This window comes from Lytechinus variegatus, chromosome 11 (genome assembly GCF_018143015.1).
Source record: "Lytechinus variegatus isolate NC3 chromosome 11, Lvar_3.0, whole genome shotgun sequence".
Taxonomy (NCBI): domain Eukaryota; kingdom Metazoa; phylum Echinodermata; class Echinoidea; order Temnopleuroida; family Toxopneustidae; genus Lytechinus; species Lytechinus variegatus.
Window position 1 is genome coordinate 2,360,162 of NC_054750.1, and position 57,103 is coordinate 2,417,264.

The 57,103-nt window shown below is 35.6% G+C and overlaps 2 protein-coding genes across 2 annotated transcripts; both read left to right on the forward strand.

The window, feature by feature from the left end:
- The first annotated feature begins 1,651 nt into the window (after positions 1 to 1,651).
- LOC121423679 (glucosidase 2 subunit beta-like) lies at positions 1,652 to 28,694 on the forward strand. Its single transcript, XM_041619107.1, has 14 exons — positions 1,652 to 1,796; positions 6,112 to 6,237; positions 6,951 to 7,046; positions 7,652 to 7,833; positions 8,435 to 8,498; positions 9,467 to 9,617; positions 10,404 to 10,482; positions 15,582 to 15,674; positions 16,545 to 16,593; positions 23,560 to 23,847; positions 24,554 to 24,713; positions 25,580 to 25,654; positions 26,652 to 26,751; positions 28,471 to 28,694. The coding sequence occupies exons 1-14, from the start codon at positions 1,676 to 1,678 to the stop codon at positions 28,618 to 28,620; spliced, it is 1,734 nt and encodes a 577-aa protein (XP_041475041.1). The 5' UTR covers positions 1,652 to 1,675; the 3' UTR covers positions 28,621 to 28,694.
- Positions 28,695 to 35,135: 6,441 nt separating this feature from the next.
- Positions 35,136 to 54,010, forward strand: LOC121423858 (DEP domain-containing protein 1B-like). The gene is made up of 10 exons (XM_041619368.1): positions 35,136 to 35,314; positions 36,682 to 36,959; positions 39,387 to 39,773; positions 40,793 to 40,971; positions 41,645 to 41,785; positions 43,952 to 45,094; positions 48,517 to 48,686; positions 49,387 to 49,563; positions 52,293 to 52,472; positions 53,513 to 54,010. The coding sequence occupies exons 1-10, from the start codon at positions 35,267 to 35,269 to the stop codon at positions 53,654 to 53,656; spliced, it is 2,847 nt and encodes a 948-aa protein (XP_041475302.1). The 5' UTR covers positions 35,136 to 35,266; the 3' UTR covers positions 53,657 to 54,010.
- The last annotated feature ends 3,093 nt before the right edge of the window (positions 54,011 to 57,103 follow it).

Here is a 57,103-nt window from a genome sequence, read left to right on the forward strand (position 1 = left end):
AAAACCACATTTCTGAAAAGTTCAATATCTGCTCTTTAATTTGGTACCTCAATTACAGAAAATGGTCAAGAAATAAAAAAAGTTCTGGTCATTTGAAATAAGGCTTGTATTTCCATAATTTCATGAGATAAACGTGTTTTCACCGGTTTCCCACAGAAGCTTTCGCATGGTGAACAAAAGATTTAATGCATGGCTGATCGTCAACAAAACGGAGTGTTGAGTGAGTTTGAAAGCCAGCCTGGAGAACCTCTTCATTTTATGAAATTATTGAAATTCAAGCCTTATTTCAAATGACCAGAACTTTAATTTCTTGACCATTTTCTGTAATTTAGGTATCAATTTAAAGAGGAGATATTGAACTTTTCAAAAATGTGGTTTTCTTTTTGATACCCAGATACCCCCCGCCAAATGAGTTTTTGATATCCTTTCTTCAAATTGTATATGCTCACTCATGCGTGAATGAGAAGTAATCTAAATATATCAGATGAAAGAGGAGATTCTAAGCTTTAAATTGGTAGGTCATGATTAAGTAATGATAAATGATCGCTAAATTTCGGTTTCGTTTTTTTCTAGGAAGCACTGTATATTTGTTTTCAGTTCTTCAGCATGATTGCCTACCGCCTCTCTAAAAAATGGAACATTATTTAAGAAGCATATTCAGCAATGGCCTACAAAATAATTATATAGGATCTGGCCTTTGATTGAGCACTAGCTCGAATGCTTGCAAAGGAAAATCACTATATCTTGTTCAGATTGATTTCATTGATTCCACCTCACTCCAGATGATCCCCCTCTCTCTCTTTCCTTCGCTTCTCCCCACTCTCCGTCTCTTTATTTATCCCCCTTGATCTCTCCGTCTCTGTACCGCTCTACTAATGTACTTTTTAAATATATATCAGCCAAGTGTCCTGACTCGTATTGTTGTATTTTGTTCTCGTTTTGTTATCTCTGATAGGTCTGTTATTTTCTTTTGCTTATCTTTTTTATTTGTTTTTGTATTGTTTTGTCATCTTGTGCTGAATTATGATTATTTTCATCCCAACAGACTATTCATACTTGTGTTCTAGCTTTCTTGCATAATTTCGTATTTTCTTTGTTTGTTTATGATAACAAAAAATATGTCAGACAATGCAGGCTGGGATTGTGGAAACACTCCCTTTCCCACCCTCGAAACTCTCCCATATGGGACGACCTCTGTTATACTGATTCATGCAATGTAGTTATTTTAACACAGTTTACTGTTCAAATACATTTTTTAGCAGCTTCAAATGGTAATTGGATGTTTTGAGTTTGGTGAAAGTACCTTATTTTGTTTTTTTCTTGAAAATTTTAAAGATTGATTTGAATTCTTTTTACACCCATCCAACAATGAATGAATGAATGAATGAATCAATCAATCAATCAATCAATCAATCAGTCAGTCAGTCAGTCAATCAGTCAGTCAGTCAGTCAGTCGATCGATCGATCGATCGATCAATCAATCAATCAATCAATCAATCAATCAATCAGTCAGTCAGTCAATCAATCAATCAATCAATCAAATCAATAAAAAACCTATAGAAATTTTAGAGTCTGAGTCTGTCTTGCTTTATAACGCAGATGGCGCTATGTAACAATTGCGTGTCATTCATGTGTGTGACTGAGCGAGTTCTGTGTAGTCTTTTTCGGGTTCAAAATGGACGTAAGAACTGTAATATCCACCACGCTATTTGTGGCTTTAACCTTTTCCTTAGGCGTCTTGTGGATGTGTGATGCAACAATTCGAGTCGAGAGACCAAGAGGAGTATCCCTTAGCAGTGAGTATGCCCAGGAAATCTCTGAATAAATTTAGTTGTTCAGTCCCATACATGAATTTACGTGTCACGTCATTTTTTATTTTTATAGGTTGAGTGAGTGACGTGAGATAAGACGAGATTGATCGATTGATTGATCATTCAATTAGGTCGAGTGACGTGTCTGAGTCACTGACCAAGGTGAGAGTATTAGCCCTTGAGGTCTTAGTAAGGCTGAGCTGCAGCTAAAATAACAGATGCGTGCGTCAGGTAACGTTGGTGAAGAAATAGGAAGCAAGATGGCGGCGTAAACATCGCTCGGGCAAGTCTCTTCCGTCTTTTCACAATATTTTTCTCATTTTTTTAATGAATTCTTGTTCAAAAAATAACAACGAGAGTGCAGAAATGTTGGACATGAAGTTTTATCCCATGTACATGATTTAGGGACCAGATCTTTTAGAAGGAAAGTAGAAATCTCGGGGGTGAAAGTTTCAGGTTTTGGCTTCCGTCGTGTGGGCAGTAGAGGCGCATGGCCAATATGGGAGACTCTCTCCAATAGGGGAGACAATCTCCCACATTGGAGACTTGCTTTGCAAAAGGACAAAAGAAACAACACCCACAAAAGCATGATTTTTTACGCCTAAAATTTTGATTCACTGAGGTCAGAAGCCCATGTGATTGACAACAAAAATCCTTATCAAAACAAAAGTAGACGGTGAAAAGTGGTAATTTTTCATGAGGAATCTGCTTATCACTTTTTTATTTGCCGCCAAGGTAATCCTTTTGCAGCAAATGTAAACAAAGGAAATTGGACTCCAAAACTGGAGACTGTCTCTGAAATTGGATACCCAAATTCTTTACAAAAGTCTCTGATATTGGAGATAATCTCCCACATTGGAGACAGTCTCCAATATTGGCCGTGCGCCTCTACTGGTGGGTCAATGACCAGGAAGACCTGGCTTCGTATGAGAGTAAGCTTACGTCAGTATGATTTTTACTCTCTAGAAGCCTCCTGGCTATTTTGAGGTGTTACTGCTTTAAATAAACCGAGTGATTTTTATTAGAAAGATAGAAACGAAAGACGCATGTTACGAGCAAAGTCGCAAAGGAAAATAAAATGAAAATAATTTTGACAGATCACAGGTTAATGAACGATCGGCGGGACATCTTATATTATAAGTATCTTTATGCGCTAACGATTTAGAATTATTGGAATGATCTCTTGATCTCGTACGACACACCATCTTAAAGTTGCAAGTGCAATTAAAATGTAGTAGAAGTCGCAAGTACGCGTGATGATTCGGAACATGTTATTAAAATATTTTGGGGAGCTAGCGTTTTCAAATCAATTTATTAAAGGTCAAGTCCACCTCAGAAAAATGTTGATTGGAATCAATAGAGAAAAATCAGACAAGCACAATGCTGAACATTTCATCAAAATCGAATGTAAAATAAGAAAGTAATGACGTTTCAAAGTTTCGCTTATTTTTAACAAAGTAGTTATATGAACGAGCCAGTTACATCCAAATAAGAGAGTCGATGATAACACTCACTATTTCTTTTGTTTTTATTGTTTGAATTATACAATATTTCAATTTTTACGAATTTGACGATTAGGACTTCCTTGCCTGAAGCACAAAATGTTAAAATAATGGAATTCCACGTGTTCAGGAGAAATGAAACTTCATTTCACATGACAATGATGAGAAAATAAAAATATTTCATATTTCATATTAGGCCCGTTTCGGGTACACGAGTACACGTGTACACGCACGGTCAAGTCAGTGCACGTGTACTAAATTCCATCACCGTGTACACGGTAGCATCTGCATAAACAAGCTCACAGCCTCACATTAATCTTAGTTCTCAGACACTGCACATGTTTTAATTACTAATATGTCAACATATTTCAATTAATCCAGAGTGAGTTCACTTCCAAAATCGCCAATTTAATCCACATTCTTTCTGGAGACTCACGTTTTTGTACCACAAAATGGGTCTGCTCCGGTCTCAAAAGCTCGAAAGCATTGCTCAATCACACTCAGAGTCAATTTGAGAATCACCAATTGCGATAGCGATCATCGCTACAACTTCCGTGTTATACGCTCGCACACAAGCCTACAAACAAACGCTCTTCAAATTGGCAACATAATAATGAAAATTAATCGATAACTTCAGTTACACTTATTCTGCAGCGATCTGTGCATGCATGTACGGTACAGTATACAAAATGCGCATCCAACGAGCGTCGGCGCTAGCTAGGGCCCTGCACTGATTTTCTTTTGCATTCTTTATTAATTTAATGCGCTGCTAAGCCGAGTAAACTTTTAATTTGCACCAATTTTTGTGGATTGATACTTCAAACTTCTCAGGTGAGCTTTAAAACCGTGACTTAGGCTATATAGACCCCTTTTTATGACATATTGATGCGGGTCCGTGTCGACATGAAAACAGAACTCGCTCTCACAGTGTTTACAACGTGTACACGACCGAAAAACACGCCGTGTACACGTGCATCAAAAATGGACTTTCAAAACGGGCCTATTTCATATTATAAAATACAAAAGAAAAATTGAGTGAGTGATGTCATCAGTTCCTCATTTGCATACCAACCGAGATGTGCATATAACTGTTTTGTGAAATGAAGCGAAACTTTAAAATGCCATAACTTTCTTATTTTACATCCGATTTTGATGAAATTTTCAGTGTTATGCTTGTCGAATATTTCTCTTTTTATTCAAATCAATTTTTTGTTGGGGTGGACTTGTCCTTTAAGTACTATCTTGAAATGAACTTTTGATATCCAAGAAATTTAAAAGAAGCATCTCCCGACGAAGTGGCAAAGACATATAAATTGAGGTTGAAGAGAAGATGTCTATCACAAAGGAGGTAAGAGAGTAATGCAACGATTTCCGTCAGTAATTCGAACTTTAAAAGCTAACGGCGCTGTCCGCTATCACCACGAGGTTGAAGAGAAAATGTCTATCATCTCATAAAGGAGGTAAGAGTAGCGCAGTGATGTACGTCAGTAATAGAACCTTTAAAAGTTCAACATGGCGTCCACTATCACCACGAGGTTGAAGAGAAGATGTCTATCATCATAAACAATGTAAGAGAGTAGCACAGTGATCTCCGTCAGTAATGTGACCATTAAAAGTTCATGGCTGCGTCCACTATCACCTTGTTGAAGAGAAGATATCTATCCTCGTAAACGTCATCAGAGATAATACCGCGTCTTTCTCCCTGATTAATGCGACCTCTAAATAGCGAGCACCTCAAATAAATATCTTGGAATATGTTCTGAACGATCACGCACTGTAACTAGCTCTACGCCGATTTTTTCCTTCAAGGGGCATGATCGAAGATCGGTTAAAAATCGGTTACAGCCTTACCCAAGAGTCGACCGTGCAAAAAGAGGGAGACACTGGACACTCAATAGTAATCTTAATTAAATCTGGAAACAGAAATTAAATGCACTAACTACGATTATTTGGATGAAGGTCTATCGTGACACACAAATTCTGACATCGAGGCACAGACTGGAACCTCAAAAAACGACAAGTTCTGTCGCGATACCTCTCCTTCTTTCAAAATTCAAACAAAATGGCCGATCGAGACCGAGGCTATATTTTTTTTTTTTTTTTGAGGTTCCAACTTCCAGTCCCTTAATGTCAGGATCTGTGTGTCACGATAGACCTTCATCCATATGATCGTGGTAAGTGCATAATTTTTGTTTCCACATTTTATTAAGATTACTATTGAGACCCCAATCTACCCCAGTCCCGTGTCTCCCTCGTTTTGCACGGTCAACTCCTTCGCCGGCCGGAGCTCCCTGGGTTACAGCTAAAGGAGCTCACTGCCGAGTGGGAGCGTGCATTCCAATCATCATAAACTCGAGCCTCCTCTGCCCTCGCTCCTCCCCCATTCACAATCTCGAGACCATATTGGCATCGATTGGGCACAAACAAAGCCATGATCAGCAAAATAAATCAAAATTCAAAATGGTTTGAGTCTCTCCCATAGCCTTTGCATGCGTGTTCATCCAATCAGTCGTAGTGTTGTGAATTCACATGCTAGTGCACTCAGTTTTACATGACATGACAGAGAAATATTCAGTTTTAAAATGACACCAAGTTCATGACAGTATCTCCCTCTTCAACAGAGATATTTTATGTTAAACAAATTTTAGGAAAGTGTAACAAATCCACTCTTTTGTGGGGTAATTTATGAAAAAAGATAGAATGACCACCATGCTTTTCATTTGTAGTGCTTAAGTATGCATGACATTAAGATAAGGGAAGCTGGGACTCACAATGTATTTTTGTGTTTTTATTCATAGATGAACCTCTTTACAATAAGGATAGTCAAGGTGAATATTTCACATGTATAGATGGTTCAAAGAAGATTCTCAGATCTCAGATCAATGATGATTATTGTGACTGTCCAGACTCATCAGATGAACCAGGTACAGTATTAGTTTTCTTCATTTCTTTTTTTTATTTTTCCATTATATAAAATAAATTCCATTTTTGATGTATATATTGGGTTCTTTCTTCCATTTTCTTTTTGTTATTATTTATTTGTTTTAGTAAATCTTGATATCAATTCAAGATGAAATTGCCATATTTTCATATTGGATCCAGTTTCTGTATTCCATTTTTTTGGGGGGGTACATGAAAAAAATGTTTTGTTTTGTTTCTACTACATGAGTGATTTTTATTGTATATTTAGTATAAGTTTTCTGTTTACCAAACATTTTTACTTTAAATTGAGATCCTATGACTAAATTCTTATTCAAGATAGAAATTACTCATTCTGATGCAAATACTATTTTAATAAGGTGTCATATACTGTTTGAAGACCTTTTTGAAGTGATGTCATCACATGATGTCTCAACACTTTATGAGGATATCAAGTTATTAGGATGCCAGAATTTTCAAATGAAAATTATAATATTGATAGACTTGGAATATAGAGTATAAATAAACAGATTTATAGAATCATTCTTTCTTTGAAATTTATTGTATTTCACCATACATTCTTATGCAATATTTTGACATCCATTCATTTTATGATGGATGTTACATTGAATATTCATCCAAGAATCTCTTTTGAGTCCTCTCAGAATTCTTTTAATATGTCATTCTTGTTTTTCATTTATTTCTTTGTGTTATCCAGGTACATCGGCATGCCCAGATGGAAGATTCCATTGCAACAACAGGGGGTACAGACCATTCTACATTCCATCATCAAGAGTAAATGATGGTATTTGTGGTAAGAATAAAGAATACTTTGAAATACTGAGAATACTTTTATGGTTTGTTTGCCAGAATTCTTGTGAATTTTTTGTATGATTTAATTTGTATGCTTATATTATTAAGGGCAGCAGGAGAAAAGCATTAAGTTTTCTTCAACTTGATAGTGCCGGAGTGAATCTACATTGACTTTGAAGGGGGGGGGCATTAATCTGCAAATTTTGTTTGCCAAAGAAAAAAAAACATGCCAAATATTACTACCATAGAATTGGCCCTTTTGATAATTTTCTATTTAGGACTGTGATTTAGATGGAAAGTGATATGAAGCACTTCTATAGGGTAATTGCCTTTTCTACTCAGTTATTCTTTGCTTTTGGATCCCTTTAGTTTGTTGACTTCATGTTCCCTGTTATTGTCTCTTTCTCCCTCTACACACACAAACACTACTCCCGCCCTCTATCTCTCTGTCTGTCTGTCTCTTTCTCTCTGAGACGTTTATCTTCCTCTATTTCTGTCCATTTCCATGCTGTTCTTTCTTTCTTTCTTTCTTCCTTCCTTCCTTCCTTCCTTCCTCTCTTTCTTTCTTTCTTTCTTTCTCTCCTTGTCTTTTTCTCTCTTATTCAGATTGCTGTGATGCCTCTGATGAGTATGAGGGGCCTGGAGCAGGTAAGTGCATCAATAACTGCAAGGAGCTCGGAAAGAGAGACCTGGAGGAACGCAGACAACAGATGGTGCTCTTCAACCAAGGCTTTGATATCAGACAACAATACATCAAGGATGGCCTCGCCAAGAAAACAGAACGAGAGGTGTGTGTCATTCCATTTGAATAATAATGACCTGGGGCCCGTCTTACAAAGACTTGCGATTGATCCAATCAATCGCAACTATGGAAAGCCAGCAAAGTCAACATATGAAATGCATGTTTGCTCAATTTTTTTCTAGATATGAATGTACATGTATATCCATAAATTCATTGATTTCTTGACAGTTTGGTGTGTTCTCCTTTGTTCACAAAGGACATTTTGCACATTTCCTGTAGTAAATAATTATGACACTGATGGATTTCCATATAGTTACGTTGATTGGATCGGAAGACGGGGCCCAGATCACCAAATACTGGAAATTTGACTGCAATTAAATAATATTCATGAAATCTGTTTTGTTGTTGATGGTCAGTCGTACCAAAAATGCACCCAATTCAACAACTTGAACACAGAAAAAGATCTTTTCCTTATATTCTGAAATATCAAATAAAGCCCATGCATTACCATTGGATGAATGCAATATATAATTTTGAATAAACAGAAGTAATTAATATAGCCTGGATTATCCCCAGCAGAAGAATTAACTTTTTTCCACTAAGGAGGTGGTTCATGATATTTTTTCATCTTTCTTGTATTATTTCAGGAAGAATTAAAGAAACTGCAGACGGAGAAAGAAGAAGCACAGAAAATAGTTGATGAAAAGAGAAGTATGAATCTTGTTTGATATACCAGAAAACACATTTATTATTTCTGCCAATATTTACCTTTTATCATTAAAAAGGCCATTTTATGATGCAGGGCAAGTCAAGATTGGAAAATCATGAATTAAAGTCATATTTAGAGTATTTCTACAGAAATGAATTCTACCCCCCCCTTGATGCATTTTGCTGTCAAAATCTTTTTGACACATACCCCTCCACCGATCTTGAATTGAAAATAGATCACTAGAACACTCACCCTTTGTTTCAAAACTCCCTTTGACATTGTGATATTGAATCATATGATAAAAGTAAATTAAAGTAGTTGCAGTAAACACTCATTTCATGAGAAAGTCTCTAATACCAATATACATGTATCATCGTAGACCTAGATCTGGTACATTCACATAAACTGAATTTTGTGAAATCATTAAATCTAAGTTGAAAAAAGTTATCACTCTGGAGGTCGCCAACACAGAAAAGCACATGGGGGGCAGTGTATTATTGCTCGGAAAAGACCTGACAAATCGCAAGAATGACATACCTATTTTGCTAATTTCTCAGCAGTTACATGATTTCTTCTAGAAGCCTTTGGCACATATTTTTTTTCCTACATACAGACAATTGGATGGTCATTCTATTAGGTTGTTTAGGAACTCATTTAGAAATCGTTACCAGAACTGTCATTTATCTATAAAAATCATTCATCTTAAGACATTCATTTTGTCTCCAGCAATAACACAAGGGCAGCACACGGTACTGCTGTGTGAAGTAAGAGCTCGGCTGCTTTAAAAAAAAAACCACAGGAGTCCGCCTGGTCTGCGTGTGATTTTTTTCACAGCAGCTGAGCTCTACTTCACACAGCAGTAGCGTGTGTTACTCTTGTGGTATCGCTGGAGACAAAAATGAATGTCTTATTTCTTGTGTTGATCACCCAACAAATTAATCATTCCATTTGATCATTCATCTTTATACAGAGGTACGTGATGAAGCGGAAGGACCTGAGACGGAGGCCAAGGATAAGCACAAAGCAGCCTGGGAAGCCGAAGTAGCTGCCAAGAAAGCGGCAGAGGAAAAGCAGAGAGCTCTCCAGGCTTTCAAGGAATTAGATATTGACTCTGATGGAAGGTAATGAAAAAGATCTATTCATATTCAATTTAAGGTTTTTTCCGTAAAAGTAGTAGTAATCCAAGGTTGAACAAGGGTGGCCATATTCACATCACACACACAGAAATCATGCCACTTCTCTCCACTGCATGATTCAGTGCATCCTCTATCTCCTACACAACCTTCTTACTGTCCTTCACTTGCTTCTTCCTTTTACCAACAGTATTCTCTCCTCCTCGAACCACCCACCTTGAACTAAAAAAATGTTAAAGAGAAAGGGTCCTTTCTTTTTATTTTAGTTTTTGTTGGTGCTGTTAGTTTTCTTCTGTCTTTGATATTTCTATGCTCTGTGGGCTTTTAGGGGATGAGTCATTGATTCCGACAGATGAGAATATCTGTAAGTACATGTAACATGGGCATGTGTGTGGATTCCCCCCTTCCTATATTGACAAGGATTAGGCTCTGCAGGATCATAGGTCTCTGGGATGATGTATACAGGTATTGATGCTGATGAATGCATGTTTGAAGATCAAATTCAGGTACAAGGAGCATCTTTCGTAAGAGTCTCCATGAGGTAATTGAGGTCAGGAAAAGATAGTTACATGTACACTTATGGGCCTAAGTACTGGTGTTGGTTTGAACACTTATGGGCCTAAGTACTGGTGTTGGTTTGAACACTTATGGGCCTAAGTACTGGTGTTGGTTTGAACCATTTGAAATCTTCGTTTGAAGACTATTCCACTGTCCATATTGTTTGTTTTGTCATGGATAAGTAATTCTTTGTTTATTATTATTTTGATCTCTTAGGATTGTCTTCCATGAGTTGACCAACAGATTAGAGTTCGATACAGATGCAAGTGGACATATCAATGAAGAAGAAGCAAAGGTAAAAACAAATGACCCTTTATCTTGTTTTCAGTGTTGAAAAAAAATTAATTAGTAAATAAAAACTTGAAACAATGATAATGTTATTTTATATAGCGCAGCTACTGTGCATAAACTATACTGGACTGAATACTTGGTCTATATTAAATAAGCGTCCAAGGAACAAATCCTACCAGGTACCTACCGGTATTCACCTCACCTTGTTCGAGTGTAGCCAATTTGCATAAATTAAAGGAAACCAAAACCCAAGAAGAGAAGCAATCTTATTGGAAGAGTAAAATGAGAGGAACAATTAAAAAAAAAGTTTCATCAAAATCGGTTATGAAATAAGCAAGTTATGGACGATTAAAAAGTCTTGTACTTACTATGTGGATCCTCAAATTGGCAAACGTGCTCCAAAATGGCTGATTTTGTGGACAACTCTCCATTTGTTTTGTACACATACATGTATTTTCATATTTTCCCCTTTATTTTACATATTTCACATTATCTCCTCCTGACCTTGACATATATGGTGTGGATTATATTTTCCCATGACATATGTTGTGCTCAGAAGGAGGCAAGATGCAATTTGAAAGATAATGAGGAAAATCTGTGTATAAAACAAATGGAGAGTTGTCCACAAAATCAGCCACCTTGAAGCACGTTTGCCAATTTGAGGATGCCCATAGAAAGTAAAACAAGAGTTTTCAAACTCCCATAACTTGCTTATTTCATAACCGATTTTGATGAAACCTTTTATAGATTGTTCCTCTCATTTTCCTCTTTCCAATAAGATTGCTTCTCTTCTTGGGTTTTGGTTTCCTTTAAGGAAAGTAATGCCTGGACTAGGAATCAAACCCACGACCCTCTGATTAAAAGAGTCAGAACCACTATACCCTAGCACTTCCTCATTTCCTACATATAGCTCTGGGTTAATAAAACCATAGGTGTTAATATGGGTTAGGGTTGGAAGTCAGTGTTTCATCGGTAGGTGTTATAAAAGCTAACAGATCCATCCATTATACTGACTGAGGGCAAAAAAAATTGTGACAAAGCTATTTCGGAAAATTTGAAGCTGTTTTAAAAGTTGTAAATTACCTTACTCATCTTTATGGATGTCACAGAACTTATTTTAGGGTTAATAGTAAAAATATGACATATTTTGGTACACATGGCAAACAGTTTTGATTTACATGTATAATTTATGTTGATGAAATGTTTCTCTCATGTTTGCTGTATTTTAATTGTCCTCTTTGCCCCCAAAATCATGTTTTCTGTTAAATTCTGTGAGATTTTTGTCTCATCTTCATTGTAGAAGTGAGCAATAGGCACCGTTTTTCTGTCAGTTAGTGATCCCAAGTTTTTCAGTACTTTGCGTATGGTAAAATCTAACACTGAAAGTACATATACATGTACATACCAAGTGCAAAATGAACTTCATGTAGCAAAATCCTGTAAAAAAAGTTTTCATAGTACATATTCTTGAAGCATAAAAGGGAAGGGACCCATTGCTCATGGACACTGAATGAACAACCTTTGTAGCAGTGCAAATATTTGTGAATAAAAGGTCGGTTGAGAACAATCCATTTTTCGTTTCATTGTGTAAACTGGCTGGCCCAGTGGAGAACCAGGTCAAGGGTCATCCTCTGTACATGTCTTTAATATTGATCCGCTCCATATGAATCAGTCTTATTTTATGGCACAATGTATTGAATAATTGGTTTGATTGTGTATCAAGTCAACTGACAATGGTATTTGTTTTCTTCCTTTTTCATCTTGAAGTCAATAATGGGGACAGCAGTGTAGTGATATTGTTTGAACCCCTGCCCCTTTGAGATTGGTTCCTTACTAGGATTTTATACATGTATACTGCAATGCAGCAATATACTATGTGTATGTACTCGTAGTAAGAGTTTTGGAGTGTTTATCTTTGATTTTCTTAAGGGGATGGTCTGGGCTGAAAATATTTATATCTTAATACATAGTAGTAGAGTAGATTTCACTGAGCAAAATGCCGAAAATTTATCAAAATCGGATAACAAATAATAAAGTTATTGAAGTTTAAAGTTTAGCAATATTTTGTGAAAACAGTCGTCATGAATATTTCATACTTGTGTGAATAATACATGTATGTCTCCCTTATGATGAAATAAGTTACAGCAATAAATATGTAATGCACTAAATCAGTTGTCAATCCAATTTTTCTAGTTCTTGGAGGAAACAAATTTGAACTAGAATTTTAATTCGTCTTTAGGACGAATTAGGTGATCTGTCTCTGAATCTCATGATCACGATCTAATTCTTTTAATTATGATCACCATGTTAATGCAGATCAATACAACCATGATGATAATAAGCGTAGTTTTATTAATGAAAGGACATGTTGAATACTGTTGAAAGACATTGAAAGAGAAGGTAAAGATCTTGTTTTTCTAAAAAATAGTCAATTCCAATTTCGCAAGTGATAACACGAAATAGTGAGCACAGTGTTGACGAAAGCAAAAATCTAGAATCCAGTTTTGAAAATTTAAATCAGTACGCATGGACCAGTATTTACTTACCTCATGAGCAGTTATGACCAAATGACATCTACTTTCTTACATGACGATATGTAGATTTCATTGCAAGATGTTATGCAAGCATGTCTTGCATAGCAAGATGGATAAATTGCATAGACCAGGTGAATAGAATAACAAAGCAATGGACACTGACGGAGGTATTTGTTGCATTTCTTCTTGGAATGCGTTAGCATGTTCTTATAACAATACTTGGCAAACTCTGAAATACCAGTTGCTGGTACACGCATTGTTGTTTTATGGATGTATTGAAACGCACAATCCAAATGAATAAGAAAGAACTCGAGGTTGTTGCTAATATCTCATTAAATATAAAACAATTATGTCACTTTAGTACGAATGAACTTTTTATTATGCACAGAATGAAACCCCAAACTGGCTTATGGGGGTTACACCCAAAATGAGACAAAATGTAAGAAATAAAAAAAAAATAGATCCTGATGGGTTTCGATCCAGGGTCCCTCGCATTACAAGGCAGATGCACTAACCATCAGACCATAGTAACTGCCGTACAATTGCAAGGCAACGATAAAATATAACCTAAAATTGAATTTTTCAAGTGCAAGTTTTATCATAATAATATGCTTTTATACATTGTTAATATTTATGATGATCTCTTGCTGAAAATGATAAGATTGCAACATAATTTTGAAGAATATAAAACCAGCTACAATATGTCGAAAACCGGGCGAAAAACTACCAATGATTACGGAGTTATAGTCTAATTTGCAAAATTATTAAAACGTCATAACACAAAAATTGAGAATTTTAATTCCGACGCCATTTTGATGACGTCATGATAAAATTTAGGGTCAAATGGAACATGAAATCACATCTTGAAGTCATACTCTATCCGAATGTATAATAAAATTTGGGGGTCAACGGACTATCTGAAGAGTTATATTGGATTTTGTAAAGGCATGTTTTTGCACATATTTGGCCTATTGTGAACGCGCGCTTGCGCGCGTAATGCAAACTTTGACGGAGGCTAGTTCATTTATTACTGATCGTAGAAGGTCGATTAAGGTATCAAATTATTAGGAATTTTATAAGAAATACATTGACGTAAAAGAAAGTGAAATTCCACGTTGCGTAAGGACGTTACGCGCTTAAACGCGCGCGAAAACCCTTCAGCGCGCAAATTCCTGAAATGCTTAGAATGACCCGAAACGTACTCTACTTTGATCAAAAAGTGATTTTGAGCATTTTAAAATTTTGACGCACGCGTACATGCGCGTCGTGACCTGTACATGACCTTTGATGACATGGACAGTTGACCCTTGATCTGAAGTTAATTTGATGTTAATATTGTTAATTTTTGATGATTGATAATGGAGATATTGTTGATAATGTGATTTTACAAAATGGCGCGTAGATGACGTCACGATGACCGTTTGACGGTAAACTTGTTTCGTACACATCGCATGATAACTGTCCACATTTGATAATATTTTGATGAAAATTGATTGAATAGTTTTGATGATTTTGGTGGAACAAGAAAAGGGTGGAAAAAGAAAAATAAATAAAAAGAATAAAGAAATAAATAAAAAAGAAAATTCGTAGAAACATAAGAGGTGATCTGTCAAATTTGACAGATCACCTAATAAACCTAATTTCCTGTAATAAAATACAAAAGAACAAGTGGGGATGTGACACCATCAGCCCACCTCATGAATATTCATGACGGCTGTTTTCACAGAATATTGCTAAACTTTAAAATTCAATACTTTTGTTTTTTGATATTTGTCTGTCTGTCTGCTGTTTATCTGTTTGTCTTTCTGTTTGTCTGTCTGTTTGTCTGTCTGTTGTTTTTCTGTCTGTCTATTGTTTGTCTGTCTTTCTGTTTGTCTGTCTGTCTGTTTGTCTGTCTCTCTCTCTCTCTCTCTCTCTCTCTTGTTTCACTCCTGGGGAGCATTAAATCAACATTTTTTTGTCTGACAAGTTGTCCGACCTGACAACTTTCCTGGTTTTGACTGGCCGGGAAGCACTTGTTGGATAAAACGTCCAATGAGCCCTTTTACGAAACGTAGTTCATGATATAAATAGTCAGTGTTTCTCATTGACAACTGTTGTAAGCTATTGAAATCCTTGCATCTGATTCAATTCAATTCAATAATGGTATTTATTTGACAAGTTCAATTGCTTACATGCCAGCCAAATTGCTGAAATTTTAGCATGCTTACATATACAATAATTGTCTAACATTCATTTCAACTTAAAAGACAGTATACAGATAATAATTATAGCATGATACCATCTTATACATTCAAACATTATGAGGAAAATAAATGTCATTATAAATTCTAAAAATCTGTTAATTAAGTCAAAATTGCATAAAATACTTATTAAACATTAACTATCCTGTTGGTACTGTTCTTTCATAAAGGAGACATGCATCACAGAACACTTAATTGGGTTATATATCATTTTGCTGTGACCAGGTACATAGCTTGTCAAGATGATTGACTCTGAGCAAAGTAGACGGTGAAACATAACACTCCCTCAAGAAACACCCCCTTTATCTCTTTCTTCTTCATCTCAGGCTGTTCTTGGAGGAGCCAATGTCGTTGAGGAGAATGCCTTTGTGGATCAGCTCTGGAATGACGTCAAGGAGAAATTCAAGTTTGCACATGAGGTAAGGGGATATCACATCAGGGCCCTGTCTTACAAAGAGTTGGGATTGATCGAATCAGTGACAACTATGGAAAGCCAACAATGCCTACATCTAAAATGCATTTTTGTTCAAAATGTTTTCCAGATATGATGTATACTCATACTCCCACGTGTGCATTAACAAGTCAGTGTGTTCCCCTTTGTTTACCAAGGATATTATGCAGATTTCCTGTGTGAAATATTATGACAATCATGGCTTTCCATATAGTCAAGATTGATCGGATCGATCATAACTCTCAAAACTCTTTGTAAAGATGGGGCCTAGGTACTACAAAGATATTTTAAATGATCACGGTTAGGATCAATTCAGTTTTAAAATTTTAAGGCTTTAAGGAATTGTCAATTGTATCATTTTATTTCTAGCAACTGTTTAGGTATCTGTGTTTTTCAATATTTAGAAAACATGTCACATATTTCTGACACATACACATGTTCAATTTTCTTTAGAATTTTATTGTTTTCCCAAAACTCTGTGGACATCTTTGAATCTAACAAACTTTCTTCTTGAATCCTCTCATTTTGGAGAAATAATTAATTAAAGAAAAAGGCAAGTGAATGAAATACGTGTGAGATTATCAATGCATTACATGCACACATGTAGGGGGACATTTCATGAAATTGTCAGCACTGAATAAATTTTCAACTCTGATATTTCAAGGAAATGCTTTGTTTTGATTGGCTAAGAAGCACTGGTCTGTGACTCTTACTATGGTAAATGTCAGAGCTGACAACCTCCATGAAATTGCTATGGATGGATGTATTGGACCTCATCTGTGTTTTAATCCTTCCATGCCATCATGGTAAATGTTTTTAATTTTATTTTACTCTATAGGTGGAAGCAGAGTTGGCACAAAAGCAACAGGAAGGACAGGAGCAGCTAGGTGACAAACCTTGGGCCCGTTGCAGAAAGAGTTGTGTTTAAACGCAAGCTAAAACATCAATTGCAAATCCCAAATGCGCGCTGTTGATTGGTTGAAAATCAAGTTACGCATGAGTTTAGAGTTGCAATTGATTGCAACTCTTTCTGCAACCGGGCCCCTTACCTATGAATTTATTATTATTATTATCTGTTTGACATCACCTGGCCTGGGAGATGAAAAGCAAGCTGAATCATCATGACCCCAGGTCTCCCCTCCAGGTATAAACAGATTGGGGTAGTGCAGGTGGACTTCTACACTCCTTATACAAATAGTGCGATGGTTTCTTAACACACAAATGTGGTGACTCTTCTCTACATGGGGCATCCATCTAACGTCCTATCCGAGGGATGGAGTGTTTCCACAGCACCTATGGAGCAGGAGAGGGACACATTTACACACAACACAGGCTTCAGTCATTTGCCCAGGGTGGACTTGAACCCACGACCTTTGGTTTTGACAGGCAGACAATTCACCAACTGAGTTATCACTATTAACCAAGAGAAGGACGAAGATCTCCTGACGTAAAGTTTAATTTGCTCCTGATCCTCAAATTGGCAACCATCATAATTTTTCAAACTTAATAAAAGAAAAGAAATATGATTATAACAGGAGTCAAAATGGATACTAGACAAAATGTAAAGATAAGTTGCCGATCTGCATTTTCAAGCGGTGAAAATGTAAGGTGGGAAGCCTTATAGTAGACCGGCCAAACCTCAAAAAGTGCTCTAGATAAGGATTCGACGGCAAAATTTGTTAATGCTTGGCATCCCAGCTAATAGTCTTGCAAAAATACCCAGGAATAGCGTACGGCCGGATGCCAAGCGCAATTTTGCGTGAAAGTGTCATTTTTAGCGTAAAATCTGAAAGACTGTCAAAAATCACGCATTTTGATATTTTGACGGATTATCATCATATTTTTGATTATCTTTGATATGAAATTATTTTTATTCAGAATTTCAAATTATAAGTCTACTAAATATGCATTCCAAATTTGAATATTACACATACATATATGGCACAGGGAAACATAAAACAGCGATTTCCTCGAAATAAAAGTTTGTGAAAACTATCAATAGTTTGAAGTTTTGTTACGCAACATAAATTCTTCGATTTAAATGCGTTTATCCATCGAATGTATAGTAAATGTCCTAGTGCCACAAATATTAAAAGAATTTTCAAGAAAGATGGTAGATATCTCATTTTATGTTATCCGAAAGGATATAATGTGCATTTTACCATGTGCGCATTTTGAAAAAAAAAATGAAAATACCGTACATTATGTACATAATTACATGTATAAGTACATACTAAAGCGAGTTTTTATTTACATGTAAAAGTCCATAATAAAGCGAGTTTTTAATTGGATAGCACAATTTGTCAATTCCTTGCTTCCCAGCTAAAAGTCTTGCGGAAATACTGAGGAATAGCGTACGGGCGGATGCCAAGTGCGCTTTTGCGTGAAAGTGTCATTTTTAGCGTAAAATCTGAAAGACTGTCGAAAATCACGCATTTTGATATTTTGACGGATTATCATCATATTTTTGATTATCTTTGATATGAAATTATTTTTATTCAGAATTTCAAATTATAAGTCTACTAAATATGCATTTCAAATTTGAATATTACACACACACATATGGCACAGGGATAAATAAAACAGCTATTTCCTCGAAATAAAAGTTTGTGAAAACTATCAATAGTTTGAAGTTTTTTTACGCAACATAAATTCTTCGATTTAAATGCGTTTATCCATCGAATGTATAGTAAATGTCCTAGTGCCACAAATATTAAAAGAATTTTCAAGTAAGATGGTAAATATCTCATTTTATGTTATCCGAAAGGATACAATGTGCATTTTACCATGTGCGCATTTTGAAAGAAAAATGGAAAATACCGTACATTATGTACATAATTACATGTATAAGTACATACTAAAGCGAGTTTTTATTTACATGTAAAAGTCCATAATAAAGCGAGTTTTTAATTAGATAGCACAATTTGTCAATTCCTTGCATCCCAGCTAAAAGTCTTGCGGAAATACTGAGGAATAGCGTACGGGTGATGCCAAGTGCTCTTTTGCGTGAAAGTATCATTTTTAGCGTAAAATCTGAAAGACTGTCGAAAATCACGCATTTTACTATTTTGACTGATTATCATCATATTTTTTATTATCTTTGATATGGAATTGTTTTTATCAGAGTTTCAAATTATTAGTCTACTAAATATGCATTTCAATTTGGAATATTACACACACATATATGGCAATATGACACAAAAAATCGTGATTTACTCGAAATAAAAGTTTGTGAACACTATCAATAGCTCTTAGTTTTTTTACAACTCAAATTCTTCGATTTAAATTGGTTCATCTATTGAATATCGTTCGTTTCTAATGTCACAAATATCAAAATAATTTTTTTTAAGTAAGGTGGAAGAGATATTTTCCGAAACGGGACATGCAAAATTTATCGGGGAGGGGGGGGGGGCATTTTGAGTGTAAAATTGAAGATACTGTAAATTATAAACATAATTACATGAATAAGTACTTTAAAGGACAAGTCCACCCCAACAAAAACTTGATTTGAATAAAGAGAAAAATTCAACAAGCATAAAACTGAAAAAATCATCAAAATCGGATGTAAAATAAGAAAGTTATGACATTTTAAAGTTTCGCTTTATTTCACAAAACAGTTATATGCACATCTCGGTCATTATGCAAAAGAGGGAACTGATGACATCACTCACTCACTTTTTCTTTTGTTTTTTATTTTATGAAATATTTTCATTTTCTCGTCATTGTCATGTGAAATGAAGTTTCATTCTTCCTTGAACCTGTGGAATTCCATTATCTTAACATTTTGTGGTTCAGGCAAGGAGGTCATAATCGTCAAAGTCGTAAAAATTGAAATATTGTATAATGTAAACAATAGAAAACAAAAGAAATAGTGAGTGAGTGACATCATCAACTCTCTCATTTGGATGTATCTGGCTCGTTCATATAACTATTTTCTTAAAAATAAGCGAAACTTTGAAATGTCATAACTTTCTTATTTTACATCCGATTTTGATGAAATTTTCAGCATTGTGCTTGTCTGATTTTTCTCTATTGATTCAAATCAAGTTTTTGAGGTGGACTTGACCTTTAAAAGGTCATTAAAATTAAAGTGTCATTAATTTTTTTCTATACGTTCAAAGTTATAATGAAATTTTGAAAAATGAACTTTGGTTAAGATTTCAAGGTTGATATGACGCTGTTAAATCAAAACTACCGTCACCTCCACCGGAGAAGTGGCTCCTTTAGTCCTGCTCTGCGATGCCGACGAGACAAAAAATAGGTACTGCCATTTTTTTTAATATACTTTGATAATCAAATAACTGAAGTAAAATGTAGATTGACAGAGTGGTTTAAAAATGCTAATTCAATCGCTTTATTCATACATGTATGTTTTCTATGATTTTGGATATAGATATTCCTGTAAAATTAATGCTGCCATGGTAACGGCAAATTAAATATCAGACCTATTTCTGAATATCGCCACAGGTAGATTTAAGTTCAGCACCAATTCATTCGTGGAAATAGCAAGAAGATCGAACCCTACAAAAGCAAACATAATCCTATATAATATCATGACGAGTATCGCACTGATATAAGATATGTGCAATATCGATGTAATATTGTGCGCTGTTTATTTTTTTTTATCAGAAATGCGCATCTGATAAAATAATGTGCATCGTTATATTTTCATTTTCATTTCATTTCATTTATTTTCCACAAATCAATCAAAATACAAAGAAAAACATACAACTCATTCCGAAATAGTATGCATAATTACAATATAAAAGCAGATTCTAAGTGGATGGACCTAAAGTAAAGCAAAAGCTTGTTGTGGATAGGCCCTTAACAAATAATTTATGTGTAATCATTGATAGCTACAAATAATTATAGAAAAAATAGAGCTGAGCTCGGAGAAAGTTACAGAAACTGGACAAGGACGAAAACAGAGAACGTTACAAAGAACAGGGGCACACAGGTTACTAGACAAGACAAGGAGGACAAAACAAGACATAAAAGAAAGAAAGAAAGAAAGAAGGAAAGAAGACCCGTCTATTATATTGCTGTTCATGATTGCGTCGTTAAAGCATGACGTAAAATATTTTGACAGAATTGATCGTATGCCAGTGGAATAGTAGACGGGTCCTTTGTAAGGGTATCTGCAGCTGTAAATATGAATACATGTAATTCATTACAATGGTAAACATACGGACATAGTGAGGGGATAGAGCACCTGGCAGACGAGGAAAAGAAAAAAAACTTGATAGTTGCTAGGAGAGAAAAAGTATCAAAGGACCGAAGCAAAACTTAGAAGAGCTATGTGGTTTTAAAGAGTTTCCCTGGCTACCAGGTGCCCAATCCACTCTCTGACCGTCTTAAAAGTAATACGCAATTGAGTACAAATAGATAAATATATATTGTGTATTTAAAGCTTACAGTTGGGTTCTACGATGAGTAATCTTTTCTCAAAAGAGACGTTTTCAATTTTCTTTTAAATGCAGTCAAGCTAACAGATCTTTTTATATCGATATTGAGTGAATTCCAATATTTGGGACCTGAATAAATAATAGTATTGTGGGCAAATTTTGTTCTGGTTTTTGGAAGATGAAATGAAAATGCTTGGCGTGTTGGATAGTCATGCAACTGGTTGTTTTTTATGAACATATAATTAAGTGCCGGAGGCAAGTCATTATTATTCAGTTGAAACATAAAAGAACCCAACTGCAGAAGGAAAATATCAGAAACTCTTAAAACACCCTTTTCTAAAAAGAGAGGACCTGTATGAGCCCGTATATGGGCATTGGAGATTATACGAATTGCTCTCTTTTGAATAACCAAAATTTTATCAAGTTGAAGCTTACTAGAATTTCCCCAGGCAAGAATACCATAGTTTAAATACGGAAGTAATAAAGTGGAATATAACATTTGCATAATATTGAGTGGAAACATTGATTTAAGTTTATACATTATACCAGTATTTCTAGATAAAATTGAGCAAATGTGGTTTGTATGAATTTTCCAGGTCATTTTGTCATCAATAAAGAGTCCCAAGAACTTAGTTGATTTTACCCTACTGATCTGGACATCATTCAATAAAATATTGTCAGGTAAACTTGTAAGAGAGTTACTAAATAACATAAAATTTGTTTTATCAAGATTTAGAGAGAGCCTATTGGCAAATATCCATTCACAAATACTTTTCAACTCGGTGTTAAAAATATCTACGAGCATTTGAGGGTTTTTATGTGAGAAAAATATACTAGAATCATCTGCATATAGAATAAAAGACAAAAGTGGAGATGAATATTGAAAATCATTTACATATATGATATAAATCAGGGGGCCAAGGATACTCCCTTGAGGAATACCGCAAGTAATTGGTTGGCGTTTAGATTCTACTCCATTCAACGCCATTCTACTCCATTCTACTCCATTTCGCATATATAACATAAAATGATATATATCTTGCATCTTATTTCAGTATTTGTTTTTACTATATGTGACATGGCAACAATTATTAAGTATTTATTCGGTTAGCACTAAATCTTGACGAAATTGAGCTGCGGAACACAAACATTATACCATTAATAATTTTTACAAACCTCTATTTTGAGTAAATCGCGGTTTTATATTTCCCTGTGCCATATGTGTGTGTGTAATATTCAAATTTGAAATGCATATTTAGTAGACTTATAATTTGAAATTCTGAATAAAGATAATTTCATATCAAAGATAATCAAAAATATGATGATAATCCGTCAAAATATTAAAATGCGTGATTTTCGACAGTCTTTCAGATTTTACGCTAAAAATGACACTTTCACGCAAAAGTGCACTTGGCATCCGCCCGTACGCTATTCCTCAGTATTTCCGCAAGACTTTTAGCTGGGATGCAAGGAATTGACAAATTGTGCTATCCAATTAAAAACTCGCTTTATTATGGACTTTTACATGTAAATAAAAACTCGCTTTAGTATGTACTTATACATGTAATTATGTACATAATGTACGGTATTTTCCATTTTTCTTTCAAAATGCGCACATGGTAAAATGCACATTGTATCCTTTCGGATAACATAAAATGAGATATCTACCATCTGTCTTGATAATTCTTTTAATATTTGTGGCACTAGGACATTTACTATACATTCGATGGATAAACGCATTTAAATCGAAGAATTTATGTTGCGTAAAAAAACTTCAAACTATTGATAGTTTTCACAAACTTTTATTTCGAGGAAATCGCTGTTTTATGTTTCCCTGTGCTATATGTGTGTGTGTAATATTCAAATTTGAAATGCATATTTAGTAGACTTATAATTTGAAATTCTGAATAAAAATAATTTCATATCAAAGATAATCAAAAATATGATGATAAGCCGTCAAAATATCAAAATGCGTGATTTTTGTCAGTCTTTCAGATTTTACGCTAAAAATAACACTTTCACGTAAAATTGCGCTTGGCATCCGGCCGTACGCTATTCCTGGGCATTTTTGCAAAACTTTTAGCTGGGATGCCAAGCATTAGCAAGCATTAACAAATTTTGCCGTCCAAAGTATAAAAAATCGTTTTGGCCGGTCTACTATTACCTATAATTTATGATTATTCTATCACTATTAAAAGAGGGACATTGCTGTCATAATATAATCTGCTCTTTGCTCGTCAAATCAGCAATAGTCAATAATTAACCAATCATTTTTATACTTTAAAAAAATTGAAATATATATGTGGTTATGACCCATGTTCGATTTCCACTTGATGCGCTAGTGTCCTTTGCTAAGCCTTAGGCTTTGCTCATTTATATGTGATTATCGATTTTGTTGAGGCGCATTTTTCATTTTACAATGCCTTTCATTATATATCACCAATTCAGAAGAACCTGCTGCCTTTGAGAAAAACGATTTCGAGGATGACGACGATTTCGATGACGACATCGAAGACGAATGGGCGGAGGATGAGGAGGACGAAGACATCTATGAAGAGGAGGATGATGAAGATGATTTTGATGATGATCTGACGGATGACGAACGTGACGCAATGCGTCAGAGACGGCTGGATAGAATGGATAGATTAACTAAAAGGAAGCAAGAGATGAAGGATTCTAAGACTTCTGATGACCAGATGCCTGATTATGATGAGGCTACTCAAGCCCTAATAACAGGTGAGCATAGGCCTATAGAAATGTATATTTTTAATTTTACTTTAGATGTTAAAAGATCTCTTTAGTTATTATTTTTCTGTGTTATAAGATGGCTATGATTTGTTATTAAAACTGTTCTTTTTAAACTGGACCCTGTTGCATAAAATTTACCAGTACGGTAACTTTGCCATCCAAAGGTAACTACCATGGTAATGCTGATCAACAGCCAATCAAAATCAATGATTCCATGCAATTTACCATTCCATGGCAAAGTTACCATCATGGTAACTTTTATGCAGTATACTAGTTGTATGTTTCAGGTTGCTTGGCCGGCAACCAAATAAAAATGTCCTCTCTTTGGCTGGCAACCTGTAATATACTTTAGGTTGCCTTGCTGGCAACCAGAGAAGGAAGTTAAGTGAGAGCCTGGGTTGTGTTTGTTCATATTACATATTAAACAACATGTTAAATCTGTGCTCATATGTGTTACATATTTTTATGGAATTACAATACACACTATGTTTGTGACGAGGGGGGGGGGAGAGGAGGGGGAGTTAATGATACATTTTATGGAATTACCCTAGATGCATGAGACTAAAGGATGGATGGAACATATTTTATAAAATAAACCTGTGTATGTCACCGGGGGGGGGGGGGGGGGGGGGGGGTCGGTGGTATATATTTTTTAAGGATTTACAACATGACTTAATATGTTTTCCATATCCAGCTGCTGACCAGGCGAGGAATGAATTTGAGGAGGCTGAGAAAACTTTGAAGAATATTGAGAGGTCTGTCGGGGACATAGAGAAGCAGCTGAAAGTAGATCTAGGTCCAGACCAGGCGTTCCAGGCTCTGCAAGGACAATGTTATGAGTACACAGACAGAGAGTAAGATTTAAGTTTTATTTCCAATTGAAGGGGAATGTAACTTTTATAATAAATAATAATAGTAATAATAGTACATTTCTTAAATACGCATAACACCTACAGGTCGTTATGCGCGAGTGACTAAATCAAACATTCTGAAAGAGGTGGGTTTTTAATTGAACTTTGAATTTCTCAAGCTGGGTAATATTTCTTAATGTCGATGGAAGAGAATTCCATTGTGCTGGTGCAGCTTTCTGGAAAGCCTGATCCCCATATGACTTGGTCTTTACAGTAATTTCAGAGAGAAGATTTTGTGAGCCAGAACGGAGATTACGCTTTGGTTTATGAATCTGGACAAGTTCTTGAAGATAAGCAGGGGCAATACCATGAATACATTTGAATGTTAATATGAGAAGTTTATATTTGATCCTTGATCAAATGGGTAGCCAATGAAGGTCAGATAATTGATGTGTATTATAGGAGAAACATGGACATACGCAGCAGGGGGCAGTTGCCCCCTAGAAATTTGAAAACTGACATTTTTTACTGAAGTGTGCAAAAACCTTCAATTTCACCATAGAAAATGCATCATGCATCATCTTCCCTCAACCCAGCCCAACTACTCTCCTCCACTTCTTGCTTCTTCCATGTCTTCAATTTTTTGCACCCTTGCTCTTGACAATCCACCTCTTTTAAGTCAAATGTCAAACAGATCTCTCAGGTTCTGGAAAGATTTAGTTTAATAGGCAGAATCCTCTGTTTGGTCAAACGCTTTATCAATGATATGGCCATGAGCTTAGTTTTTATCCCCCCCCCCCCCCCCGAAGATGGATGCTTGACCCTGAAGGCATCATTTAATGCTAACTTTTTTACTTTCACTCTTTCAGATACACATACAAGTTGTGTCCTTTTGAAAAATCTTCTCAAAGATCTAAAAATGGAGGTTCAGAAACTTCTCTTGGGTAAGTTCAGCATGGGTTTATATGGTATGAATGAAATATATTGAATACTCTTGTATTTGTCCAGTGTTTTTTAAGTGATTCACATGGTTGACTAGCTGAAATACTCCCCAGTGTAATGAGAATTTTGTGGGTACATGAATATTGTATGTAGGCTAATTGCATCCAAGACTAGAGTATAAAAAGAGGCTTACGTGTTACGATAGAAACTCATTATTATTGTTATTAAAAGGTGATCCAGGCACATGAAACAAAGGTTAAGGCCTGGTCACACCGCCCGAGCGTTGTTGGAGCAGTTGTGGAGCGGTAGGGAGAGAGGGTCGAATTTCGCTCACAAAATTGGGGAAAAAATCGAAAACAAAATCAAAATCGAAAATGGTGAACGGTAGCGAGCGGTGATGATTTTTTTCTCTCCGCTCCACGACCGCTCCAAAAATGCTCGGGCGGCGTGACCAGGCCTTTAGTGATTAATTGTATTCACATCTGATTGTATAATGTCTTTGAAATAAATCGTTCAAATTAGTGTAAGGATCAATAGGCTAAAAGCTTTTCATGAAAGAGCCCTGTAGTCCTTGTCCGATTGAGAATGCTTATTTCTACCCCAGTTTTGTTTAAATTACTCATATTAAAACTCTAAATTTGAACTTTTGCTGTTGAAGTGTCACCTCGTGTATGAATTCAAGAGCCTTTAAAAAACGTGTAGGGGAAGGCGGGGCAAGTTGAGCCACCAGCCCCAGGCCAATAATGAATGAGTCAGACATTGTGGTGGTGTCATGTATTGATGACCCATAGCATAACCCCTAACCCCACCACATTGTTTCCAACTTTGAAACAAAAAGTAGTTTTTTAGAGGGAAAAATATGAATTTCAGCCAAAAAAGTAAAAAAGAGTGTGAAATAGATAAGTGGCAGTTGAAGGGAATATTGTCCTAAGTGTTCTCCTGTTATCCGCTATTCCTCTTCTTGCTTTCTTTCAAGCACATTTTTTTTTCTTTACCCAGCTTATGGAACCAATGGGAAGGGCCTGCAGATAATAAATATTCTGTTATGATGTATACTAGAGGTCAGAAATGTTGGAATGGTCCAGATAGATCTACAAGGGTAAGTCCAAAGACAGGTTTATTTTCATTTGGTCTAATGCCAATACGTTCTAATTGCCATTTCGTCTACTAACATTTGGTCTGGTTTGGTTTGGTTTTATTTACTGTATAAAAACCACAATGAAATACATTGCACAAGATATTAGATTAAATATAAATATGTGAACATGCAAATAAAATATACAGATGGATCACTCTATTAAGAGCCATTGATATAATGGCTTTGTTCTTCCTAGAGGTCCATCAGTTCGTCCACTATCCACATGGGCTAATTGCCATTTCGTCCACTCGCCATTTCGACTAATAACCAGTTGGTGCAATAGCAGTGTTAGTTGGGCAAAATGAATGAAAATAAAACGATTATTAGATCAGCTGGTTATGAGACAAAATAGTCCATAGACGAACTGGTGATTAGACGAAGTGATGATTGGACCAAATGTTTATTGGACCAAATGGTTGTTGTACGAAATGTTGATGGACGGAATGGCATTAGACTAAATGAAGTTAGACCATGTGGTGAGTGGACGAGTTGGCAGTAGATGAATTGGCAATTAACTGAAAGACATACTCTCCAATTTCATATTATAGCATACCAGTATTTTCATTTAAAAAAATAAACTTTTTTAGCATTTTCAGATTAAAAAAAAATCTTCATTTACAGCGATGACATCAAATGAAATTGGATATTGTTGTGATATGTTAGTAGCAAGAGATAGTGAAACTGGTGTAAGTACAGCCTATGCCAAGTTTTTGCGAACAGCAGTGCTTAAAGCTTGTGTATAGTATTGGTAAATCCACCAAAATGCACCTATCACTATTCCAATTCATTGCTAGCTAATATGAATGGGTATGCCCTATAACAGTTATGATGTGGAGGATATGAAATGAAAATGTGTTTTACAGGATAAATTTTGCGATTTTACATGGAAATTTAACTTGATCGGGTCACCCGATCAAACTAAAATATCTGTGTGTTTTTGTCTTTCAATTAAATCCTATTCCAAATCATGGAATGGGCTGAAATTTTCAAGATATGTTCTTTGTCTGTAACTTTTGGATATCTAATCACTAAATTTATAAGATAAGTGCTTGAATGCCCATTTTTTAAATTTAAAACAAGCATCGCTGAGAGAGGGCGCTATATATCCAAGATTTGAATATTTGAAATTTTCTCAGAGAAGTGCAGTTGGAAAAATATCTAACGGTCTCTACGCTTCAGTAAGACTGTCATATTAGATGATATTCGATTATCAATCACATTATTGACCCTTCACCAAAGCTATACACAGGCGTTAAACAATATACACAAGGAAAATTATGATTCTAGACTTCAGTTACTGATCAGTTTTCAAATTAGATCCCTTTTGGGGATTTCATCAACTTATAAAAAGTTGTAAGATCTGACAATGTTCCTTGGTTTTTTATTCGCTGAAAAGCACAAGTTTCTGACTTTCACTCTTTCAACTGTCGGATGATGACAGCTTGCCAGTGTAGGCAACAGTTTCTGTATGCAACTTTCATGAAACTGTTGCAAGGGGAGCTTTTCATCACAATTTCTTGTCTGAAAAGTTGTCAGATCTGACAACTCTCCTTTATTGGTTGAGAAGTACTGTTACCATGGTAATAAAACAGGACTTGTTTGATAAACATATAACAAGTCCCTTGGTGAAATGATGCTCAGATCTTCAAAATATTTTCATCTTTCCGTTTATCTCTACAGGTGAATTTAAAATGTGGCGTTGAAAACAGCGTCACATCTGCTTCAGAACCCGATAGATGCGTCTACCAATTTGAGTTCACCACCCCAGCACTCTGTACGTACAAGTATGATTTGAGCACAGGAGAAACCGATACACACGACGAGCTATGATGTATTGTCTCTGTCCCACATATTCATTTCCTTGTGATGTTTTGTAAAAGGGCTCCAAATGTTGAAGTTAACAGCACACAGACTAATTAGGTATTGGCTGATTGATTAATGTTCGTGTAATATAAACATTTCCTGTGGCACAAGTGCATTTCTTTAGTACTTTTATACTCTATCTATGAAATTAGTACAAAAATTGGTGCGGTGGAGGTGTTGATAGTAAGAACTTTGCTACCTCGATGTTCCGTCATGGGATAAGTTGGAAACAAAGGAAAACAATGGCCTGAATTCACAAAGGTGGTTTTGAAAACCCACGGTTGAGTGCATGGTTTATGCAGATTTCCTGTAAATATTATGCTTAATTGAGCGCGTATATTAAAAAATGTCCAATGCTGATGCGTGCTTTATGCTTTATTTTATGAGTCCACTCTTCAAACAGTGGACTCATGAATAAAATAGCATGGATAACCATGGCAACAGGCGTCAATTTGGCGCACTGTGACACAAGCGCATGTCAGCATTAGACATTGTTTATACACGCACCCGATACGCACTCAATTAAGCGTAATTTATACAGGAAATCTGCATAAACCATAGATTTAAATGTGGGTTTTAAAAACCACCTTTGTGAATTCTGGCCTATATCTGATGACACTGACATAAAATGTTTGCTGAACAATGTCAAAACGATGTTTTCTCATTGGATGATGCTGTTTTGAGGTAGATATTATCCAATTCTCACCTATAATTCAACAATCCAGTTATCTTTAAAAAAAAATCTCTAGTATTCAGGCCCTAGCAAAATTATAGATTACAGTGAGTCATTGTGTATCTTACCTGTCCCAGACAGATAGGAAATGTTTTATTTTCTACTGTTTGGTGGAATTTATTCAATTTTGAGTTGTATCCCTCACTAGACTGTTGTCATCAAGTTTTATAGAATACCAGTATTAAGTTAGTATTTTAACTGCATTGAATTGTAGGAAAAATACCCCTATTCTTGGCTTGATACAATATCAGCACTGGTTCCTGAGACCCCTCCCCCCATTTCTTCAATAACGCTACTTATAATTCCAAACCCGGACCAAGCCTCATCCTAACCCCTAACATACCACAAAAGTCCAACACTACAAATACTAATTCTATGCTTGTCACTTGGTATTACCAGTAAGGTACCTGTTGTGTTGAGAAATTTGCTCAGAAGTTATGTGTTAGATTGTCATATATGTGCTATGTTTTCACCATTTGGAGTTCTTCGCTTAAATCTGCAGAATTTGTCCATCATTCTTGGTGTAGTTTTAGTGGGGAAAGTTACCATGATATTGCACATTCATACAAAAATAGATGTATAATTTTATATGACGAAACATGATATAGTTGTGTACCAAGTATTTGTGATATTTTTCCACCTGTGTTTGATATTATTGTGACTTCGTAAAAGGAGAAAGGTATCTGGTTTTATCATTGAATGATATCAGTGAATGATTATGTTGATGTAATTGTAATTAGCAGTGCTACACTGTTTTGTTTGTTTTGACACAAATAGTCTTACTATTTATATCTTATAGCATTTCTGAGAAATTCTTATACAGCTCGGGAAATAGTTATTAGACCATGGGAGCTGAGTTTAAAAGTGGTCTAATGATTATTTCCTAAACTGTAAGCATATTCCTGCTTGTGATGATAGGAATAAAAACTCTGGATCTCAACATAGTTTAGATAGATTACCAATTCATAATCATCATTCTAATAAAATGGGATATAATGTTGCTGCCTTTAAGAACTTGTTTTCTGTATATTTTGTTAGTTTTTACTAGGTATTGACTTTCTCGATAGGAAACAGACTAAATAATTTACAAGAACTGCTTATGATGTAGAAAAAAAGTTCAATTTGATCCCTGCATTTCATGCAATTGTAAGAATTCTCAAGCAACGTCAATGAACATCTTGATTAAGTTAAATGGTCACCTTGCTAATGGGGCATTGCAAAAACATTGTAATCAATTTCAAGTCAAATCTTGGTAATAAAATCAATCATTTTTCCAGAAATAAATTGCAAATTTGAACTTAATTGCTGGTCAGCTTCTTGCAACAAGCAGAAAAAAAAAATCAGTTTCATTTATTTCACAGCTCTCATGAAAAAAACCCTTAAATAAAAGTTACAATGTAAAAACATGCACATATTCATACAGATAAGATACACATGCAATAGATAATGTAAAATGTTTTGGCTTAAATATTTCCTCTTTTTGCAATTAAAATCAATTCTAAATTTGCATCAGAAATTTACAATTTATCATAAATATTTTCTTGCAACACCCCCAAGTCTTTCTGATTCTTTTATCATGGTGGCATTGCTCATTATCAAATGATCACACATACAGTAAATCCGGCTTTGGTGACCAACTTCATAGAAGGACCATTTGTCTATTTTAGTTTTGTTTTTTGTGCAACATGGACCATGAGCAGTAGTGCGGATTATTAGAATGGCGGAATCACATATCAAGAAAAACAAACCTGAATTGTATTTAGCTTGTTTATTTGATTTGAAGTATGACATGAAATCGGCCAGTTTTGTACATTAAGCATTCTGTCATTTAAGATGGCTAGATATGTATCAGAATCATGGGCGGTAATCCGGAGTTTAATATGTACAGTAGCCTCTCTGACAGGATTGACTTGTGTCTCATAGATGGGCATAAAAATATCACGAAATCGCCACTCATGATCAGAATTGTGAATGACAGACTATATTAATCTTGTTCATTAATTAGCTTGTGGCTAAAACACTTATTACGAATTATATCTTGTGCTGAACAAAATGATGACTTGTATACTAATCTGTGAGATTTTAAAAAAAAATTATGCATCTTAAGATACGATGGAGAAAGATAGAGTCTACATAATTGTTATGGAGGAGACAATCATATTGAATAACCGATTTACTGTATATTGATGTATTGACAGAGATATGGAACATTAGTGTATGATTTTAGTTGAATTGATTTCGATCTTAATTAATCACTTTGTTCTTTATTAATATCGTCACTAACAGGCACATCATTCCCTGTCATCATTAGTGTTGTATTGTTTGGTGGTCAACAACGTTTCAATGTTATCAGCATAACCAAAGCAAATGCAGTCAAACCTAGGGCCCTGTTACATAAGACTTGTTATAATAAAGATATTACAGTAACAGTTAAAAGCTATTGAAATCCTTCATTTGATTGGCTGATCGTAATCTTGTTAAAGAAACTGTATTTGGTATTATAACTAGTCTTCATCAAACAGGCACTTGTTGGGTATTTCAAAAAGTTGTAGGTAGAGTTATGCATTAGGCATGAATTTACAAGCGACTGGAACATGTTCTTTGATGGCAATTCAATTAAATAGGGATTATCATGTAGCACAAGAAATGGTCACCAGTCACTGTGAATTTGCTTGTAACATATGAACAGCTTTATGATACACCAACTCGCTTTAGTGACCACCGGTATAAATCAGATCAATCGCAACTCTTTGTAAGACAGGCACCAGGTGTATACCGGGGTAAATGAAGGAAATCAGAGCTACCAAGTCTCACGCATTATGCGTGAGACTCAAGCATTTTGGACTCTTGTTCATCCCCTCAAATCTCCGTCTCATGCAACTTTCACAGCCTATCCCCATATACATTGTACACAACATCTGTGATCTCACTCAGATTCACGGAAAATCTCACGCATAGCTGGTCTTTGAACTTGGCATCTCTGGGAAATCAAACTTTCACAAATATTTCAGAGACAAAATAAAATAAACTAGTGACAGTGAAAATTATAATTTAGAAGCAACTTATTAGCATTTGAATGATACCTTGATTAGGTTACTAGGACCGTAGCTGAACACAATCGCTTTAATCAAAGATCAAGAAAAGAGGTTGTTCTCCTTACTCTGTAGCTAGAAAACACAAATTAGAAGTGTGTGCCTTTGAACAATGATATTGTGATCAATACTTAATCAAAATTACTTAATGAGAGCTTTTCTATGTTTGAAGATTGAACATTCTGGTAAATACCAGTAAATATAAAAAAAAAAATGTCATGAGCAATTTCTGATGTTTTTTTTTACATTTTTATATATATTTTTCTCAAATACATCAGATACATCAAGTATCTGTAACATGCAAATGATCTTACTGCCAATTTGCACAATATTTTCAGAACGTTGATATTTTTGTTGATTCATGGACTTAGCAACCTAATTGAAGAATCCTTCAAATGATAAAAATTTTTTTCAAGTATTACAATTTTCATTGTCACTTCACTCACTTGATCAAGATTTCTCCTAAAACATGAAAATTGTGTTTCCACTGCTTCCGACACACCCTGTAGATATACATCTCAGTACGTGCATGCTATGATTGAAATGTTTTCCCCTCTAATTTCCATAGAATGATTATACTGTTTACATAAGAGGTGTGTGAAACCGAATGAAAGATTTGAATGTTAATATGTTTCTTTTCTGTTTGTCATTATGTTTATTCTTTGACTGGAGGGTGATGAATGGAACAGCAATAAATGGATCAAAAGAAAACTATCATGTCTTGAGTGGAATATATCTTCCCCTTAAAGGACAAGTCCACCCCAGCAAAAAGTTGATTTGAATAAAAAGAGAAAAATCTAACAAGCATAACACTGAAAATTTCATCAAAATCGGATGTAAAATAAGAAAGTTATGATATTTTAAATTTTCATTTAATTTCACAAAACAGTTATATGCACATCCTGGTCAGTATAAATGAGGAGACTGACGACATCAGTCAACATCAGTTGTGGATATCACTGTTTTGTGAAAAATAAGAGAAACTTGAATATGTCATAACTTTCTTATTTTACATCCGATTTTGATGAAATTTTCAGCACTATGCTAGTTTGATTTTTCTCAATTTATTCAAGTCAGCATCTTCCAGGGTTGGACTTGACCTTTAAATGGTGATATCCAGGTGAGGATCAAGGGGGGGGGGGCAGGCGAAATGTGCCTGGGTACCCTGAATTTTTTTTATCATGGAATTGTGCAGTAGAATGACTAAGTTGTGCTTCCTGTAAAATGAGCAATGACTTTATTTCCTTTTTATTGTCAAATAAATTCAAGCACGCTTGCACCCTGGTGTTAATTAAGTCCAATTTTGGATCTGCGCCTCATATGGTTCCTTATCAAATTGGCTGAAATCTTATGTGACCACTGTCATTTATTTTAGCTAACAGGAAAAATTGTTCCTCGGACTATCTATATACCATTCATGGTTTTAAGATTAGGAGGATTTATCAAATAACGAAGAGCCATATCACTTTGATACACATCATTTTGCTCAGGCATTACAATAATTACACAGAATTGTTCCCTTTGAAACGGTCTGCAAGCCCTCAGCTTTGCTTTGGGCGTTTAAGAACTATTTTGAATGTATACCTTGTGTTATGTGTTTTATATGGAACGCTGTCATTAAAAGATATCATAAAAAAAAAAAAAAAAAAGCTTTTTATAGAGTGAGTCGCCAAGGTATGGGACAAAGTAAAATTTCATTTCAGTTCAATTAATTTATTTCAATATAATAATATATGCATAACGGAACAAATTGTAATAAAATTCCAGTAGGAATCATGAAGGAAAATAATACTCAAGTTTGAAAAAAGTGTGAAGAATAATCCCCTAGTATGAAGTATATCGATTCTGCATGTACTTATCCTGTGTGAAAAGAAAACAAATCATTATAAGGCAAATATATAGGCCTATACTGCATTACTATCAAAATTTACCATGCCAAAGTAGTCATTAGGCATATAAACGATGATATAAAGACTTAAAGGTATTGTTTAACTTTGTGAGCAGCCGATTTAAAAAATTCTCAAACCAAGATGGAAACATGTGTACAAGTGCATGTATAAGAACTAATAAACCCTGAAAACAACCATTATTGAGAATGAAAAGCGAAAACTACAAGGCAAACCTCGATTTTGTAAAGAGGCGTCTTGTAGACACCTAAATAGTACACATAAGTGTATGGGATGAAATTAAGATGGTGTTTCCGGTCACTTTATATTTCAATTTTTGAAGCACTAAATAATTATTTTCGAACGAAATTTTTTCTGGGCTTCATTTTTGTAACATATCACAGACACACTGCAGGTGAGTATGACCTTCTAGCTCAGATTTTTTAAAAGTCAAACCAATGTTAACCAATCACTTTAAATGAGGGAGTGGTCAAGTCCACCCGAGAAAATGTTGATTTTGACTGAATACGGAAAAATAATTTTATTATGGTTTTCAGGTCACAAAGTGTGTCATCGGGGTTCATTCCCCATGACTGGAAAATGATTACTATTTTTTGCATTCTAATAATTCCCTTTCCGATAAGAAGCGACTGGAGAAAAAGTCTAGCCCTATTCGGAAAGGGCATGCAGCCAATCAGTGTGTGGTAAACACGAGCGGAGACTTTGAATGGGTCCGAAATCCAATCAATCAACTTTTGCATTGCATGCGATCGAGGGTTTACCAACTGAGCTGTGCCTGTGGTTTGCATTGGGAACCGTACGTTGTTCAGATATCATCTTTGAAATCAAGGAAAATGAGGTGACATCTTTTACATTTTAGATCTGGCATAATGACATAGACTATGGAGAAACCAAAGGCAACTATCGGCCCTTTCAGGGCTACGAAATTAGTGAGTAATGTTCATAAATAACTTTCTGTTTTTTTTAGCCGATTGACGATCATGACGATGCGATGCCGATGCGATGGATGGCAGCGCGCGATCACGCCGGCCTCGGCCGCGCCCCGGCTCGTAAGCTAAGTCTAAGACTAAGTCAGGTCCATTTTTTTTTATCTCACTCAGAAAATGAGTGAGACAAAATTTGCCTTAATCTCTCCGAATTGGTATCCTATAAACCATTTTATGGCCTTATCCTGAAATAAGTCGCCTCTGTGTGCGCTCGTTGTGTACAAAGTCAGTGGGAGACGAACATGACGAAAGGTCACTGCCGCGACGCTGACAAAATAAACGGCAGTGAATGGATTATGCAAGCAGAAATAATAAAAAATGTGGTACTTATCGATTCTATAGCATTTTGCCAGTAATCTGATATAGATATGTCACTTATTGAGTTTGAGTTTTTGTTTAAATCTCAACAAAACTTGGTGACTTGGTCCACGAAGTTAGGTCACACTTTTTCAGAACGGTAAATTTAAGCACAGCGCGCATTCGCCGATCGAAATAGAATTTTGAGATCGCGATACCGGCAAAACCCCTGACCTACTTTTCGTCCATGATACTGTATAGTTTAGGATCTTGCCATCAGTGTGATAACTATTTCTTGAAGTTGAATTGGCTTGTAAAGTTGTATGTTATGAATTTCAAAACATCGCATGCGATCTGTCGCTGCCTGCGACCGCCGATCTCATGCGATGTACATGTGAGGAAATCGATACTAGGCCTAGCCCAAAATCACCAATTTTGAGGATAACCGGAGCCGAGGATGGACACGGAGTGAAATAAGGGTGAAGAGTAAGAAAATAAGCTATTTTTCTTTCTCGTTATATTTTTTTTCTACAATTTTTACAATAAACCACCATTTGATCCCACCTTTGTCACTCGGTAATTTAATCTTCAAATGCAATGTACTGGATGGATGGATTACGACATACTGCATTTTGATGCTGATCTCCGATAAAAGCGGAGGAAGAACAAGAAGAGGAAGAAGGTATATCCAAACTGGTTCACCGATTCGATGTTCGGGCAGCTGGAGCGTGGTGTAGCGGTAGTGAAGTGGAGTGGAGCCTGCACGAACATCGCTTGAGGTAACAGCAGACCAACTTGTTGCATATTGGATGTGTTCAGTCGCCCAGTGGCCGCATGCACTTGTAGTTCTGTAGATGTGCTTGTTATGCTATCTATCTCTAATATGCTGTCCACAGAGGCTTCTATTCAAAACTGAAAAAAATTTTTCAAATTTTTTTGCTAGTGATCAAGCCCAGCTTGCCCCTCCCAAATTACATTCATAATTCATTCTCTTATTCGTCTTCACCATACAGTGGAATTCCATTGTGAGCGACTTCCGAGCCGGCATCCCCCTCAAAAGGCATCGATGGCGGATGCGTTACTATGACAACTGCTTCACCTCGACCGAGGCTGCTGATTGGCTTCATGATTACCTTTGTAACAGTGAGAACTTTGGTCCCTGGGTGATGAGAACACAGGTCATTCTTCTCCTTGACAAGTTTGTGCAAAGTAAAATTATTGAAGAGGTGAAAGCCTCGAAAGGAGATGGAACCGAGAAAGCATCGTTTGAAGACAATGGACACCTATACAAGTGAGTTTCAAAAGTTAGATATGGAGAATTTTATGTTATTTGTTTATACTGGACTGGTCATTGTTCAGGAGAAATCAGAGTTTTCTGATAGTAGACTTGGGTGAGAGTGGGGAGGGGGGGGGGTTCTTATTTATATTTGGCAAATAGTCAATTTGACTATTTTGGCCATCATATATATTACATTATTAACGTTTGTTTTCTTTAAAAAAATAATGATAATGATTGAATAAATTAAAATTCAAAAATTTATTCCTTTTTCTTTTCTATGCCTTTTTTTCCTTTCTCTATTTTGTTTTTCTTTTTTCTCCTTTTCTTTCTTCCTTTTTTTTAATATTAGGATATCCACTAGGATTTAAAATCGAGTAGGTGTGTCTCACAAGTTAAAATCAGGGCTTTTACTAAAAATATCACAGCTCCAATTCAGAACAAGGTCTGCCTGCTAGTCTTACTTCGGGGAACAAAAGCTTTTTGTGTGATATTTTCATTTGTTGATGATAACATGATTCCCCATCAGTTGGAATTCTATATCACATTAAAAGGGAATCCCAACCTCTTGCAATGTTGTTTTAAAGATATTTTTAAGAAAGATCAGACAAACAATAAGGAAGGAGTGAGTTACATATTCAAAAAATAAAAGTAAAAAAAAAATACCATGTAATCGCTCTACTTTTCAAATTGACTGCATAGAGCTAATGGGGCCACCACATTTGCACCAATGCAAAAAATAACAAATATGTTTTTTTTTACTCCGAAAATCATTCTTTTAAGCTCTGTATAGTCTCTACCTGTGTATGATATTATATTTGGAGTATAAAGATAACATATAAACTACAAATTCTTGGTACTTAATTAAAGTCCAAAATCATCTTGAAGAGTAGTCCATGGTGTGAATCAACTCTGTCAATTGCTTATTTGAGATTAGTTTCTTATCCCTTGTTCAATTTCTTTCATACTTTTTATGTTTTTCTTCTTTTTCTTTTACACAATTCACCAATATTGCCAATGTTTAATTTAAAGATGTTCCAGAGTAGGTAATTGTAAAAAATGTAAAAAGTACAGGTAAATGTCTCATTTTGCTCTGTGCTCATATTGCTTTGTACTAGGCTCAAGGGAGCATTTTCCCCTGGGCCCTGGCTCAGCTATTTTAATCTGCTTTGAAATCCTCAAATACCCACAGGGCTAAACACCCAACTAAACACTTAGCTCCTTCACAGGTAGTGATATTGATGTGCTTTCGAGCGGTTCATTCCCATTGTGTTCTTAAAGAATTTTGACACAATAGTTGTACACAAGAAATTCACTTTCTTTCTATAAGAGTCCCAACTGAGGGATTCTATTAGCCCATCCTTGGCAAAGATGGATTGAATAGCAAGCTAGTGATTATGATCTCTCGTAGACTAGACTCTATACCAGGAGTTTCGAAAAGATATGACTGCATGTTTTGTTATAGACTCAGAGTATGAATTAAAAGGAAAAAAGTTGGGAAAATATAAAATATTTTTTTCAATCCTAGGAAGAAGAGTTTGAAGTTTAGTGAAACTGACAAGCTTTTAAACATGAAAACTTGGGTTTCCGGATTATTTCCAAAACATACTTTTGTTTTCTTTCAAATGCTCATTTTCATTATGGCAGTTAATACTGCTTTGAGAATCACATCCTTGATTGTGCAATTCAAGTGGCTTTACCATCAATTTTGCTGGTAATTAGCATAGAGCTTATAGTGGTTTTGAGTTCTTAATATGATGTCTATTTCTGTAGTAAATTAATGGTACTCACATCCTGTTTGATAATGGCCAAACAAATGATCTTTCAGATTATGAATAACTTTCTAATTGATAGAAAGTATTGCCTACTTATTTATGCTAATTTGTTGATAGGAAAAGCGGATTTATGAACCGAGGGTTATTCATTACTCTTGTGATGTTAACTGACAGTTGGGAGGTTTTAGTATTGGGACTAATTAGGCTTTAAATGAGAATGTCATGATCTCCCAACCTACATGTGTATACTGGGCCCTTGCTTGTTTTTGTTTAGACTATTCATCATTTTAGAAACCTCATTCTTCAACCCCTTTGTTCAACAAAATTATACATTTTTTTAATAGGCAAAATGAGTTCAAACCAGTCTATCAAATTATTTTTGTTTATGACTGTTTTACTTCATTTTCTTGATTTCCTTCTCAGTTAGATTTTTGCAAGCAAATTTGTTGCACCTTAATTAATTTTTATTCACATCATTGTTTCCAACTTTTACACACTTACAGATTCTCAAAATTTAAAATATTTTTTGAATCTTCAACCTGGGTCGATCCACTTCCAGGGAGTCCTTTTTTTTTCTCAGACACCAACTCGAATGCTATAATGATTTTGCATTTAATTTATAGCTTCATTATTCACATCATTGCTTCCAACCTTTACATACATCCAGATTCTTGCCAGTATCCCCCATGAAGAAGCTGCGTTCAGCCCTTGCAAGTCGCAGCAGCATCCAGAGTCTGAGCCCCAGTCCAAAGCCAAGAAAAACGGTACCCAGGACTGGCGGAGCAACCACTGCCGCCAATCCTGCACCTCGAAGACTCACTATGAGAGATACAAACATTGATCCAAATGCTAGGCCGAGTGGTAGGCCGAATGGTCAAGGCTGGGCAGAAGGACATTCCACGAGGCCTTTAGCCTTGAGAGACACTAAAGTGAACGTCCAGATTCATAATGAGAATGTGAACAGGGTCAAGGAGGTTCCTAGGTGTACGTTAGTTGCGCGACCTTTGACCCGAGAGCAAGTAGAAGAGGTTTGGAAAAGTGCAACGCTGAATAGGTGGGTATTTTTCTTTAATTATAAACTCAATAACAGTTTATATTCTGTCTTCTCATTAATTTTTCAATTAAAGCATTTTCATCTGATTGATTATTCAGTATATGAAGTGTATAAAATTTGTTTCTATATTTTGATGGCATTTCAGATAAAAATTTCTATAATCCTGGGCACCTATTCAGGAACTGAATATAACATATCTGCAAAATATATGACAAAGTGGCTAACAGCCAATCAAATGTCATAATTTCTGTGAGTTGTAACTTGTCATTGATATTTGATAACCGTAAAAATGAAAGAGAGCCTGGGAACCTGCTTCCAAATATTAAACATTTATCCATAAAGAGACCTAGATAAAAACATTTAAACTAAATTATTGTCATACGTATACATGCATGCAATAACAAGTTGTTATTTCATCCCACTTGTTACCAATGATCATTTGTCATTTTATAAGCAAATGAAATCAAGAGACTGCTTTGATTTGGCATAATTGTTTTTCCAAGCGCTGTCATTATATGGAGATCTTGATTAATTTAGGAATTTAATTTTAATTACACATGTAGTTTAGCATTGCAGTCACTCAGGATAGCCTTTTGCATAAGATTTGTAAATGGAATGGTATTTTTTCATTCATTTAATTGTCTGAACTGATTAAATGTTGCAAAAAAATTAATATAATTTCTCTTGTTTTCTCTCTCTCTCTTACACTGCCTCACCCCTCTCTATTTCTCCTTTTCTCTCCCTGTGTATTACGACTCTCATTCTCCTCTTCCTCCCCCGCCCTCTTCCCTTCCTCTATTGTATCTCCTTCTCCAATTTTCTCTACACTCTGGTCATCATTTCCTTAATCTGCTAAGTAACCCAAAGTGTTTGTCTTTTAATTGGAAATGATATATTTATAATGTTTGATTGCTATATCATATAATCATTATTGTGAATCCAATGCAATTCAGCCTAATTGGCTGCGATATGTGGATATTCTTATAAAACCTTAAACCTCTCTCTCCTTTCTCTCATAGGCTTCAGAGATTACTCTGGTTATCAACACTAGATGGTTTACTGGATGACTCGGTCATCATCCCCTCAGATATCATTCACAACTGCACCCACATCAATAAGAATGGAGTAGTCCAACTCATCAACAAAGAGAATGATCTACCGCATTGGGTGCTATCCGCGATGAGATGCCTTGCTAACTGTATGTATGAATAAAGGGTTGTTAGAACGTTGGGGGTATTTCATAAAACCGGTTGTAAGTTATACATGATTTTGTTTCTGTCTTGTACAAGTATCCTGTGTCGTGCATAAATTCCTGTATAACTTATGAACGACTGATGACCCTGAATACAACAATTATCATTTGTCAGAAAATCAAGAGTTATAAAAAGAAATTGTCACTGTTGATTTTCAATATCAGTGTATTATGATAAAGCTTTTCTCACCGTATTTTGTTAATCATTTCTCCAAGTTTCAAGATATTGATTGATATGAAAATCAGTTATTTATTTTTTTTGCCAATCTTGAAGCAGGGCTTTCTGAATTGGTCACTTGTAATAATTTACGTTTACTTACAATTTATTATCGAAGGTTTTTACTGTAAACACCATGTATGTAGTCCTGAAAAGGACTGTTAGTTATTCTTTCTTGATTGTATGTCAGCTGTTAACAGTTAACAGTTCTTTTCAGAGCTAACATGCAGTCAAGAAAGAATAAGTAACAGTCCTTTTCAGGACTACATACATGGTGTTTACCGTAAAAATCTTCAATATTCTCTCCACCATGGAAACCTTGAAAGATCATCTTACAATTTATTGATCTGTGGAATATGTGGACACTTCTGTATTCAAAGTTCATCATTTCTATTCTTCCAGGGCCCAACAAAATTGACTCTGAGCTTCCGAGTTATCCTGGTTTTGAGCGAGATGTCTTCAAGACCATTAGTAATTACTTCCAGAGCCTCCCTGAGCCTCTCATTACATACAGCAGATACGACCTGGTGGCTGAAGCTTTTGGTAGGTCTCATTACTAACATAACATCATATCCTATGTGTGGGACAGTGAATTGTGATCTAGTTTAAAGTCATCTTCTTAGCATACATATAAAGAATTCACAACATAGAATAATAGTCATAGATATTAATTAACAGTTGCAGCTCTAGTTGACTAGTTTGGTAAAAGGGGAGTTTGGAGGGTTGTGCTTGGGACATTTCTTTCATCAGAGGTTTAATGACGCTCACCCTTCAAGCAAGCTTTTGGCCATTTCTGTATCAGTTGTACCCTCCCAAATCACAATTTTCATAAGAATCTGTAAATGAATTAAAGGGGGCATTAGATACTAAAAAAGAATAAAACAATAATTATGATAAAAATAACAAAAACAATTTTTTTTTTCATTGATACTAGAATGAAGATTGCACTAAAAAATATTCTTAAAACAAATCCAAGCAAATTACATACTTTTATTTCAATCATTAATCTACCAAATTATCAGTGGCCCATTATACATAGGTTCATTCTTATACAGACATCTGTGATTTCATGATTTGAGTAAATCAAATGGTGGGGCATGCGAAAGAAACAATGCTTGTAACATCATCTTGCTTCAGATAATTAGCAGTAGGATGTACAGACAATAGACCAGTTCGTAGTTACTTCATGGACAATTTTGGTCAAATGACCTTTCATTTCTTTCATTATGATATGCAGATTTCAAAGCAAGATATTAACGTAAGCTTGCCTTACATAGCAGGATGAAGAAATTGAATAGACCAGGTGCATTCCTACTTTGAATGCATATCATAGCATGTTGCACAATGTACTTGGCAAACTGTGAAATACCAGTCATTCGTGGACGCATTGTCGTTTTTTGTGGCTGTGAATGAAAACCACAATTCAAAAGAATATTTGAATAATCAAGACATCAGAGTTGGTGCTTATCTCATTAGAATTTAAAGCACCATGTCACTTAAGTGACCTTCCTCTGATCATGCGTAGACTCTTTTGATCATGCGCAGAAAGGAACTACGAACTGGCCTATTGACATTTAATCTGAGTTATCTAGTTGGTCTTATGTTTTGTTTTTTGTATTGTTTATCGTCGTGCATGCTTGTTTGTTTACCTGTACACATCCCTCCCATCCTATCCTTCCCTTAGAACCCAAATAAAGAGCCTCAGCCAATAAATAATGCTTATTAATAAGTGCTTGTTAATCTTATGCTTGTAGTTGTAGGCTCTTTCTTCTGGGAGAGACTCAAAACAGTCGCAAAAGGTAGAAGCACATAAATTTATAGAGAAATTATACTTATTTTATCCTATATTTTATCATATACCGGGAGATAATCGTTATACAGTTATGGAATGCTTAATCTAACCCCACCCCCCTCCCAATAACAGGATCCAATATACATACTATAAATATGAGACTACTGCTTGTAGTTGTAGGCTCTTTCTTCTGGGAGAGAAAAACAGTCGCAAAAGGTAGAAGCACATTAGAGAAATTATTCTAATTTTATCCATCGTATACTAGAAGATAATCGTTATCCAGTTATGGAATGCTTATTCTAACCCCACCCCCGGCCTCCCAATAACAGGATCCAATATACGTACTATAAATATGAGACTACTGCTACTGCTACTGCTACTGCTATTTATGTCAATATTTCCTGATTCATTTCTATGCACCATTATTTTACCTAAAAAAATAATTCATACCCCAAATAATAGTATATTACATGTACCTTCTTATTATGATGCCAATGACAATTATGATATGAATTAAGTATGCAACTTGTATATTACAGACTATTCTACTGTATAGGATGATATGAATATGTACAAAAAATATATAATACTTATGTATATTGTAAACACAAAAGTATTATTAAGATGGAAAATACTGCTGATACAGTGGAACCTCTTTCTCTACGGTGTCGATGGAATCTTTTCTTGTATGTTATTCAAATGAGATTATTCGATTTCTGATGTTTTGGGGAACTATTATTTACTGCTTATTTTTCTTTGCTTGCATGCTTTTCATTTATCCCGTACTCATGCTTTCTAATTTCTTTTCCCATATTCCACAAAGTAAAGAAACTAATTCATTTCCCCCTCTTTCTTTTCATCTTTTCACCTTATCCCTTTTTTCATGGTGTACCCCTATCATCAATAACACACAACAGTCAGTATGGAATGCAGGGATCGGGGCATTATTCCTGGGCAAGAGGGCGTCACTGTCTTTACAGGTGTCCACGGAGGGCTCACTTCGTTTCAGTCCGTGGAGACGCTCATGTTGAACATGACCATGGGAGGGCAGCATTCGTCGACCAACACGCCGAACATGGAGAGAAAGAATCCGCAGGCAAGGAAGAGCCGCGCCGTCCGACGTAGCACCAGCTTTGGACTTGTAGATGGAATGCTACGGAATGAGACGCCGCATCTTCCGCCCAAGCAGAACAAGAGACCCAGGACGGGGTTGAACAAACAGTTCGGTAGCGTTGATGTTATTGGAAGTACATGCAATAATGATATGCCTCAAGGTAATTTGAATTATCACCATGGTCGGGCTGCGAGGTCGAATCCGCAGAGGGTTAGTAACAAGGATGATGACTATGGCTTTGCCAACATGCCACCCGCTCCACCTCCTAGACACCTAGTAGCAGAGGTGAGTTCAGTCAGCGATCAGTCTCAATACGACAAGACACAGTCCATCTCACCAGACCTTGTACCCAGGAAGTGCAGCTCCCTGACCAACATCCAAGATGCTGGGAAGCGTGGGATCGCCACCCGATCAAGAACGGGAGGACTCTTTGCCTCCAAGAGGTTCGGCTCCGCCACCGAGCTATTCAATAAACTGGTCAAGAAGAAATCGCCCTCTCAGGCTGGGCTCAACGACGAGGTTAATCGTCCAACGGAGAAACCGGCCAAGATGAGCAAAGAAAATGTGATGAGCAGTCATCAGATCATCTCTCCTGGCATAGCCCCGCCTCCTTCGTACCCCGTCTACACATCGTCCCCAATCGAGCCGGTAACTACCCAAGGCTTCCACTACAGCACCCAGAATATTACCTCGGACACCCAACACCACCCAAACCGCATCAGTCCTCCATACCCTGCCCCACTCAGAGCAACTCTATCCTACTCAGAGATACCCACCCATCAAAGTTTGATGACCCTGCCTACCCAAAGTTCGATCACCCCTATCATGGGGTCAATGCACTCTCGTAGGAGTACTTCTGACATTCCAACTTCGACCCCTTATGAGAATTTAGAGCCGACATCTCATAAAATCCTCCAGCGACATGGAAGTGTTGCGAGCATCTCAAGTAAGTCTAGCTCCCTCTTGTGGCTTCTTATAAAAAGCACAAACTATCTCGCACATGGGGTAAGTGGGGGTCATTCCACTTTTTGCTGTGGGGGTTTTCTTTCAAGGTTGCACGTGAGTATACATGAACAAGAATGCAAAACCTATCACCTATGCATCTTTATGTTTGCTTGTTGTGAAGCACGTTTCATTTGCCCATGCAGTCACACAACTATACACAGTTATAAAATCTTACATTGAATGATTTCAAATGTCTTCATCCACATATTGGCTTGATATAAACAGAATAATGAAGAGGGACTAGCATTAATACAGATTATAGAAGGCACAAATGCTCAATATTCTAAATGTACATGTTCATACTAACTGAGCTGCATATTAATAGGCCACTTTATTGATCAGAATGAACTTTAACTTTCATACTACATTATGTAAACTCTCTGGTTTGCCTAGATGTTTGCAGTCTACTAACACACATTGTCTGTCACAACTAACCCATGCATATTGACCACAACACTTAAACTTGTGTATGAGCTCTACCCAATCTAATGTGCAGGCACACCGACCAATCCGAATCTGAACTGACCAATTGTCTGTCATTGGTAGTAATGTAACATTGGTCAGTCTGGGGCCCGTCTTTTACAAAGATTGATCAGGCATCAGAACAATAAAGGGATGGTCCGGGCTGAAAATATTTATATCTAAATAGAGTAAAATTCACAGAGCAAAATGCTGAAAATTTCATCAAAATCGGATAGCAAATAACGAAGTCATTGAATTTTATTTTGTGAAAACAGTCATTTTGTACTTCGTCATGAATATTCATTAGGTGGGCGGATGATGTCACATCCCCACTTTCCTTTTTGTTGTGTTATTACATGAAATCATAAATGTTTCATTTTTTCATACATCTGTAAATGATGTGTCTCCATTATAATTGAATAAGTTGCTGCAATGAATAACTAATGCACTTAATCAGTTGTCAATCCGATTTTTATAGTTCTTGATAGAAAATTTTTAGAATAAACCTAATTTCATATAATAAAATACAAAAGAACAAGTGGGGATATTACATCATCATCCCACCTAATGAATATTCATAAAGACATGCATAGAGCTGTTTCACCAAAATAATGCAAATCTTTGAACTTCAATTACTTTGTTATTTTCTGTCCAATTTTGATCAAATTTTCAGCATTTTGCTATGTGAATTTACTCTATTTATTGCGATATAAATATTTCCAGCCTGGACCATCCCTTTAACTGGTTTGTGCTTTAGTATGAAATATGATCAAGTGAACTTTGACATCATGACTAGTATGATATCACACTTTGGTACTGTATGATTTACAACTAACATACAATGGACAGTGCATTTCAACAGGAAATATTGTTGCAAAATTATATTGATCTAAAAAGGCTGAAATTGATATTGAGGTATAGACTCATTTTACTAATTTGTGTTCATTTCCTACCATGATATTATTTACATATTTTGCATCCATGATTTAGCTTTAAAAAAGGAAATTCAGGGGTGTTTTCTTTTTTTTAAATTGGGTAGTGAAATATTTTCATCTGGTTGGTTGGGCCCAAAACTTGTAATAAAGATTATTACTGCAAAGTGCATTCCTGTATTGCCTGATATTGTAATGCACAGTCGATCTGTTCAGGTTTCCTATTTAAAGTTGTATTCATCCCCAAGTGGGAAATTTTCGTCTGTTTTTGCTGCTGTGTATCACCTTCAAATTTAATCACCTTGCTCTTGTGGTCTTTAATCACACTTGTTCTTCTTCTGTGAATATTAATACAGTTTATTGTAAACCGCACTGAGGATATGTGTACTGTAATGATGAAGTAATATCTTGCATACATGTACTGTTTCCATTCTTGCTACACAAACACCGTATGTGTGCCTTCAGTTTGCAATTTGCATCATGTTTATCTAAAAGTGGATTCTTTTAATGTTTTTCAAATTTTTGCATTGGTTGTTCTCCTGTTCTGCTGAAATACATTGGCCGGTATTCTGAAGTCGGGTTTACCTTAAACTCAGGTTTAAATTTGTGGTTTAGATATGGGAAGCCAATTGTTACATTAATCACAAACGGTAGAGATATTATATTTCAGCTTATTTGGCTCTCAAATCATTCAAAATTGTCTCGGAAGTATATATACAGTAAACATATAAGAAATTTACAACTTAAGAAAAAAAATTGATACTTTTGGCTTCCCATACTTATACCACAACTTAGATTTTGTAAGCTTTCTTGTAGATTTCAAGTAGATAATACTGTCCTTGCTCTTGTAGATTATAGAAATGCATTGCATTACCTGTTTTGTATATTAGATGACAGGATCACATACATGTGTTAATCATATCAATGTGTACCCAAAGTCAAACATGTTCACGAAGCCATACATGTAGTTTTGCAAGTAATGAAGCTATACCCTAGGCATATTCTCAATCTAAGTGCTACGTCATTGTATTTGCATTTAGCATCATGAGTAAGAGTCAGAAATAGCTATCTGAAATGGCATATTTATTTTGAAAATTCATCTTGAAGTGAAAATTGGTTAAATTCTATATTTACATTTGTAGAAGGGGAGGGGTAGTTTAGCTCAGGGACCAAGTTTTTTCCTTGTCAAATTTGTATCGCTCATAGATCTATCATCTGATGAATTTTATAGCCCCATGCATACATGTAATACAAAATTTGCATTCAATTATGCAATGTTCAAAACTTCAAACGATCATTCTGATTGGTGGATGGTCGTTGAAATGAATAGTGTGCACATGCAACAATGATTTTGATTGGTTGCTTTTTTTTCATCCTTTATATCGCTTGACCCAGATTACCTTGTGAATAGAATCATTATATTGGTATAGCAGGTATACAGTGGTGCTAAAAGTTAGTGAACCCCTAATGAGAATGCACTCTTTGTGCTGAGTGCATGTTGAATGGAGACACCAACATTACAATGGTTAGCAAGATCAGAGAAACAAAATTTATTGAATTTATTCATGTTTTCACCTGACTTCACAATTAAATACCTAATACATGACAGAACTTGAACTCCTGAAATATGATCATTTTATGGTGGGATTCACTAACTTTTTAGCACCACTTTATACAGGGGTGTGAGACTGAGAGTTGAGCTCTTTAGCTGATTTCAGCTATCTTTTTTCCTTACCATTTTCAGCTTATTTCTGCTTTTTGTGTACTTTGACTGAACAAAAGTAAAAGAGCATTTGTAAATTCAGCTATTTTCATTTGTAAAACTCACACTTGTGTAGGTCTTTATACAGTCCTGAAAATTGCGTTGTGCGATGCCATGCAAGATGTAATCACCCATTTTATGGATCATCTTTTTGCTCTATTCCCAGAGAATGAATATTAAATGGCATTGTTTTTGTTTCTGTGACAGGCCTTTACCTGAGCGAAGACAAGTCTTACTGCCAGGAAGCCCTCAGACTGTGCCTTCTCCTGCTTCCTGCGGCCCAACGGAGGGCGCTACACCTCCTACTGAGGCTCATGAGCAAGATGGAGCACAACAAGGAACTGTCGCTGTGCACCAGCATGTCTACCAGGGAGCTTGTAAGTAGGCTATCTTTGCTAAGCACCTTGAACAATCCTTGTTCTGTTGAAGTATATTCCTTGAAGTAGGGCAATTCCATAAACATGGACCTCTCTATATGTGGGACCTTCGTGAAATTTTCTGTCTCTGATTTGTTGTTCTTTTGACAGTCTGTAATGTTCTCAAGGGACCATGACTTGGTCAATTTGTGGAGTGAAGTAAAACTTGAGAAGAATGGGGGTTGGACGTACAAAAAGGTTGAACATGTTATGGAATTGCGCAGTAGGCTATCTTTGCTAGGCACTTTGAACAATCCTTGTTCAGTGGAAGTACATTCATTGTTAATTCTAATACATGTAGAACAATGATGTGATGTGAGAAGCATAATCATGAAGATGATGAGTACGATAGTGATATAAGAACATTCCGAGATTGCTATTTGTATTGGGATTGCCCATTTTGTGAAAAACAAATGTGAATTATATCATTTGGAATGTCTGTTTTTGGAAACTACTCTTCATTTTCTCAATTATTGATATCGAAAGAGAACGAAGGCTAATTAATTAGTACTTCAAACATCCCGCAATATCTATGATGATGGTCCCATACCTTTTAGATACATGTAGGTAAAAAGTTCGTTACAATTATACCCTTTACAATCAAACATCATATCTGATTTTGCAATAGTCTCTCATTGATTGTGTCATTTCTTCCTAAAAGCTACTGGAGACGTTCACCCGCTCTATCCTTTGCTGCGTGGAGGAGGTTGATCTTGATGAGTGTCTGGCAAAGAAGATTGTTGCTTATCTCCTTGACAACCACACAACACTCTTCAACATCCCTCAAGAATTGAGAACAGACATCGAAGAGAGACTCACCTACCTCAAACGAAGTCAGGTAAAGTAAATTATTCACAAAGATGTATGGTCAAATGAAAGATGAATCAAGCCTACTCACCATGAAATGATATAGTCCCATAATTATAGCAACTCTGCTAATAGTAGGATTCTCAAGATTTGAAAAATTATATGTTGTACACATACATGAACCTTTCACATGTTGTGACCTATTTTAGTACAAGGTTCTTTACCAAAAGTCTGTGCCGACAATATTAGACAGCTTTAGTTCTGCGATGCAACTTTTGCAACATGCCAGTTTAGTAAAAATATCATTGTTTGTGCCGCCTTCCTAGAGACAGCAACTCACTTGTCTAGTGCATGCTCATAACTTATTTTTGCAATACAGACCAGTCACAGAAGTTAAGTTGCAAATCTCATGCTTCTTATTATCAAAGTATTGAGACAATTTAATGATATACAATATTCCTATATCCTTATTCTTATGAATCTGTCTATTGATGAAAAATGAAAATCCATATTTTATTGTTCGAAATAGACATGATATGAAATACTCCGAAAATTTGCTTTGCCCAATTTATCATGGGCCCGGCAGCAGCTGTGCAGCGCCCGATCGAGGAGGCTCTATCCCTTTAATTGTTAAACGGCAAACAGGGTAGCAGCAACTCCCATATATTAAAGTCTTTTGGTCTGAAGCGGCCGGGGATTGAACCCCCGACCTCCCGGTTGTGAGACGGACGCTCTACCAACTGAGCCAACACACTGGTTAGAGGAATGTAGAGCAATGTTTAGGAATCCCAGCAGTGTCCCCCTTTCAGTCTCTTATCTTTCCATTTATCCCACTTTCTTGTGCTTCAGGCTCAACTGGCATGGTACTACTGGTACGTCAATTAACATTTGTTCAATTCGTACCTAAGGCCACATTTCATAAAACTTCTTATTAAAGGAGAATGAAACCTTTGGAACAAGATAGCTTGTGTGAAAACAGAAAAATCAAAGAAACAGATTAACGGAAGTTTGAGAAAAATCAGACAAATAATGAGAAAGTTATCAGCATTTGAATATTGTGATCACTAATGCTATGGAGATCCTCAAATTGGCCATGTGACAGATATGTGTGATGTCACTTGTGAACAACTCTCCCTATTACTTTAGTATATATTTCATTTGAATTGCCTATATTATCACATCTATCAGTAGATCATGTGTTCTTTCTATAGGAGGGCATGTACATGTAATACAGATTTTTAAAGAATACATCATGGATAAAGAGTTTGTATCACCACAAGAAAAAGCAGAAAGAGACATTTTGAGGGTATTTTATAGTCCATCAAAGGGAAAGTTGTTCACATGTGACATCACACATCCTTGTCACATTGCCAATGGGAGGATCTCCATAGCATTAATGATTGCAATATTCAAATGCTCCTAACTTTCTCATTATTTGTCTGTTTTTTTCTCAAAATTTCGTTGTTTTTGTCTCACCTGCATAGCAGAGTGAGACTATAGGCGCCGCTTTTCCGACGGCGGCGGCGTCAACATCAAATCTTAACCTGAGGTTAAGTTTTTGAAATGACATCATAACTTAGAAAGTATATGGACCTAGTTCATGAAACTTGGCCATATGGTTAATCAAGTATTACTGAACATCCTGTTAGAGTTTCATGTCACATGACCAAGGTCAAAGGTCATTTAGGGTCAATGAACTTAGACCATGTTGGAGGAATCAACATCAAAATCTTAACCTGAGGTTAAGTTTTTGAAATGTCATCATAACTTAGAAAATATATGGACCTAGTTCATGAAACTTGGACATAAGGTTAATCAAGTGTCACTGAACATCCTGCATGAGTTTCACGTCACATGACCAAGGTCAAAGGTCATTTAGGGTCAATGAACTTTGGCCGAATTGGGGGTATCTGTTGAATTCCCATCATAACTTTGAATATTTATGGATCTGATTCATGAAACTTGGACATAATAGTAATCAAGCATCACTGAACATTTTGTGCAAGTTTCAGGTCTCATGATTAAGGTCAAAGGTCATTTAGGGTCAATGAACTTTGGCCAAATCGGGGGTATCTGTTGAATTACCATCATAACTTAGAAAGTTTATTGGTCTAGTTCGTTAAACTTGGACATTAGAGTAATCAAGTATCACTGAACATCCTGTGCGCATTTCAGGTCACATGACCAAGGTCAAAGGTCAATGAACTTTTGCCGAATTGGGTGTATCTGTTGAATTACCATCATAACTTTAAAATTTTATGGATCTGATTCATGAAACTTGTACATAAGAGTAATCAAGTATCACTGAACATCCTGTGCGAGTTTCAGGTCACATGATCAAGGTCAAAGGTCATGTAAGGTCAATGAACTTTGGCCATGTTGGGGTTTTGTGTTGAATAACCATCATATCTCTGTAAGTTTATTGGTCTAGTTCATTAAAAGTGGACATAAGAGTAACCATGTATCACTGAACATCTTGTGCGAGTTAGAGTAGTTTTCAAAGTCAGCACTGTTATATTGAACCGCGTGATGTAGGTGAGACGGCCAGAGGAATTCCACTTGTTATTCTTTGATTTTTCTGTTTCAATACAAGCCTACTTGTTCCAAAGGTTTCAATCTCCTTTAAAACAAATTTTCAAATGTTTTAAGCCACTGAAATCCTTTAATTTGATTGGCTGATAATAAACTTGTTATAGACATTCTGCATTTGTTGTTACAACAAGTCTTTTATGAAACGATGTCCTGATATATTCATTACAGATCAAGTACGAGGCCGATGTTGAGAACATCCAACCGACTGGTTTCTGTGCCCAGGTTTCCTTGGAGGAGTATGAGAAACAGAAGACAGCCAGCTCCCAGCAGGCTATTGAAGATCTACTCGATAACATCATCACAGATAGACAAATGTCGGCGAAAGACAAGAAGAAGAAACTCAAACTGGTAAGGTCACAGAGGGCAAATATAATACAAATAATGCACGTAAGCGCGTGCATGCAGGGCCAAATAATGAACAATGTGTGAGAAGAGCCAATGGATATACCGCACCGAGGTCCACAGGACGGAGTGTGGTATATCCATTTGGCGAGTCGCCAACAGAGTTCATTATTTAGGTCCTCTATATACACAATAATGCATGTATTCTTTGTTTTATACAACCCCTCCCCCTACCCCATGTTACTGAGTTTCCCCGAATGATATATTTGATCTAAATTCTAGATAATTCCAGAGTGCAGGATAGTACTGGTATGATGTCAGAGTGCAGGATGAGTGTATTTTGGATGCAATATTGTGATTCGCTGAATATCATGTGATCCGATTTGGACCAATCAGATTACGGAACATTCTTGGGAGTTGTATAATTTAGAATATGTTGGTATGTTGGACTGAAAGGAAAATGGTCTTGAAACTTACTTAGTAGTTGCAGTAAACACTGATTTCATGAGAAAGTCTGTAAAACCATGCTTAATTGTCAGTATATCATCGGGGATCTAGATCTGGTACAGTTACATAAACTGAACTTTGTGAAATCTTGAAATCTACGCTGAAAAATATTCACGCTGAAGATCACCAACACAGATAAGCGTACATGGGACAGCGTATTATTATTGCTGTGAATGTCGGCCCGACGCTTGACCCGAATCCTGTGCTTATTTGCTAATTTCTCAGCAATTACACAATTTCTTCCAGAATCCTTTGGCACATATTCTTTATTTATACAAACAGACACTTTGATTGTCATTTTATTGGATTCTGTAAGAACTCATTTTGATATCGTTACCACAACTGGCATTTACTTTTAAACGTGATGAATGTGGTAAAAGACAAATCACCTAAATCCTGACTGTTCCATCTGTTTATTCTCTGATAAAATTACTTTGCTAATAATAGAGTCGAGATGATGAAAATATTATAAGTGCTCAGTACACATTGACAGTACCAAGTAAACCTAAACAAATTCTCCTAAATCTGTGCCTATTTAGTTCCAGAAGGCGTATCCTGACATCTACCACCGTCGTCTACCAACCAGTGCAAGTGAGGCAGAACTCTTCCCCGCCAAGCCCAAGATCAAACAACCCATGCTTAACGTCAAGAGGTCTCTCTCAAGACTCAAACCAATCCGATAATTTTCAACGTGAATATAGTATGCTTCCCATTTTGTTTATCGTCCAATGCAGCTTGTACCAGGCAGGTGTTTCATAAAGCTATTTGTAAGTTATGAGCGACTTTACAAAAAATGATGCTCATTTCTTGAGGTAAACTAGTGTGAGCACCAATTTTCATTGATGTTAATTTAATAGCTCTTAAGAAAGGATCATCAGTCGTTTGTAAAGTTTTTGTAAAGTCACTCGTAACTTACATGTACAAACAGACTTATGAAACACAAAACCTGGAAGTGTTTCATAAAAGCTGTTCGTAAGTTAAGAGCAACTTTAAGAACGACTGGTAATCCTTTCTTTTGGTAAATGGTATATTCGTTGGCGATGGTTTGGCATGTAAGAAAGGTTCACCAGTCGTTCTTAAAGTTGCTCTTAACTTACGAACAGCTTTATGAAACGGCTCCTCTTTGCACGTGACTGGTGATCAATCCTTCTTTCATCCAGATTGAAAATTCATTATTTTTTTTTTAGTTTAGATTCTGGTTTAAAGAAATTTCCTCTCCCTTATTAAAGCCTGTGTATAGCTTTGGTAAAGGGTCAATAATGTGATTGATAATCAAATATCATCTAATATGACAGTCTTACTGAAGCATAGAGACCGTTAGATATTTTTCCAACTGCACTTCTCTGAGAAAATTTAAAATATTCAAATCTTGGATATATAGCGCCCTCTCTCGGCGATGCTTGTTTTAAATTAAAAAAAATGGGCATTCAAGCACTTATCTTATAAATTTAGTGATTAGATATCCAAAAGTTACAGACAAAGAACATATCTTGAAAGTTTCAGCCCATTCCATGATGTGGAATAGGATTTAATTGAAAGACAAAAACACACAGATATTTTAATTTGATCGGGTGACCCGATTAAGTTAAATTTCCATGTAAAATCGCAAAATTTATCCTGTAAAACACATTTTCATTTCATATCCTCCACATCATAACTGTTATAGCTAGCAATGAATTGGAATAGTGATAGGTGCATTTTGGTGGATTTACCAAAACTATACACAAGCTTTAAACTGAATATTTTGGGAATCTCATTTCACTCTGGGAGAGGTCATCAGTCGTAAAGTCATCTAAACTATTCCTAGGTATGGTGCCTATATGTACACAGATGTGATCATTTTGGGTTACAACAGTCAAGATTAGTTTATAAAAAAAAGTCATTTTCATAGAATGAAATATGTCAACTTAAATGGTCAAGGGGGGGGGGTACATCAAATTTCTTCTGTCAGAAGTCTAAAATTTCACTGAATATTTTTTTTAAAGAAAATTGCATCAGAGTTGAAGTTATTTGAGAATGAATCAATTAGCTCACATGATATTTTTTTTATGTGCACATGAATATTATATTTTGATTTTTTAAATCAAGAATATTGTTTTCATGGATACAGCAAACTTCTAATTTCTGGTCACTTCAAGTGATGTCTATTCTTTGGTCTAATTTATGTATGTTTTCCTGATCAAGTTCAATTATTTTCAACGAATGGCATTATAATGCTTGATTAAGTACATGTATTTGTGAAAGTATTACAATACTTGTAATTGAATGAAGTAAACAATCTGTGTAATTGCTATTTGTCAAGTCTTCCCTAAAGCAAATCATATGATTTGAAAAAAAAGAGGTAGAGTTTTTTGTTTATTATATCTCTTTTTAAGAATTAAAGGTGACAATTTCATATTATCCAAGACAGTAAAAAGTAGAATGAAAAAAATGACGGTCTTTACATGATTTTAAAAACAGTAGCTTTATAGAATTGTCTTTCATAGTAAATTTGTATAAATCATAATAAAAATACCATAAATCATTTTATTAATCTGTAGAAATGGGTAGTCATAGAGAATATACCAAGATTTTAATTTGTATGTAGATCTTTTGCTTTTTCAACTCATTGTGTAGATAAAAAAAACAGGTGCTATAATTTTTTTTTAAATTGTGTCGAGAAACATGTAGTTAAGCCCCATATACATATCAGTACCAATGGATTCTTGTTTGATGAGTTTGACAACTCCAGAAGTCTTCCCTCAGTTGAAATATTTTTTTTTTTTATGATCAACGATGACAATCAGTGAACAGCAAGTGATAATTCAACTTATTTTTTATCATAAAAATGTTAATAAGGTGTATATACAAAATACTAGTAGTACATGTGTAGAATTTGCTCTTACTATTATTTGTCCATTGTTCCTGGAAAAGTACTGTCCAAAAATATTAATTAAACAGCAATTAAGCGAAATCCAGCCGTGGTGAAAGATTCATTTTTGTAAAAAGAGAAAACAATAAAACAGAGTAGTGAATGGTTCAAATAAGAAATGGACAAGGAATAGGAAAGTATGACTATTTGAAACTAAGTTCATTCAGACACTATCTGAAATCTCAATTGGTGGAGTAGATTTTGATTCCCGTTATCCGGAATTTGTGGTTTTCCCTCGAGGTGGTCACCAAATATAACTCTTTTTTTCATATTCTATTTTCACTTCATCTATTTTCTCCCAGTTTGATTTAGCATCAAGTGGTTGAATAATTTTGTATAAATTACGATGACAACAGGAGAATATTGTCCTCATTACACCAAAATATTCTGACTAAAAGAAACTTTTGAATAGCAAATCTTGTAATTCTCAAATTCATAAGTTGGGTTATGAATTTGAGAATTACAAGATTTGCTATTGGGGGAAAGATGTGTAAGACCTATTTTTGCATGTGTCAGAAATCTCTGACATGGCAACAAAATATATGTTGAAAATTAAGTAAAAACTTTAGGGTTTTCCAGTTTTCGGTCAGTGCTCTTAAACGTTAGCACAAATATTCATCTTCCAGGGGTAAAGACATACAAGATTCATTTTCCAAATGTGTTGGAAACTGCATTACCTTGGTAATGGCCTAATGCTAGGGTATTAATAATCACCTTCAGTGATATTTTTAGATTCATATGCTATTAAAACTTGTATTGCTAACGATTATAAGTAGATGTACGTCATTTGAAGAATAAGGACGTCAGTAGAATGAGAATGCTCGTCATCATACTTGAACTAGAGTCTATAGTGACATATCAAATGATTTATATACAGTTGTGCTCAAAAGGTAGTGAAGTCCACCACAAAATACACTCCTTCATGCTCAGTGTTAAATATAGACAACCAAACTACAATATTCTGAAAAGCCCAGGGCACAAACTTTATTGAATGTAATATTTTATCACCTGACTTCGCAATTAAATGTCTAAACCATGGCAGATCTTAAAGATTTTAAGTATGTTGATTTTTTGGTTGTGGTTCACTAACTCTTTGAGTACCACTGCAGAAGCAAACTCAATCTATTGTACTACATGAAGATCTGTACTCTTTCTTCACACTTTTCAAGGTAATAAATTCAAAATTGAATATCAGAAAAAAGTGGGACAAATGTAGATC

What these genes read in the sequence shown, in the direction of transcription:
- LOC121423679 (XM_041619107.1), top strand. Translation starts at nt 1,676, where the DNA reads ATGGACGTAAGAACTGTAATATCCACCACGCTATTTGTGGCTTTAACC. An exon ending in TCAATGAAGAAGAAGCAAAG is followed by an intron (nt 10,483 to 15,581) that starts GTAAAAACAAAT and finishes TCTTCATCTCAG; the next exon opens with GCTGTTCTTGGAGGAGCCAA. An exon ending in GTCCAGATAGATCTACAAGG is followed by an intron (nt 26,752 to 28,470) that starts GTAAGTCCAAAG and finishes TTATCTCTACAG; the next exon opens with GTGAATTTAAAATGTGGCGT.
- LOC121423858 (XM_041619368.1), top strand. Translation starts at nt 35,267, where the DNA reads ATGGAGAAACCAAAGGCAACTATCGGCCCTTTCAGGGCTACGAAATTA. An exon ending in CTTTCAGGGCTACGAAATTA is followed by an intron (nt 35,315 to 36,681) that starts GTGAGTAATGTT and finishes TTCACCATACAG; the next exon opens with TGGAATTCCATTGTGAGCGA. An exon ending in GATGAGATGCCTTGCTAACT is followed by an intron (nt 40,972 to 41,644) that starts GTATGTATGAAT and finishes CTATTCTTCCAG; the next exon opens with GGCCCAACAAAATTGACTCT.